The 69309-nt window shown below is 42.3% G+C and overlaps 3 protein-coding genes across 5 annotated transcripts; 2 read left to right on the forward strand and 1 right to left on the reverse strand.

Annotated features, from left to right (window-relative positions):
* Positions 1–4628: 4628 nt before the first annotated feature.
* LOC128304102 (D-aspartate oxidase) lies at positions 4629–17337 on the forward strand. Of its 2 annotated transcripts, none has more exons than XM_053041236.1 (5): positions 4629–4780; positions 7953–8276; positions 16298–16421; positions 16504–16649; positions 16761–17337. In XM_053041236.1, exons 2-5 carry the CDS (start codon positions 8089–8091, stop codon positions 17305–17307), a joined length of 1005 nt encoding a protein of 334 aa, XP_052897196.1. In that variant the 5' UTR covers positions 4629–4780; positions 7953–8088; the 3' UTR covers positions 17308–17337. The 2 variants fall into 2 exon arrangements, with proteins under 2 accessions (XP_052897196.1, XP_052897197.1); XM_053041237.1 differs by having other exon boundaries at positions 7959–8276.
* Positions 17338–17943: 606 nt separating this feature from the next.
* On the forward strand, positions 17944–47399 carry LOC128301024 (ubiquitin-conjugating enzyme E2 W). 2 transcript variants are annotated; one of them, XM_053037319.1, is made up of 7 exons: positions 25823–26673; positions 44127–44581; positions 44757–44848; positions 44922–45024; positions 45096–45181; positions 45250–45395; positions 45466–47399. In XM_053037319.1, the coding sequence occupies exons 2-7, from the start codon at positions 44450–44452 to the stop codon at positions 45477–45479; spliced, it is 573 nt and encodes a 190-aa protein (XP_052893279.1). In that variant the 5' UTR covers positions 25823–26673; positions 44127–44449; the 3' UTR covers positions 45480–47399. The 2 variants fall into 2 exon arrangements, with proteins under 2 accessions (XP_052893280.1, XP_052893279.1); XM_053037320.1 differs by lacking the exons at positions 25823–26673; positions 44127–44581 and adding an exon at positions 17944–18165.
* Positions 47400–47587: 188 nt separating this feature from the next.
* Positions 47588–59176, reverse strand: LOC128302800 (uncharacterized). Its single transcript, XM_053039653.1, has 8 exons — positions 59083–59176; positions 55817–56235; positions 55562–55750; positions 51360–55185; positions 51083–51289; positions 48982–50137; positions 48487–48896; positions 47588–48408 (listed from the first exon to the last, which is right to left on the reverse strand). The coding sequence occupies exons 1-8, from the start codon at positions 59174–59176 to the stop codon at positions 48185–48187; spliced, it is 6525 nt and encodes a 2174-aa protein (XP_052895613.1). The 3' UTR covers positions 47588–48184.
* Positions 59177–69309: the final 10133 nt, after the last annotated feature.

Below are 69309 nucleotides of genomic sequence, written 5' to 3' on the forward strand. Positions count from 1 at the left end.
CACCGCTACAATGTGTTGATTACCGTGCAACAAATTAAATTCGACAGGCTTCATTGGCCATTAGGAAGACATGCTGGCTAACATAGGCTATAAAGGATCGTTTTATATCAGGCGAATAATGAACAGAGCAGGACTCAAACTGTAATGATGCATTAATGTAGTTGATAGAAGATGGCAATCGACGTTTTAAAGAACTTCTGCCGCTCTCAATGAAAAACAAACGGTTGTAGCGTCTAAATAATAAATAAGTAACTGTTTGATGTTAAATAATGTTTCCTACACCACAGTGCGTTTCGGGGAACTTTTAAAGTTTGGTTGATATTGGAAGCTACCACAATCCTTTCCTTATTGTGACTATTGGTGTGGCAGAAACTTGCTTAGGCCCTGACCTGACAAATGCCAATGCAATCTCATTCAGTAGAGCAGGTCACCCGATCGATCAGGCGTAACTATGTCATCTCAAACATAACGTTAAGGTGCGTATCGTACATTCAAGATCTTGGAATCACGCGTTCCACGATTACGCTGAAACTTTTATTGCCAGAGGAAACCAGGTACTCAGCCGTTTGATGAGGATATGTAGAGAATCAAACATGAGTATCATGTGCCTGAAAACTGGTGTAGAGCAGTTCATTTATTTTGTATAAACTTGAGCGAACTGGTTCGTTCGATGTGAAGAACTGTTCGAACGGAATAGATCTTTCGTTCGCTTGTCTCTCATTATTTATCTCGTTCATATAGTTCGCTCAACATACATTCGATTGGAAGTTAGCTAATCCTAGGATTGATTCCGTTTAATCTGCGTTTTATGTCGTTCAACTTACGTGACCAGCGAATCAACTTCAGTCAACTTGCTTTTCAGCTCGTTTAGTTACTTTTACATTTAAAGCATAGCTCAACCGACCTGTCTATATAGATACTTCTACTTGGGGAATATTCGCGAACTGAAGTAACATAATTTGACGAACGAGGTTCGTTCTACTACTTAAAAGAACTGATCGAAACGTGCAAGTTTGATTCTTTTGACCAAACTGTACTAAAAACTGTCTATTGGGCCATTGTGAGCTCGATTTCACAGAACGGGTGTTCAGTTTGTTATCCCTTTTCGGTCCGTGCCATCAATCGCCTGGAAAGTGATCACCTCCAACGGTATCTTTAGCTTGGTCTTCAACCGTTGATCACGGGACGTGATAATATGCAATGCACCTTCCTTTTCCGGTTGATTCATTGTGAACTTGACGTTCTTCGCATCTGTTTTGTTTTGCCGAATACGATTCTACGGTCGAGTTTTTATTTTCATTGTAAGTGTAATAGGGCCAATAATGGGGAATGCAATTCTTTGATCCGTAAATTATGTAGTCCTGGCTCCATATGACTTGAATTTGTCTAAATCTATGTTTAAACGAAGCCTTCGTTTCCGTTCTGTATTAGGTAATAAATATTATCGTAGTTACAGTAGTACCGTGGTGATTGTTAAGTAATAGCTTAACCACCTGTGTTCAAAAGTGTTTCGTCTTATCTTTCTCTTGTGCTCGCGATCACAGTGAAACACAGTGAATCGAGAGCATGCAAAGAAAAATGACTCGTTACACCATAGGTGAATTACACTGGAATGACAATAGCACCCTGCCACCATACAGATCACGTTGTTTTCAGCTAGGCCTCGAAACATTAACACCGCAGTAAAAATGCACAAGCCCTTTTCGTAATTTTGAGTGGAACCATCAATGCTCCTAACATATTAGGCAGGCTTTCAATATGTAGACACAGATGGGCTTCCAGGACACGACCATCTATAAGGCTCTAAGGTTTAAAAACATGCGAAACGGTGCCCATGACCCTATAAATGCTATGTCAAGAGAATTTAACAGCGCATACAATATCTTTGACTTTAACGAAGCAATCTCGTCCTTCAGGGAGCGATTACGTTCCGATTGTGTAGGTCTAATGTGACGTTAACTCATAAGCACACTTTACTTTACTTGTTAAGCCAATGTACGACGGACAAGTTTGATCATTAAATAAATAAATAAATTACGAAACAACTTATTTTTGAGATATTTGTCGACTGTCGAAATTTGTGTCCAAGAGATATAAATGAAAATAAAATAACATAATTCATATTATTCTTTCTTAAATGGTGCGACCCGGAGGTGTACTGATTGAATATCCAGCTACGGGTGTAGATAAAGTCAAAAGAAAGGCAAGAATGGCAGGCCTAGTCCTCTTGAGGTTGTCGTGCCGATAAGGAACGATTCTTTGAATAAATGACTGACAGACAGTGACTAGAGATATTAGTTCTCCGCACGATCGATACTGGGACAGCCCAACTATTGAGTGGTACGTACACAAATCCTCATCCAGACCGTTTCTCCATGAGCCATTAGGAAGTTATTGTACCAAAAAACAAAAATATGGGAGAGCTAATATATTTGAACGTAGAACGTTCTGATTTCAACTTTACCGACAGTCATCGTAAAGGAATTTATATTTTCTAATATGATCCAAACTAATCGATCCCAGTGGGAATACATCGGCATAGACTATTGTGAGTTGTTGAAATCGATAAAACCAACACTTAAAAATGCCTCCGAAATTCATCAATGAGATTAATGGGGATTAGATGGGAGATTCCACCCCATCTATCCCATTTCATAATCAGAATATCCTTTCATTAGAAAATCCGTTCCTTTCGATGACACATGGTCTGACAGATGAACAGTTCCAGCCGCATGAGGAAATCGTTTGAGAATTTCTTTCGAAAAGGACGAAGTCATTTTTTTCGAGAATGTACAGAAAGTCACCTTAAAATCATAAATATCGATGAGTCTCTCATTGGGAACGGAAGCCTATTTTTTCACTCTGGTTAGTGATGTAAGTGTTTCTGCTAGTAGTTGTCACTTCTTTGACAAACGAACGTCATTAATCGGTCGGGCACAGTGGGCACAGTTTAAAAACAACATCAAGGTGCTGCTATTGATTTGTGCGACACGTCTCGTGTAACACCAAATGTGATGACAGGTTACTATCCCTTTTTTTCTCCGCTCTTATGCGGATCGTTTTTTTGCGAATCTAAAATTAAATCACGCTCCGACCAGAAAACTTTTTCTAAAGCAGTAGCTATTCATTACGATATCGGATTTTTGCATCGGATCAACGTAATGGAGGGAAAGATGGGTTTACACGTGCCTCTGATTCGCTTCTTAAAGTTCATTGCCCATCGAATATGTTTGAAAACGTTTGTAATTGAAGCTCGTAAAGCTTCCGACTCGTTCCGATTCCGCTTTCCGAACGTAGCGACAGAGGGGCAAAGCAATAATAGGAATACCGATTATTTATCCATCATTGAACAAGCATTGCAATAAACAAGCACCAAAACCGGCCGCTAGAATCGAAACCGGCCCTTCCACCGTGCTCCAAGAGGTGGGAAAGGAAAATGGTAAATCAATCAACGGTGTTGTTACTGTCGCGTACTTGCTTCATTCGGTGCTTTTTCGCGCGTTTCTATATAGGTGCTCTCAGCCCCAACTGTCTAACGTTGTACCCATCCGGTCGTTTTGTCAATAACCATCATTTCCGGACGAACGGCAGGGAAGGATGGGAGGGAGCGTACGATCTCCATATGCAGCGAAGGGTGGGCGACTGGCGCTGTGGTGGAACTACAGGAAAATGCTATTTGGTTGATTTGTTTGGTTTTGAAGCTGACACACATTTTGCACACCGAAGGCCACCTGATTTCGTTGTGAGGGCGCGATCACACCGAGTGGGATGGCACTGCAGCTCGTTTCAAATTCGATTCTCCCATGTTTTGTATGTCGATTGGAATGGATCAACGGCGGTGACCGGTGAAAGAAAAATGAAACGGTGTTGTCCGGATGGCAAATCTGCAAACTGCTTCCGAATACCGGTGGGCAATCACACGAGCAAAATGGAGTTTCGAAGAAAACATAATTTGATCTCAACCTCCCACCGATTGCCACCGAACTGCAATGGGAAGTTGCTAGAGTTTTGGAGGAAAATGAAGCATTTGTGAGGCCGTGTCCGTTGCCAATCGGCAGCAAACATGTTGTGATTGCTGACTATAGAAAATTAACGGACAAAATTCAAAAATTTGAGGAAAATCGCCTCGAAGTTTTCGAAAATAAATAACAACAAAGGAAAACTCATAATCGGCACATCGATTCGACACACTACAACCAATCAAACGGTGATTAGATAACGATTTGTCGTACAGTAACTCATTCTACCAACCTAAAGCCAGCTGTTTTTGGTGGGACTGTTGTGTCTCTGCGAATGATTACATAAAACAATAACAACTGCAAGCGAAACACCATCCCCAGCTGTGTTCGGTTTGCGTCTTTATTAACGCGAAACTGAGATTCTACTCAGCCTTGGATGAGTGTCTGCGGCTTGGTGTCTACAGACTTTGTTTACGGCACAACTCGACCGCTTCCCGATTGTGTGCACCTTATCGCAATCAAACGCACGAAGCCCTATCTATTTCACCCATACCAGTGTGGAACACTGTACACGTAGGTCATCGAATCTACGGTAGATTGAAATTTTGGTCCAGCTGCTCCGATTGCATGCAATCCTTCAGTTCCACCAAACGACGGTTTGTGCTCGGATCGATCGCGCAAGGTGTCCGCCGTAGTTGCAGCATCCGCAGTAAACGGTAGCCATTGTAATTCTCTCACAGGGTGCTAAGTGTGTGGTGTGGTGGTGGTGAGTTGCAGTCGCCGTCAGCGGGAAGAACGTAAGTAGGGGCCCATTCCCTCAGGTGGGTAAATAAAAATAATTCAGGACGGTCCCGACAAAGATCTTTGCGACCGTGCCTGCCAGTCCGTGCTAGTGTGCGTATATGTTCGCTACAAATGATGCGTACGTGAGAGTAAATGTGCGAAATCGCTCTCTGGTGAGCATGGGCATTTCAGACGAGCATCATGGGTAAGAACGTTGCATGTTGCTGGCCCTGGGTTTGCCGGTGATTACGCAAGAGATGGAACCTGTTTGGGTGGATTCTAATAACAGAAATATCACGAGAAGTAATAGAACAGCACAAATTGCACAAAAAGAAACTCTCCCACACAGAGAAACAAACACACACACACACAAACGAGTCCTTACTCACTTCAACCAGCTGTTGATTTCAATGGCAAGGCCATATGATTCATATCGTCGTTGTGCCGCGTGTGTGTGCTTAATGTATTGCAAGCACTATTTCTCGAATTGTGCTTAGCAAATGAATGAATCCCTTGTTGTTAGATTTATGTAATAAAAAAATCTCTCCAATTCTATTTATATTCCTCAAAACCAATAAAGCAATCTTGCTGAAGGAGAAGCGGCCATCTTCGTGCGTCCTATCAGGCACAATAAAATGTGCCATATAGTTAGAAAACAAGTCAAAAAAAGCACGCCCGGTTCGCCAACGAATGGTAGCGTGCATGCTAGGGGTATGTGTTGACACCGTGTATGAATTGTATTACGGAACAACTGTTGTAAAGTATGCCCGGTGGCCTTTATAGATGGAATCGTGCCAAACAGAAAAGATAACAAAGAGTTCAAGCATTTGTTATTATTATTAGTTTAATCTGATTTTTTCAAAAAGTGGACGTAAAACTGTTTGCTTGACACTAGGCAGCCGCAGAATGTGTCATTATAGTGTTTTATTTCTGTATTTGCTTTGCCATTACTTATTTGTCACAAGCTACCAGGTCTTCAAATACGAATTCGCTGCTTTTATCATAAATTTTAAAAGCTTTTTGTTTAAAAATAGTTAAACGTTTACTGTTCAAACTAATTGTCATCGTCGACATTTTAGTCATCATTCAAACCATTTATGAATACCTTGGCAACATTGTGCCATTTTTTAACGTATTCGTATGAATTAACGCGCTGCTCGGCAAGTACGTAAGCAAGTGAGTGTTTATCTGAAAGTGCCAAGTCTGGCGAGTAAATGGGGTGAGTCATCGACTCCCAGTTGAACGATTAAACTTATTCCTGGGGGATCTTGTGTCCTTTCCATACTGGGGATTACTGTGTACCGGGATTCGTACTCTGGGCGTTTCTGGCGCATTGCGCGGTTTAACCCAATCATTTGTTGTTGGTAGTATATACCGTCAACCTTTTAACTACATTATAATAGCGAGTACCGAATTCTATCAAGTCGACCAGAAGTTCTACGTTTTTAAAGCTTTTTTGGGGCTCGGTCGTTCTCTTCGATTCTAGCATTAAAACCACTACATCAGAACTTTTGAAACCATTTCCGGTACTGTATTTTACTTAAGGGATGTTTACCCTAACCTTCCACAAGCATTAGATGTGCTTTAATTCTGGCAAGAAACCCCCGTCACATCATTAAGTACACAAAACTTAATCTCGTGGTAAATTTGACGTACTATTAATTCAAGCTTGTTCACAGATGACATTAAAAATTATAACACTTTTTTATGTCATATGTATAACGCTACTGTCATTTATGACTGAAATGCTGGTCTTGAGTTATGAAACACCTAGCAATTATGAAGGTCAGTAATCGTTCTAGAGTATGAAAAGTACGGTCTGGTTGTACAAAAAAGGTAAATTTTTAAGAAAGCAATGTTTTTCAACTACAAATTTATGTAATTACTCTTTCGGACGCTAGAGACCAGGTGTAGTGTTGTATCCGCTCTTCGGCGGATACCAAATATTTATTTTCTTCTTATTTTTATTAAATTTTATATCATGATACGCAAGATTTTATAATTTTGCTATAAATTGTAAAATTGACAACGTTTTGAAACGAAACCCAGGTTTTTGGACACAACTTTTTTATTCTTTATCGCCAAACAATCTTAAGAAGTCAAAGCCTGCCATTTCTGGCTTTCTATGACTTTATCTGTCCGTAGCAGGATAGTTCGTAGCCTGCGTACGGAAAAGGTAGATTAGCCCAGATGGGATTTTTTACCGGTCCCTGTCGCGTAAAGTCCAGCGCCGTTACCAATACACCACCGGGCCGCCCCTATTTTTGGATTTTATGTTTGGATAAATCCTTATCGAAAGGGTTTTTATTAGACAAAATAAAGTTGTTTAGGAAAAAAATGCAAAACAGGGATGACAGAAAACATCTGTCAGTATAAAATGTAAAACCTCAAACTGTCATCAGTTTGATCAAACTGTTTTACACTTAACTAAAATCCCATAATCGTGTTTCAATTGTTGAGTCTTTTCGACGATACTTCGCTTTTTGGGTTTGTGCCTGGGTTGTGTGGAGTTAATGATACAGTAGACACGCGAAAGATATTCTTTGTGCCTTTCCTTAGAGCTTGCTCTACCTCCTTTATGTTGGAATTTGCCTTTAAGCTAGATAGATAATATTAGGACACAAGGTCTGTGACAGCATGTTAGCAGTGACCTTAATCATGCAACTAACTGTGTTACTAATCGCGTTCTCAACTACATCCATTCATCCTTCGAGAGATTTCCTCAATTCTTATGCAAATGTTAGTGAATTTAAAAGCACATATTGAACACGTATAAAATTGAGCACGAATGTTTCTCAATTTCACAATCCTGCACAGTTACTGTTTTATGATTGCGCTCCCATAGAGAAATGGTCCGTACCTCGCTACATTTATTGGCACATAATATTTAGGAAATCGACCTTGTTCCATCACATTGCCGGCATATGTTTCGATCGGTCGTTCGGTTGCCGTTGCCTCCGCCATTCTATTGGAATCTATAATAAAATCAGTAAGAATTTAGGCTACGGGTTGGACGGAAAACAGGGCATCAAGATAGCAAAATCACCCGACACCACTCAACCACCCCGGGTACCGGGCGATGCAGTATAACTGTATCAGCCGACCACAAATCGATAGAAAACTATTCCACACCGACCTTTTTGCCTTTCGCCGCTGCCGTATCTCTTTTCCTCATCGTCGGTTGTTTAATTTAATTTTTTTGTCCGTAAGTTGCAGGGGAAGCTTTCGTCAAGCTTTACACTACCAACCATAGACTCGGATTTGTGGCGCAATCGGTGAAACGGTGCGGTGTTGTCCTGCTGGAAAAAAAAACTCTACACAGGGACAAAGAAAATCCTTATCGACAATGAATATATGCGTCGTTGGAGCGGGTGTCGTCGGTTTGACGACCGCGCTGGAGCTACAGCGTGAGATGCGGAACGCCAATGTCACCATTCTAGCCGATCGGTTTGAGCAGGACACATGCAGCGACGTTGCGGCTGGCCTATTTCGCCCCGGAACTAGCTTTTCCGGTCCGACGGAGGAAATCACCAGGTAAACAGCTAGCAGTGTGGTAGTAGTGTGGTGTAACAAAGTGATGGGCGTAATGGGACAGCGGAATTAGGGTGGGGAGGGGAGAGGGGAGATAGGAAACGTTGAACCCATTTTCACACTCGCCAGGTCGACGGTTCACTACTATTCCCGCCGATGTTTACAGTGATGGAATATTGAACAGAAGTGTTTTATTTTTTATTCTATCTCGGTATAATTACCTTTAAGAATTAAATGAATGTATCAATCTCTTAACTTAAATTAGTAAATGGGTGAAATATTGTTAAACTTTCCTATAAAATAAGCAAAGCTTGTTCTGCACGAACCTCCCTCACTGTACGTCCACGCAACAACGACAGTGCCAACAGGCGGACAACAGTGGACCTCGCTGCTATCATCATTTTTCATTTTCATCAACGTCAAAGTCGTCCTCCGTTGCGTGAGAAGCAATTTAATTTTTCATCCAGCAACACCATCCCACACTGACGCATGTTTAGGCGAAAAGAAGATTAATATCCTACGGAAGGTATCTTGAGAACGAGAGGGTTACTTTTGTGGCGATGACCACACGGCAGTCGTCGCAAACCGTGACCGACCCTACCTTATTTGAATTACCAACTGCTTGCACTGTTCCATCGAATTGACAGGAAGGAAAGGCGAGTAATTTGAATTTTCGGGACCAAATGTCAATTTTAGCAATTAGATTTATTCCATAACTAAGTTACAAAGTACTCATTTGATAATTGCGTTCTAGAAAGGATTGATTTGTGACTATTTCGCTATGAAGATACTAATTGACTCGTTTGTTCCCGGTTTGCCACAAACCCAGCTGTTGGGAACAGTCGGTATCGATGGTTGGTGTTGGTCCCGCCGCTGCACTGTACGGTTTGTGCAGTGATTCGCTCCATTAGACACCTGTCGAACGGAAGAACGACGGAAGGTTCTTCCTGCTTGGCTCGGGGTCAAGTCGAGCGGAATCGAACATACCTCCGACAGACGGTCACGATCGATAGGATTTCGTTGCCAACGGGTGTTGTGCCTCTCTTTAATGTTTGCTGCACCTGGTGAAACACCCCGCCAGGCACGTCCCGGGTCGGTTAAGGGTGGTCGCCAAAAGAGGACTCCCCTTCATGTTCCCCCTTTCCCGTTGTTAAAAAACGTTCCCATCCCTCGCGTTCTCGGTTGAATTACGTAATTTACACGCAAAATGATTCACGAGAGATGTGCACGGGGAGAAGTTTGTTTGCGAAGCACGAGAGAGACAAAGAGAGGGGCTGTTGTGACCGGAGCTCACAGCACACAGCGGCCGTATTTGAGGTTTTCCCTTTCCAAGTGGTCATTCTTCCGTGGTTCGCATAGTTTATGCTTCGATGTTCTTTTCTGCGCCAACTTTCCTAAACCACCCTTGTGCACGGCTGGCATGGGAGGAATCTATTTTTAGCGTGAAGTGTATGCTGCCGTCGCTCCGAACCGTACGGCGCACCGGCCAACCGTCGTCAGATATTGAAACCATATTTACTACACCAAGCCCATAAACCACACACGTTTTAAGCAAAGCGAAGGAGAATGAACGTTGGGTTGGGACGGTACGGCACAACACGTGGGTTAGAGAGAGTTTGAAATTAGGATTCCATCGCGTTATGCAGCGGATTAGCAAAACAACGCTCCGACGTCTAACGGTGGGGGTGTTCGTGTTGGCAACAATTTCCGCCTCACATGCCATTTCATTTGGTCGACTAATTATTTACATTATTGTATCGTAGAGATGGGCCACTTGTCTATTTAGACATTGTTCAGTCGTCACACGGTGTAGTGCTGCATTGCATTTACATTTGTAGGTGTCGCGGCTGTTAGTAGACTGGTGTGCAGTACATCTATTTGTCACTATCAATTCGTAGGAATGAATCGGAATGTGATGAAAATATTAAATAGCTACTGCAGAGGTATGTCATGCATCTTTTTCTCTAGACGGTGAAGAGAAGTCATTGAAAATCGTTCTTTTCTATTGGGTGTATAAATAAATTTGACGTATTTTATAAACAAATGTTGCCATCAGTAGCAATCAAGGCAGAAATAATAAATATTAAGTGCGTTATGCGAAATTTGAATATTTACTACGTTTAATTTTTATAGAATGTACCAAGTTTTAGATGTACCTAAGTTACACATAATTTTCTAGAAGCGTTCATCCCATAGTATGATGAAAAATACCGCTATTGTGTATAGTTTACCTCTGATAACTTTTGGGACAGAATCGGTTAAAGAATCGATGTATTTTGAGATATATTTGAAGGCGGAGAATAATTAAAGTTTTTTGGTCTGTGAGAATTTCTGTCACGCTAAAAAAAAATCTTCAACAAGGAGACGGGCTAGTTTGTTTACGTTTTAACCTAGCACTAGTGGATGTCATCGATGACTCGGGGGTGGAAACTTCGTGCATCATTTTCTATAAGTCCAGCTAAATCTTGGCATACGCTGATGACATAAACATCATATGTTTACGGCTCTCTTAAGTAGTGGATGTGTACCAAAAGATTGAGCAGGCGGCAGAAAACCTCAGATTGGAAACCATCAAGACAAAAATCAAATTGATAGAGGTACCATCAGAGGCCCTGTTCACATTCCCTGGCAGCGGTGTCGTGCAGATACGTGGGCGCACCTTTGAATTCGTTCATAATTGCACCTATCTTAGGGCAAAGGTCAGTACCGACAACGACATTGATGTTTAGATACGCACTAGGTTAATGACTGCCAACCGGACCTTCTACAGTCTGAGGAAACTGCTGTACTCAATCTGGGACTGTATGTATGAGCTCTCATATAGCTCCACTTCCCACATACGCCTCTGAGACGTGGATATGAAAGGAAAATGGAGAAGCTAATACAACGACAAACTCACTGTCGTACAGCGGATTAGGCTCATCGGGCTCCGATGGGTTGGTCACGTCATAAGAATGACACCGGGCGACCCAGCCCAGTCCTTTTAAGTCATCCACATGGACGTCAGAGGAGGTGTGGTAGGCTCAAATTAAGATGGAGTGATAGCGTTGATGCTTCGGTCAGAAAGGCAGACATAATAAATTAAATGACGACGGACCTTAGTCATAAACGGTTTGGAGGACTTTTTAAAAGAAAACTTGAAGGCCCAGAAGTTAACATCGAGCAGAGTAATGTAAAGGAGTAAGGGAGTAAGGGCAAATTGATCGTTGCACTTGATCGCCCATGAAGTCGTCTGTAGACCATTCAATCCACTAAGATTGATCAGTTTGGGCTCCAAGAAGCACAGGCATATTGCAAGGTAGAGCAAACATAAGATCAATACAAATTATTGAAATACACAGAATCGGAGAGCTCTGCAGTAGAAATCTTGCCAAAGAGACCTAAACTTTTCATTGTTTTCTCATATATCTCATTGATAGGTGAGTTGAACGAAAGCATAGTGTCTACGCCACTATCACGATGCCACGATCAAAGACTAAAAATATACAATTCAAGGCATATATGTTGAGGGAGTAGTTAAAATGTATCGGCAAGCGAGACGACCAGGGGAGGGACATAACTGGTAGAGGATGTAAAAGGAGCACCATAAGGAAAATACATGAAGGTGATTTTCAAGACTGTCTCAAACTGAATGGGAGAAAATAGGAGAGAAAATTAGCGAAGATCATGCAGGTTAGATTAAACTTTGCTTCAACTTCAACTACGAAGATATCAGAAGTACGTCGTTATACTGAGGATTTTCTAGTGTTCAAACTATCTATAGACAGCGTTACAGCCTAATGATAAATTTGAAGTTAAATTAAAGGATTGTAATAATACCCAGTATCCCAGCCGACTAGAAAGGCAATGACCAATCATTTTTTAGAGATGGTTAAGAATTTCAGGAACATTTCGTAATATTTCACATCAATTACTGACCAAATTATTCACCACAGCTGATATATCTTGAACTAAAAGTAATCCAGGATGTTTGTGATTTTTAATACGCCGGCCAATGTTTAAAGAGCGTCTCCATTTCCTCACTACTGATTACAACTAAACGGGAAAAAATGTAGATCACTCTCTTCGGACAATAATTGCAATTGAAATATTTCATAATTAAAGTGTACAGACAATACCGGATTCTTCGCTCTATAGTCTTTTCTTTGACCTAGAACAACTTAACTTACTTACCGGCAGACCCAATAATAAGAAATAATAAGAAACACAAATCGGTGGCTCGTTATGTATTCGAATTGAATTATAGACTTGAACTCGTCGATTCTTCATCGTAGACTAAACTGTGTACCGCTCATTTGTTATATTATTTTTAACTCCCATCCCCAATGGTTCACAATGTGAAACCTTTAAACGTGTAAAAAGTGAACTGTTGATAGCAAATTCCGCAACGTAACATACCCTCGGTAGGTCAGATGTTTCGCAACCAGCTGTTGTATTTCCTTCGTTTACTTCTGTTCGCGTATTTTTTTTTCTTACGTTTGCTACATATTGCTTCCGTCCAACCAACGGCAAACGAGCTGATACTAATCACCGTGCTGGCATTGATTTCTACCGTGCGTAAAGCGAAAGGACGGGGGGAAAAACCAAAGAATCGATAGACATCGAAATACAGTATCACACCATCGCCACACACCAGTGTTGTCACTTTTGCTTTTTCCTTCCCATTGGCCTTTTCCCGTTTTTTTTCTTCCTCCTTGTCCGAAGGAATGATGCCGAGCGAAGAGAAGCCCTTGAGCGAAACCATTTGGTGACATGAAATATATGAAAACCCGGGGTTCTCTAATGGGATAGTCGCCGGGCAGATGAACACTGTTATATTCAGGCTACACGGTCACAATCCAAAGGTGGTTGTGCTGGTGCAGGAATGGAGTACGTCCTTGTACTTCTGTGATTTGTTTTTTTTTTGTATTATTTGTAACGATCCCATTACGGAAATGGAGACGCCTGGTGGCGGATAATTTTTTAATCGATTACTTTCCGAGTTAGGATTCTTTTCTTATGCCATGTGTTCACCGTAGTGGACGTGTAAATGACTTTGTCTTTCGATAAAGAATAAAGAATACAACAAACATCCAATTAACGCATTAAAATAGTTCTGATTTAAGTACAGCAGCGATCAGTTCAGTTTGATAGAATTAGACCAATTATGGGAGTGGAACTAGGTTAAAGAAATGACCATCGAAACTTACTCTGCTCATAAACCATCGACACATGTTGCATCAATTTCTTCAACAACGAAACAATTCACCCTCAAACAAGTTTGTGGGGGATTAATTTACTGCTGGCGAAGTTCTTGAGCGTCAATTAAGAAATACCCGGAAGTTGCAGCAGTGAGTGGTGCTTTGACCTGCGAGAATGGAGTCTTCCTCCTCGCAATGGAATGGAATAGCGGGTCACTAACGTGATGATTTTCGTAATGTGCTTCAGTCATGCGATTCGAGCCGACAGCGCCGACAGTGCAGTGAAATCTATTGTGTTAAATTGCTAACCTACAACGCACCAATTTGACCGCTCGGTGGGCCCTTCCGTCCGGTAGCGGTGCTTTGACCTACCGATTCGCGTGCACGTAGTGTGTGTCAAACTGTCCCAAGTGCATTAGCGGCGAGCGGAATGTAGTTCGCGTAAATATTTACATACAAAGGACACGATGGCGGGAGGCCCACGACTGGGGCTTGCCTGGCCGAAGCAATCGATCGCAATGGGGGCTGGACAAATTATGGGCACACAACGCGGTGCACAACCCGCAACGGGTAAATTACTACACCAGTGAAACAGAAATAGAACGTGCGGATTCGAAGAAGGAACATTTCAAGGGTCAAACAGGCATCCGTACTGTGTATGATATAATACTCTTAATGGCCGCTGAGTGTGCATTTTTTTGCCCGTATAGAGTGTGTAAAAAAAAGAACAGCAAAGAACAATCCATCATGCTCGGCCCGGTACAGTCACCAGCAAAAAAAAAGAGTAACCGGGCCGTATGGAAGAAAATTCCTTTTTAAAAGCTCTGCACTTATGAGAATCATTCTATTTGCACATGTTCAACTTCTTCTGGGTCCATTTGACAGGTAAACAAAATTTGAAATTAAATTGAAATCTGCAAAAAGAGATCATTTAACGGAAAAATCTCTGCAGAAAGTCGGGAAAGTACCGTGTTGAGTTCACTGAAAGGAGGGATTCGGAAAGCATGGAATTCAGAAATTTATTCTGATGAACCAGATGTATAGAAGGGATGCTGATCCACCAGGAAGAGGACGAATGTGTATCACGGATCACCGACAGGACCATAAAATCACACGAGAGATCAAGAAAAATCATTCATTATCGTCCTAGTACTAAAAGAGAAGCTGAGCCTATCGATTTCGGATTATCCGAGAACGCATCGCTAAGCAAAGGTAGAAGAGCCCTTTCGTTCGGAAGTGTGGTTCCAATTCTTCAAAACCCAGTTAAGGAAAACGCTGGAGTTCTGCAACCATGTTGTAGGGTCGTGAGAATCCAAATTGGAGCTTTTCAACAACACGTCGAACTGATGAAGTACTATAGGATAGACATCTCCAGTAATGTAATCCCAGTCAGTGGGATCATGACAGCAGTCGAGTACATTCATATTCTATATGAAAATTCGTAGAAGACATTGAAAATGAAGTTTTAAGCCAAGCGAAGCATTACTTCCCAAGCATATGGTAAAGAAAACTCTCGCTTTTTCCGATCAAACTCACAGATTTGCAACTCTAGAGCCCTGATTTAGATCCAATCGTGAGTTATTGAGCGATTCTCGATAATAAAGTGAAAAAATCGAACGCAACAAATAAACAAATTTATCACACGACGTCGGAGAAGGCTTGGAACGGACCGGATCCCTGGATTTCCCGAATTGGAAATTGATCATTCCCAACGAAAATAGTTTCACTTTTGAAGTTATCCAAAATGTCACCTATCTTGGATTAAAGCACTGACAACAACATTGATTTACATCACCATTGATTGAGATACACGGGTGCTGGCTGCCAACGGGTCTTTCTACAGTCCAAGAAACACCTGTCGCGACCAACGAAGCTGGGGCTATATAGAACTTACATAGTTCCACTACTTACCTTGTGGACTTTGAGGGACTTTATCTAAAACTGACACCCTCTTAGCCGCGTTCGAGAGAAAGAGGCTCAGAAGGATTTTGGATTTGTGTGGAAGGACATTTGGATTTGTGTGGACAATTACGAGCTCTTTGAGTTGAACGGCGGCTAAGACTCGTCAGTCTCTATTGAGCTGGTCATGTCATGAAAATGACACCGGACGACTGAGTCCGTAAAGTCCTTTTAGGTCGTACACATGAACAGAACAGACAGAAATTGAGATGGACTGATGACTTCCGTTTGAAAGGCCGATCGAATCGTTAATCGATTGACTGATCACGGCTCTCGATTGTGAGCAGATTAGAACTCCTGCAGAAAGCTAAGACGGCGAAGCGGTTGTTTGCGCCAGAAAAAAGTAGTATAAAAGCCTAGTAGTAGTCCCGATATAAGCCCGATAAAGTATTATAAACATAGCATTTTTACTTAATTGATTAAAAACTTGCAGTCGGTGTAATAAATGAAACATTATGAGTAATGAACATAACAGTTCAAACTTTAATATGTTTTTCGGATAGGTTGTATCATAAAGCCGAGATCTTTTATAAACCTTTTACTTTTGTAAACAGTTGCAAATTCTTCGGAGTGTGATGTTCTTTTTTCGCCGCTCACTGTACATCACAACTTTCGAATCGAACTCCTTAAAGCTGCTATCCTGCCAGGCGTCGGGGTTAATGTTATAGCGCTTTCACGCCGGTTCGGTGCTTACACTCATTTGTTGCTTTCCGGAGTTTATGCGGTCGGACGTTATTGCTTGCGGCTTGAGGCTTGTTCTGTCATTTCCTGCCTTCCGGGAAAAACGCCGGGCCTGGGTGGGACCTTCTATATAATCGATGCTCTTCATTCCACAAGGGGGTGTATCCACTTTGCTACCTAACTCGTGTTCTATGCTCCACACAGGAAATGGATCTCCGACGCGTACAACCACTGGGATGAACTTCGCAAGACGGAACATTCTGCCCGTGCCGGTGTGTGCCAGTTGTCGGGTTACATTTTTTCCAGCCGTGATCCTGCCATTGTTAGGGTAAGCAATGTTACAGCCCGGTAGAGAGAGGTCTAACTAACGGCTGGCAGTTGCAAACTAATTGTTAATGTTTAATCCATAGAATCACTACATCGAAAAGGTCCTGCCCGTGTACCGTGCCGCGACCGAGCAGGAACTCCAAATATGTCCGGGCGAATGGAAGTATGGATCGTTTTTCACAACCATCCTTACCGAGTGCCGGCTGTTTCAACCGTGGGCGACAGAAAGGTAGGTCATTGATTGGTTCGAGTGGCATTGTTCGGAACGGAGCCATAGCGGCAGTACGCAAACAAGTGCGGCGAAAGCGATTATTAATGGGTTACCGTTTTCTTTCTACAGGTTTCTTGACAATGGCGGTCGGATTGTTACCGTCGCCTTGAACAACCTGCAGGAGTTGCGCGGCAAGTACGATGTGGTCGTGAACTGTACCGGGTTGGGGGCCAAGCGGCTGTGCAACGATTATAAATTGGTACCCATTCGCGGGCAGGTCATAAAGGTACGGGCGTCCTGGGTGAAGACGGCATTCTATGCGGACTATGATACGTACATTATACCGGGCTTTCAAGGCGTAACGCTCGGGGGATGCCGTAATTTCGATAGCTACAACACGGAGGTCTCCCGGCACGATTCTGCTGCGATTCGTGAGCGGTGCGAATCACTGTTACCGAGCCTGAAAGGAGCACCTGTTATACGGGAATCGGTCGGATTGAGACCGCATCGTGATCCGGTGCGCGTTGAAATTGAATTACTGCCTACATCAAACGGAAATCTACGCGTCGTACATAACTACGGCCATGGAGGATATGGGGTAACGACAGCACCAGGCACGGCAAAATACGCCGTTCAACTTGTAAAGGAAGCATTGCAAGCTAATAGCAAATTATAAGCATGTTAAGAGTAGCGTGAGTCGAAATATATTTCGCAAATGAAATCATTTTGTATGATCGAACTAAGGTCATATAGAAAAAGGAATAAACGATTGTTGTTCAACTTTGTATTTATTGGTCAATTGGTTGAAAAAGACGAATTATTATCTTTTGAATCGATTATTGTTAATAGTGTACATGAAGAAGAAGGTTATTAGAAATTTGGAAAATGGAAAATTTAGTTGATTTATTTCGTAAAAGTGATTGTGAAATTAATTTTGCTAGCCTGATAATTTGAATTTGCATTAACCGTCAATTTTCGCCTATGTCGACGAAAAGTCGACATTGTTTGAATAGCGATGGGCATTGAAAACGTGTTTGAAACTCGACGATTTTCATTCGTTGGAATGAACTTTTGTACCATATGGAACTCAGCCATGTATCTCGTTCAATGGGGATACTGTTGTACTGTGTTATAATCTTTCTGGATAGATTTTCTCTGCATAATTTACGCAACTTCGTAATCTTACATCAAGCAGCTTCTGACGTTTTTTCGATCAAAAACGTCACGCGGGTTTTGTTTTTCTCATTGTGTCGAACTGTCAAACAGCGCTCGGAAGGGCGAACCATGCCGATGCACCAATGTTTACCAGTGTTCAACTATAGTCGCCGCATTTCTTTCTGTGATAAAAAAAACATTTAATATTCTGTGCAACAACAAAAAAACAACAAGGACAAAACGAAATCTGCGCTAGCGGAAGGATTTTCGTAGCCAGTTTGGTGCTACGCTGTTGTGCTGTGGTTTTATTCCCTTGAATGGTGTAAATTCTATGAGCAAACCCGACTGCTCCAAAAAGACGGCAATGAGCCCGTCCGAGGTGAGTGGTACTGTTGTTGGTGGTATTTTACGCAAGGAGAGCCAAATAAACACATTCACGAGGGACATTTTTTTTGTAAACGTGCTGGTCAATTTGTTAAAGTGCATAAATAAAAGTCGTACGCAATGGAATTGAAGGTGGTTAGCAGGCGGAGCCGTGGTGATCAATGAAGTTGCTCTTCCTTTAGCGAAGAATGCTTAGATCAATGTGAATGCTGAAGATAATCAATCATAGCGAGTTCAATGCATCTAGTGAAGGTGTATTATGGTGGGACACAATCAATTCGTAATCGTCCTCCTCCCGGCAGTCGTTATCTACCCTGTATGGGTTATCTTCGAAGTAGCAGAAACAGCTACGGCTGAGCTCAAGGTCACGCTGGAATTTTTTTTGTTCGTTTGTTCATAACCCTCCCCGGGTTTGTTGGCCCTCTGCCAGGATCGATAGCCGTGCGTCACACCTAGTGATGGGTCAAATCGCACTTTTCACTGTGCGGTGTGTGGTACCACGCACAATTCGTTGTGTTGTGCTATTGTGGTACCACAGTAAAATGTCACATGGCTTGCATGCAACACACTCTCGCTGTGTGACATACAATTTTTGTGGTGCCACAATGTCACAAAGCGCACAGTTTTTGTGGTACCACAATTTTTGTGTATCGCACAATTTTTGTGGTACCACACATGTATTGTGCTGCGCACAGTTTTTGTGGTACCACAATTTTTGTGTGTCGCACAATTTTTGTGGTACCACACATGTATCGTGCTGCGCACAGTTTTTGTGGTACCACAATTTTTGTGTATCGCACAATTTCAACGATACCACACAGTTATTGTGCAACGCACAGATTTCGTGAGCTGCGTATTGTTTCAGGCTGCTAATTGTACAGCTCTTGTATTATTGCAGTTCGTTGTTTAAAAACTAGTATACTGTTATTTAATATTATCTATATTAATTCTTTCCCTGCTGTGTGCAGCATTTCCAGTGCATTTAGATAAATTATTTAACTATTTATCTAAATAACTGTGAATTTCTATGCATTCTATGTCTATGTCTTCAAATTAATTTTAGTTACTATCATTTTCCGGAGGAGAAGGATATTTTTATGTTAAAACTGGTTATAAACTAATTATTCAAGGAACATTATTGCAATATAAAAGCTGCACAATTAGCCAGAAACAACGCGCAGCACACGAAATATGTGCGCAGCACACGAAATATGTGCGCAGCACAATAACTGTGTGGTACCGTTGAAATTGTGCGATACACAAAAATTGTGGTACCACAAAAACTGTGCGCAGCACGATACATGTGTGGTACCACAAAAATTGTGCGATACACAAAAATTGTGGTACCACAAAAACTGTGCGCAGCACAATACATGTGTGGTACCACAAAAATTGTGCGATACACAAAAATTGTGGTACCACAAAAACTGTGCGCTTTGTGACATTGTGGCACCACAAAAATTGTATGTCACACAGGGAGAGTGTGTTGCATGCAAGCCATGTGACATTTTACTGTGGTACCACAATTATATTTTGTGTGTAGTGTGCTCGCACACTTTACTGTGCTGTGTGTGCGTGGTACCACAGTGTCACACGACCCATCACTAGTCACACCATCTGTTGTACGATGAAGGTAGCCCCCAACAAACCTGCACATGTTCGTACCGTTTTGGTGTTTGTTGACTTTATTAAGAACATTTTATTTTATTTCAGGCATGCACGCCACCAATGCGAAAGGAAATGTGAAAGATTTTCACCGTAATGATATGACCACTGCATTGGGTTAATGTGCAGTTAGCCGAAACCGCATCATTTAATGAAAACTCGATGTACATTCTCATCCTTGTTTCCAAACGTTTGATACCTGCACGTATTGGTCGAGAAGTATACACTTCACTCTGCACGAGCTTAACAATTCTAATGAAATGGACCTTAATAACGGAAGCGGTCCGATTGAATTGCTCGTTAGCTAACAATCTTCTTCTAAGCACGCACGGTATCGATAAATAATTACAATTTCCATTTTTCCAAACAGCGCGTCACGGAGCTCCAAACATTTATCACTTCTTTCGACACTTCTTGTCGGTGCCGTGCGCCGCCAGTTTTGTCGGATGCTGTTGATAAACAAAAGCCGTGAATCATATCGCAATGGTGGTACTGGGCAGACACACAGCCACACATGCCCGAACGATGAAGTGTACAATTGGTTCAGTCGTTCAAAAAGGTCCGAGAAAATAATGGAAACACAGGATTTGTTGGGCGGCGCACCGGGTGAGGTGGCGAAGGATCGGTGCGCCATCATCGGCATATTGGCCTGGTCGGGAGTGGCGTTGAGAAGCGTTTGATGAAATTCGGTTTCAGTTATTTATGTTTACCGAAGCGGCGCTCGATGAGGTCAATTTTGGGTAAACATAATACACGTTCACACCTTCCGTCCCGACCACGGTCTTGGCGGAAGGAAGAAGTTGCCGGCGTTCAGTTTGCTTTCTTTCGTTGCAGCGTCCGTTGGGCGGCAACGTGGGTTCCAAAATTGGTGCGATTGATGCGTGATGTATCTATACAGAGGAGGCAAATAGAACGCCCGCTATGTAGCCATACTTGTTCGCTGAAGAAGCAAAACAATCCTTGACATCCACTTCAGAAAGACAAGTTTGGTACAGCAATTGTAATGAAACAGTTGAGTTTTGAGTGGTTTATTACAGTTGTACTGGCTTATATTTCATGAACGTTTTCGCAATTTTTCTTACGAAAGACTAGGATGATTGTTATAGCACGCTAATATTGCTTTAAACTAAGTGCGACTATATTTAAGAAAAGTATTATAATTGTTGTCTTGTATGACTTAGTATCTGGGGTTATGTGTGCTAGGGCAGCCCGGCGGCTACAGACTTTTCAGACGATTTAATTCGTTTTGTACTAGGTACTCAGTAAATAATTTGTTTTTACCTGTTGCTAAATAATCTTATCGCTTTTACGCTTTCGATGAATATCCCCTTGACTAATATTCGCTAAATCATGTATCCGCGGTCATTGATCTCGGAGAGGTTCTCGTTCAGACGTTGACATTCAATCAACGTATTGGTTTTGTAGTTAAAAAGGCCAATCGGGTCATTGACATCATGGAACTGTACTCATGGCATAATTGAATGTCCTGTAAATTTGTTTAATCATTAAGCGAAACAGCTTGTGTCATTAGTTAGGTGTGGAAAAATTAAGTTTTCACTGGTTCCGCGTTATTCTATCGGCTATATGACGGGTCTATTGAGTTAGTACGTTCCCTAATTACTCAGTTCGAAGTCGGATGAGCTTAGAAGACTGGACATAGCACAAGCCTTATCCATAGGTGGATTGCTTTTATGGGAAATTGGTAGCTCCTTAGAATTATCTATGTTCATGTTCCATTAGCTACATTTACGTTATTTTATTATTTTCATAAACTGATTTTAGACTCTTAACTTGTGATATTACTTTGATTTAATTTCGGTACCATTCGTCGTTTGTTACCGTGCGTACTTAGTTTATGCAATTATTAATTTAAAATAGCTCTCAAGTTATTTCGTGTATAAAATATACCTTTTTGTTGAAGACAGAAAAAACAGGAATGCATCTTATACACAAAAGTCAATATTGTTCAGTACACAGTCACGCATTTAGATATTAAAAATGATGCCGCATGTTGATGGCAATGCTCATCAGGCGGTGCCTTTGGTGGGATTTGGAAGCTTTAAGTGAATAAATGTACCCTTTTGCCTATCACTGACGTAAATGTCCAAACGGGCCATCCGGCATAGGTTCAGAGGCTTGAGGAGTTGTTAGTCTGTAGGCACTTCGGCGATTCGGGCAGTTCCCTTGGCTTGGTGCCTCCTGCATAGGAGCAGACACCCCTGGCAAGGGTGTGGGTCCTCTACGAAGATTCTCTCCTCCGACAATCTAAAAGAAAGGATTAAATGTTTCCATTATAAAAGAAAGGATGTTTTCTTTCACATTATGGAAATTTATTGCATATCTGTGGATTTTTTTTGTCCTTTTTTTTAATTTCGTATTCCTGATGGCATTGGAATTATTTATAACTTGAATTTTTTTAATCGGATATTAGCACAGCTGCCCAACTTTAAATAATTATTAATACCGATAAAGAATTTATAAGGGTGGATTGGTAGCGACGCCGATTTTCACACGACAGGACCGATCCAAAATCCCACCCATATCAATCCTCCGTAAGCAATAAATAAAGCCAAGGAATGCCAGAAATGGTAGGCCTAGAGAGCCTCTAGAGGTTGTTGTGCTGATAAAGGAAGGAAGGTTTGAATTTATGGAAAGCTTAGACAACCATAAATACTAACAACATCAGCATAACCTCACCAAGAACATTTTCCTGTTCTATTAATAAATGAATTTTCTTCCATGTTCATCAACAATTCGTTGTCTGTAGATCTTTACTTGAATGAGTGTCTAGTATGAATAAATAATGCAGTTTTTTCATGCGCAATAAAAGCCGTTATCGAAAGCGTGATCCTCGCTAACCAGCTGCTAACATTTCCTCTTTTGCAATGCAGCGTAAAATGTGCGGTACAAAATGGAAAGAAAGGAAGGCATTTTGCTATACACTTCGCACCGTGCATTCGCTTTCGTACCGCACGGCGGTGCATTTCGGTTGCATCGATTATCTATGCCTGTGAAGAAAAAGAAGGTGGAGAGAAGCATTTGCCTTGAACGATCGTAGAGAAGCACGATTCATTTACACCGTAGCGAAAAAGTGGCCAATGGTTAGCAGGAAGTTACAATCTATCCGTTCAAGCTGCTGTCCCCACGATTCTGCCATATGTTTCGTCGTACAACTAGCTTCTTTGTGTGGAAGAATAGTTTACGCAAAGTGCAAGATTTGTTTTGTTTTTTCACCCTCATCCTACACACCCTGAAATGTGCGATCGTCCATGATGGATGAGTACATGGGACGCGTTGGTGCTGCTTAAATGGTGACTCGGGAATATATCTGGTATATTTATGCAGCAGTCAATTTCCACATAATCGATCCATCGTCTCTCCATGAATGGTCACCGAGTGTTTTCTCATCGAAGGGGGAAGCTACTGCAAATACAATGATCCCCATTTTGTTTACAGCGCGCGCCAATAAATGGATCCATAATCCTACTTTATCCTAGGCAACATTTTCCTCAGTGGTTCGTTTGTTTCGCTGGTGGTAGCTGTCCGGGAGCGTGCACTTTCCCTTCTCGTGCCGGAATCGTTACACTCTATCGCGAATAGTGTACGCTGTGGACGCTGAGAGACGAACGATTAATTGCACAACAAATTTGTACATTCTATTGTGCTTAAAGTGTCATAAAAGATGTGCAATTTATGGCTCGCGTTCCGAGGGAAAACAGAAGCTTAGGCAAGATTAGCAATAATGGGAGCTGCTTGTAACTTTCCAATTTTAATTCTAAAACCATTCCCTCTATTAACGCACACTCGATTGAGCGTGGATGAATGCATGTAGTCATTAGTATTACCCAAGACGTGCGTGTGAACGAGCGAGCTTAATTGTTTTTAAATTATGAAACATTTAAGGGTGTTTTAAAAGAATAACCATCTTGTTTGTACCACCCAGGAAGAGAGAAAGAGAGAGAATTCTATGTTGAATCATTTTATTCAATTTTTGTATGCAAAACACTTTAGACAACATACATGTGAATGGTGTCCCACTGTGTTAATTTTTCGAAAATTATCTTATAAACTACGTCGCAAAAAGAGCTTAGGCAAACACGTGGTAAATCGCCTCAGTACCAGGTTCAGAGAAATTATGGTAACAAAACCCTACAAAGTTTACCAACAAATACATGATTTGGCTCGCAGTTTACTCAAGCATTGCAGAATGTCGAAGACCCATCGACAAATATTGGGTTATTGTTAAACAGACACTATGTAGGCATCCAGGGGGTCAAATCTTTTTATTATGATTATTGTTCAGTATTCATTTTTCTTTGATGTATAAATATATTGTATATAATTGTATTTTTCTTTATTGCATATTGTTTAAACTTAACAACTAATATATTTATATAGTGAAGAGGGAAATATGAGGAAAGGACAGCAGTTGTGATCGTATCATGGAGCAAGATGGTCTTGGGAGCGTCTTATTTCACGACATTCAAGCAGCAATACTTGACAACGGATTGCATAGGAAAGGTGTTGGTGACCTGGGTCCAACATCTTCCGGAGGGCGAAACGCGTTAATGCTTTTTGCACTCGTTGAATTCTTAGGGTGGGACTGGAAAGCGACCACACAACACTAGAAAACTCTAATATTTGTCCCTTAAGATTACAATATACAGTTCTCAAACATAAGGGGTCTGAGAAGTCAGAGACTATGCGGCGGAGGAAATAGAGACTATTGTTGCAACTTGCAACAGCGGTTTTGTATTTACATTAAAACATCAATTACACGAACATCCCATAAAAACACAGAAAATGTCTCATTGTTGCTATCCTTATTTGCCAAATCGATTGCCTCAAGTTTGGTTATTGAGTGGAGCCAAAATTACAATAGTGTTTTCGTGGAGCGGTCGGTAGTGTATTGGTAGCGGTGCTGATCTTCACACGACAGTACTGATCCAAAATCCCATCCGGACCAATCCCCTGTAGCAAGGATTTTGACTATTCGGCTACGTAGTGAAATTAAGCTCTAGTAAGCCAGAAATGGCAGGCATAAAATAGAAGGTTGTTACGCCAAGAGGAGAGAGATTAGTGTTCTCGTGGACTTTTGTAATAGTTTTCTCGTGGTATAAAGGAAAATTCAGTCAGTGGTCTAACCACATTTGGTCAAGAGAAACACAATACAACCTATGCAATTTATACATAGCTATATCTTAGACAGACATGAAGAAAAAGTGAGTTTAACTGCAGAAAAAACGTTTGCCGGAGGTTGTTGAGAATCTAATAAATGGAGTTAAATATATCGATATTTAATTTGAATGATATAACATTGTCAAAAGCTTAACTTAAGGCTACATTTTATTGCCTGATAGTTTGAAAAGGATCCGCCAGCTAGTTAATTTCCTACCGCGTTTCAACCATTTTTCAACGTGATGTGGGACACCCTTGGTTTAAGATGTAGATTTTCTTTGGAAAACCCACGCCACAAATCAAACAAAAGTTGGATCTTGTTCGATGTGGCCGTCATCTTTGACTTTGTTTCACCCCTTCAAACTCATCTCTTATTCATAGCAGAACGCATCGAAACTAACCATCGAAGGGGGTCGGGTAGCAACTAGAATTAAATGAAAACCCTTTCGCCCTCAATTGGATCGGATTTCAGGCCAGAAATGGTGGGTTCAATACCCTCAGCTTGCGCCGTCCATTGCAGCGCGTATCAGTCAAATTGTGTTATCTGATTGCCGCGGACGACACCCACGCGTCACCATGTCGATGGTCATGGTCAACACACGGTTCCTGCCGGACCGTGCTCGGTCATCATCCTTTTTTGCTCCGCTCGTATGGTGGAAGCACACAACTCACTCTCTTGCCAGACTTGGGAACTCACGCAGCGGCTCGCGCGCAGCTCGCACTCTCACGAACGATCCTCGAGCGCCACTTTTGTTCGAAGGCGCGCGCACGCAAGCAACTCAGTACGAATGTAGCCGCGGTTAGTGCCAGTAGCGCACGACATAGATAGAGTGTGGTGTTGTGTTTGCCGTGCGAGATCTCAACGCAAACCCGCGAATGCCCACACCGATCCGATCGTTTGTTGTGTCGCGCGTGAAAGTGAACGCGTTGCGGAAAAACGACGACGCGCGCTCCGTGGTGGTTGCTGGTTAGGGATTTTACATCAGAGTTCCACCAGAGGCCCTGGCCAGTGCAGGGTGGCAGCAACACTACCGATAGAGTGGCGCACAGCACTAGACCGAATCCGTGGTTGGTGATGCTGCTGCTGCTGATTAGTGTGTTTCCTTGTTTATAAATATTTTGAGTGTGTACGCTGTGTACGCGCGCACTTTTTCTCAGCTGGAAAATCCGGTTGTCTTTGGCTTACCCCCACCCCCCAATATTGCTGCCCGCGCACGTACAGAAGTGAACCCGTCCGACCAGAAATTCTTCCCGAAAAACCTCCCCTGGTTTCAATGTCGTTTAGTGGCTTAGTGTTGTTGTGTGCACGGTAATCGGGCGGAAAAAAGCAGCGAGAGGAGTACGGAAAAACCTGCGAAAAACCAGACCCGAAATTAACTCGTGTGAAAAGCAAAAAAGCAAAAATCAACGAAAAGCAGCAAACGACGGTGCGAAACACTTACCCGTCTGGTTGACTGCCGTGTGTTGAGGGCGAGTGTTTTGCAGGGTGCAGACTCTAGTGGTTCGAGTGGTGTGTGTCATCGCCTCAGGAAGTGTATCGCTTACCGGACGAAGCAAACGGAGCGCCCGTGCAACAGATCGTCACCCGAATCGGCCGCATCGTAGCAAGTAACTTGATCTTTTGGCGGTTTGTCGGTAACCGGCGGACCGAGAAACAAACGTACGGGCACATCGTGGCAATTTATTATGAAAAGCGTGATAAATTCGGTTTACACTGGCTGGCTGGCTGGCTGTGCAAGGGCGTAACAGTGTGTCGTATGTTTCAGATTGTAGCTACACTCCTCTCATTACACTGCGTGTGTTTGTATATTTTCGGTACCGTACGCAAGTTGCGGTTTGGTAGATCATAATTTGCTCGCCTGCAGCACTCATTGCCTGTTTGCGCAGGGAGTAAACGTGGCAAATGACTGTGGCACCACAATTTTATTGACAAAAACAAAAGAAAAAACGACAAATAGCAAACGGCGGCGGTGGGGCCCGTATCATTTTTCCATAAGCACACCGCTACAACCTCCGTATCATTCCCATATCTGTCTTTCCTTCGAGCGTCTCACAAGATGTGTGGAGCCGATTGTTGCCGGAAATGCTTTACGATTGCTTCGTGCCATCGGTGCCAGATTATCATCTGGAAAGGAAACAATCTGTTCAGCATACGATTGTACGATCGATACCCAAACCCAACGGCAGAAGCAGCAGCAGCACCCCGTCGCGCATATGATATATGCAAATTTGTTTGCGCATTCAAATATGAAAGCCTAGCCCGCCGAAACTGACTGCAAAGCACACGTGTCTTGCATTTAAAGTTGGAGTTCTGGACGTTGGGGTTTTTTTTGTTTGTTTGTTTCTAATGTTTTGTTCTGTTTTGCGAGTGCCAAACTCAAAACTGATTATGTATGCAAATTTGCTAATATCTTGTGTTTTTATAGCAAGATGTCTGAGGATCTCCAAAGAAGTGGCATTCTAAGCTTCTATGCGCGACTTACCTTGTCCGCTTCGCTGCATCGCGGTGATCGTGCATCGCTGTGGGTGGTGTGTCTAAAGATACAACGCAAATGAACACAAGAAACACAAGACCCTCCGAATACCGTCCGAAGACACCCCAATGTCTTCCTGCCGGCTGTGTGCGTTTCGATTTGCGCCCTTAGGAAAACAGTAAGACAGCGAAGGTAGCTTTTGAATGTCATCGAGCGCGTGTGGTACACGGGAAGAGCGCGATACATATTTGCTCTGTAGCGACGAGATCAGTGGGCAAGTCGGTACACGCTCCCCCCGAAAAACCAGTACAAAGCATACCCCGGGCATTATTAGGGCACACTACTGGAGTGCTGGAATTGGATGTGGTGCAAGAAGGTAACACAACACCCCCAAACACACTGTGCAATGGTGCTGTGCGGCATCTGGCGCGGGTATGCCTTTTGAAGAGTGTTTGTTTTTGTATGAAATTAGAACGCTTATCTAGAGCCGTGGAACCGCTCCGCTAGTTGGATGCGCACGAATGTAGATCAACGCTAGAAACTCGGTGTGCGTGAGATGATCTTCGATGGAAGTAACGAAATGGTAGTACAGTACCAATGCACTGATCGAACCTGTTTCTCAATTGCAACAAAGACTGCTTCTCAATTCTACAGCACCCATGCAACCATCTCTCGTGAGGAGATAATTCTGGATCTACTTTGTATTGGAATTATTTCATTTTTTCCCCCATTTTAAGGTGACTGATACAGGAAATCCCTCGCGCTGACCAACGTCGGAAACAAAGTTGCTTTCTCGATCGTTCAATTTCCTTGAACTTTCCCACACCAGTTCACCAGCAACCGTCGGTGATGGTGCGGGGTCTTTATGAAGCAAATTCAACGTCAAAACCGTCATCTTTCTTGAGCCCTTCCTTTTGTCATACAGAAAAGGGCCAAACAGGGAACGAGCATTGTTTGGATGCATTCGTCCTCCAGCTGCCAATCTTCTCGGTATGCACTGTGTTTACTTACGGTCTGTTCGTTTCTGCACAGATCTGTCCATTTCTTCGGCCCGACATCTCCGTGTATTATTGCCTTCCCGTCTGGAAGTATCCATTTGCGGCTGTAGATGATGCATTGGCGTTACGTTGTGAAGGGTGGCGATTGTTGTTATTGCAGTTTATGGTTTATCTCTAACGATCATCGCACCAAATCCTCTTAATGGTCAGCTATGAAATTGTCTGCATTATTTTATTGAAACAATTTATTGCTCAATTGCAGAAAGGAGGCTTTCAAGCAATTAAATGGAGGTTCGTCGTAATGTTGTGGGTAAGAGCGGCAAATTGAATCAAAGAATGATTCATGAGAACAGAGTGGTAGATTCAACTCTTGTTTTTCTGTTGTTTTATTACAGTTTTAATTCCTTTTTTTTAATTTCCTGCAGTGTCCTTGTTCTCCATTGCCATCAAGATGTCTAATGTCCATAATGACTCTGAAGGCGTTACGAATCTTTTGGAACCTTTGACTTTTGTTTTGAATCTTTCGAGATACTTCACAATCTAGCAACGGTTTCATTAATTTCACAATATTGTTTCGCTACTTCAATCTCTGGTACTCAACATGAGACATCAAGATCAAATGTATTTTCGTGCCATACTTATTAAAGCTGTCGAACAATGTTATAGTTTGACAGCGCTGCAGTACAACACCCAGACGTTCCCTGTCTGTTTTTGTCTGTCAACACGAGATCGAGAAAAGATGCATACGGTCTAGAACTTGTTTCAATGCCCATTTCAACCGTTCCTTTCTGCTTTCCCCACACAGTTAATTGCGATCGCTGTTGCGTTTTGTGGGTGAAGGTCTTCGCAAGGGAGGGTGCAAAAAGTGACTGCGATCAACCAGCAACGACACTTTTGTCAACGAACCCCTAATGGCGGGTTGTCCTTTGCCGATGGTGATGACATGCACTTAAAGTTGCAGTCGCCAACTGTGAAAGTGTGGTTTAGTTGCTGTTGGGCTGTTATGCTTGCGTTTTGTTCCGTGCTGCGCGAGCAGAACCCACTAGGAAGCGATCCGAACGGGATGCTGTGCCTCATCTGTCAGTGTAAAGGATTTCGCATTGTGTGATGTTTTGTTTGGTTGGGGTACTGTTGGGAAAGCGTTTTGTTCAGTTGGCAGTTGGCGCGGAATGTAAAGCACTCGATGGTGACTTTCAGATGACGAAGAACTACGCATTTGGCAGATAGTATACAATTAGTACATTGCTAATCGAAGCGCTGGCCTCTTCGGTGGTTGCTCGTGAAAAGTCTTAATCACACACCGCACGGCCTAACAAAGGGGAATACTATGTTGTTGCGGCCACAACACTGTCCTGTGTTTGTATTTTGCGTGTAAGCCAAATTGTGCAAGGTATCGTGTTTTCGAGATAAAGTTACCGAAAGGCAGGTCTTCGACTCATGCGCTGCCTTGTTTACCAAGCGGAGCACGGAATCAAGTGCGATCGGTATGTTGGTCTGCTGCTCGGCAACAGCAACCCAACCAAGGTGCTGGGGATTGGGATTGTGCTCTGTTCCCGGTACTATCCCCAAACGAACAGCCGCGCTTTGCGTGAAACGCACGAGGCGGGCAAACTTTACATCACTCACAACTCCCAATTCCCAACAGTCGTTGTGGGGATTGCATTGTGAGGGCACGTCTTTCAAGATCACTAGCGTTGGCGGTTTGGAGGGGGGGGGAGGGGGGGGGGGGTAGGGTAAACCCTCGCAACACCTACTCGATCGCGGCAACCAACGTGCCCAACGGCTGTTTTTTTTTGTTATTTTGCGATCAACGAACGGAAAATCGGTTCAACTTTCCCAGCGAATTGCGCGGTGCGGTGCGTGCAGTTCTTTCCCTTTTTTGTTTTGGTACGATGCGTTTTTCCACCCCAAACGGCGTGCAGTGAGACTCCAATGTTCTTCCACGTTCAAATGCCATTTACGTAAGCAGTCAGGGCCCCGAGCGTGCAGCAAAACAAAAAAGGGGTACACAACTGCTTAAAAAATTGATGCAATAATGTTCACGCTCTTTGTCGAATTCTTTCGACAGCTACACACCCACCCACCCTTCCATATAGTAACTAATTAGTTGATTAGTTGCCTTTTCGCAAACGGTTTTGCATCGAAGCTAGGTGAGCAGAAAAGGGAGTTGTCGGCGGGTGTACCCGCAAGGGGGTGGGCGAATAGTGTGCCGTTTGGTTTGCTGCAGATCGGAACCATGCCCGGCAATTTAGGATGTCGTGACTTTCGGTGACCTCCTTCCTAATTTTCAAACCCACAGCACACACACACACACACCCCGGCTTTCGGTTCGGTCACTCACCTTCGGCTGACAGCTGGGTATTTTCCAATTTCCGCACATGTTCCGGCAGCCAAGCACGCGTCGTGGCACGGTCTGATCGTGGTTGATCGTTGCTGAACCCACGGAGTGGAAGTTTATGTTTCCCGTTTTGCGCACCCTCCCTCTCCCTCCCTGTGTTTCGGTCTGGCTCTGTCTCCTGTTGCTCTTCGGTTGGATCTATTTTTGTTTTTCTAGCTTTTCACTCCATGCGGCAAACGATGGTTTATGATTTGTTAGAATAATTGACAGCGTGACCGGGTTTCGTACCCGGGAGTGTGTGTGCAAGGCGTCCGCTTTCGGTAAGGGTTTTGGACGCTTAAGTGATTGTCTACAATTAACCTCTCAACATTCTCTTGTAGGCTGCATATGAGTATAATTTTGTTGTTGTTGAAAGTATGTAGTGGTTTAGAAGGAATGTTAAAAATATTGCTTAACATTGATTTTGTTGATTTTGTTTAACAAAGTCTCCTTTTTTCGTATTGGATACTAAAAACCTTGAGAGGCTTTGACTTGACCCATCAATCTGACTTGGCAAGTCCTGCAGGCGGGAATCGATTCTGCTGAGTGTTGATATTTATTCCTGACGTGTGAAGATCGGGTCCTATATCATTATGCCGTCGGTTCTACGACTTGTCGCTAGCCCAACTTTAAATTTGGTTTTTTAGTTTACAGTTAGTGACACTTATCTGTCCTTTAAGTAGTACACTAGTGTTGGGTGAATGTAATTCAGATTCATGAATTCGAATAACTCTTGGAACGGAATAAATGATTCTGCATTTATATTCCAAAATTTTATGAATTCTCTGAAATGTATGAATTCTTAAAGATTCATGAGTTCTCCGAAATTCACTAATCCTCATAGATTTATTAATCTTCATCTAAAAGTCAACTCGATCGGTTTACGCCGTGGAATACTAGCAGGAATACTATGTATAATTTCATCTGGAGAAGAATTCTTACTTCAGGAGCAACATGAATTAAAATAATATTAAAATCACGTTTTGGAAAGATTCATGAACCTATAAGGACTCGTGAATAATTGAGGTTTCATGTATCTATGAAGAATCATGACTGTTTGAGAATTCAAAGATTTATGAGAATTTATGAAACTTTTCAGCGTGAACGACTTCTCACTTAATATTCATGTGAATGTTTATTCTCAAAAGATTCATGAAGCACAACATGAATGGTACACAACCATTCGTATAAAAATATCGAACCAATCCAAAACCGTGTGACGAACCGTACCAACTGCTGCTGAAGGGTTTTATTTTAAATGCCGCATGCAAGTGTGTGCTGCAAGTGAAGGCCAGACGGGCGATTTTTCGTCGATTCCCTGACGTCAGATCTGCAACGGAGCGGAGTCTTGTCTACCGCAGCGCAACCGAGTGCGATGCTCTCCTAAACGCACAAAATTATACATGTCTGGTGTTTTATTTTATTAGTCATCAATCGGCTTATGCCACCATGCCCGATATGGCAGGCAAAAGGCAATCAGTAATGCCAGTGTTTCACGATGAGGTCTGGTGTTGTGTTTCTCCTGGGAGAGTTTGGAACCGTGGACCCGAAGCCTGTACATGCAATCAACTTTACGGATCGCGCGTCTTCGTCATCATCGTGATCGTCGCAGTAAAGGGTAGAAAGATCGCATACGAATCGGCACTGAGAATTAAAGCGAGAACCCCCGTCCGTAAGACATCATTTCTCTGCACCGTCGTTGGGGAACTTTTATGATTTTGATAGCGGGTCTGTCTTCGCCCGGGTCTGGGCTGCCCTCCACGCCGTTCGTTCGCTCGATATTAGTTGTTGGGACGCGCAAACGAATTAAATATGCGCTAATTTACGATGGTGCTGCGTGTGGGGTGGTGGCAATCGCAAACCAGAAGTGGCCAATAGATGGTGCGTCGCATCTTAAGTCAAGTGGTTCATTAGCCCATAACTCCGCACCCGGGCCGTGCAGAGATCGTAGACTGGTTCTACGCGATGAAATGGGTCTGATATTATGTGAGAGATTGATGTATGTGGTCAAGTGCCCTTTAGCGTCTCGCTCAAGTGCCATTATTTTTGCGTGAAAAATCCATCGAAAACACTTGCTGTGTGGGGTGCTTCAATCGAACGATTCGCTAATAAGATACTTCGCCATCCGCTGGTGGTAAAAACAAGTGGATGAAAAAAGCAGCTTATCAAGCTTTTACATCACAGGTCGTTAGGAATTAAGAATGGATATAAGAAATGTGGAAACATATTTCCGCTCGTTTTTGTTTGAGGATCAAAAGAAGCACTCAAAGAAAGAAAGAACACGAAACCGAAAACGTTGTGGAGACCCGGCAATGGGAAACCACCAACGCAACAGTGTCGGATTATGGGCTCGGGATTTAATTGCATTAATTTTTCAAAAGCCGCGGGCCTTTTGTAGACTGAAAAGAGAATCTTCCACAGCAACATGGTGTAGGGTGAGTAGCTTATGCGTTTCTGGGACGGAATTGAAGGTTTTTCGTGGGATGGTGTGGTCTGATGCACTCGTTTTTCACGAGTGCCGCCAATAACCTGAACGTCATGGAAATAAACGTTTTATTTTGCGTTTTACTGAGCTGTTTGTATGTCACAATAGGTATTTACAGGGTGTCTGACAATAACAGGGCTTTGGAAACTGTTGAATGACTGATTTTTTTACATTATCCGCGCCTTAGTTGTGCAAAGCATTATTGAAGTTAGAGATCAATCAAAACAGTGTCACAGCATTCTGTTTGTCTAGGCTAGGTGTGTGGTGACAGGTGGATGTTGTTAGAGACTTACTTGCTTATGAATAGATTCTTTTATCTTCAGAATCTTAAGTAGTTCAAGGCTAAAGAGCCTGAAATGTATACTAGAGGCAGCTCTGACGCTGAGAACAAGATAAGTTCGATAGCTCAATATAAGATCGTAAACATCCCTAAGATGTCTAACTGATACTGATCGCAATCACACAGAGTTCGGGAATATTTGTCGAGAGAATTTTGCATCAGATTTTACTTTGGTAGAATTGCCTCAGCAATAACCAACCTTTCCATTTGTATAATATTTTCTTATTAATTCAGGTGGGAAACTATTAATAAGTAAGTACTATAAAACATGAGTAACGTTCATGATACTACTTCGTCGAAAATACGTGCAGCGTGTAGTGTGCGATCTCAATATAATGAACTGTGCTTAACCTTATCCAAAAAAAAGTTGGATGACATGTAGTTCTCAAAATTGTTATTGATATATAAAGGTTGATGTGTTGAATTATGGTATGTTGATACACGTGGGTTAGATACTTGAACGACAATGCACATTTTAAATATTCTTTGTTTTGCATCTCTTGGTTTTGCTTTCAACTTTGGTTGACTTTCGAGGCATGAAACATGCATTTACTTGGATGGATGTGATATCCAATAGGCGTTCGATCATATTCTTCTTCCTCCGATGTTTTCATATTGAGAGATCTACTATGCCACGCTATAAACGCGTTTGGCTCGAGGAATTCGAGAGTGATCATCACGCAGTGAAGAATTAATATTTGCTACATTGCTTCTATCATCGTCTCGACTCGTGCCGCTCAAAGAGTCTAGGTGCCATTTGGCTTTAGTGTAACGGTGCTGCAAAACGAGGACGCTACCGATGCCTAGTTTTGATCGCAGAAATCATAGCCGCGATCGATTGGCAAGCGATCGTATCGTTATAATAATGTTGCTACATGATGATACGGTTGCATCGGTTGCTGTCAGCAAAGCAAAAACCGAACCTGAGGAAGTATGAAAGAGTGAAACATGCACTGTAAACATGAGGGCCTTTTGGTTTAAGGGCAAATGCAGAATTGAGAGCGTTGAACTTTGTAGCATGCGCAAAGATAACTTATTATTACGGGAAAACTTGCAGCAAGTATGGAAAAAAGAGCTTTGCTTACTTCCATGTTAAGTTTTATGTAATTTCTACACAACATAATGGTTTTTCAATGTTTCGCCAAACCGACGACTCTCGCTGCCTAGATCGGTTGTACAAATTGAGCAAGCAATAAAAAATACATCCAACCATATTCCGAAAGTCTTCATTAAAGCATCGCACTGCTGAGCAGGACCTGCCTTGGCGAAGGTTATCGGTTCAAGTATTGTTTGAAGCGTTTGTTTTAACTTTGGCGTGCCCCCGAAACACGTGTTTTGCTGCTAATAAATGGCCATGTCGCGGGTGTTTTTTTTTGTTGTACGGTCAGTAGTTTCACCCGTCGTCGCGTAAGTGCCGCGATAACCGCGGCGGTACATTAATGAATTGAATATTCAATTTAGCTTAATTGCATCGCCTCGCGCCTTGCAAGTCGTGGCTCGTGCGCTCCGTTCTTGCGTGGGGTTTTATTTGTTACTATTTTTGCTGCCCTCACTCAACGACACATTGGCCACAATTAAAGTGCAATATTTCACCAGAATTTAGTCATCCTCTTTAGTGTCGATCGAAAAGGGAAAGGAAGGAACATCAATAACGTTACGGAACGGTGGACAGTGCGGATCGTGAAGTCATTGATTGAGTACAATGTGGTGTTGTTCGCGGGAGCTGTGGTCAGTTCGGTCCTTTCGCTCTGGTTCTGGTAGATGTTTTGCTTCAGTCACATCTAATTGCTTCCTGGGTTTTCATTCCTACGGCAACTGCAAACAGGTTGCGCTGATTATGATATCTTCCAACGGACCATAACGGCAGGCAGCGCAAGAACAACTCAATAAATTGCTTTCACTGACAGGAGGGACCGCAAAGAATTTTCCTAACCGTGTTCAATCTTGAGTAAATCTTCCTAACTCGCTGAGTATACTAACACTGCACAAGTGATTGTTTTGAGAGTGGGTTCAGCAGGACCTGTCAGCGCAGCTGTCTGTCATCGTAGCTTGTGATGGTTGAGTTTTGTGGGCAAAACCAGATTTACGACAGTCGGCTGTTTATGATCGTAGATATGCCAATACGCGTTGGGTTTTAAATGGCAACTGTTTTATACTTCATCGTTAAAATTTAGCCCGGTTCTCGGGAACATTCATCTCCGATCCCCGAGTATGTGCTTGTTTTGTGTGGCAGAATAAAAGACATTATAAATAGACTCATTTCACAATGGACATTTGCTACCCGCTGTACCATATGATGTTTTTGTGTGGTTAGAATATTTTTTTATCATAAGTGTCACGATAATCTTGTACAATAATCGACAGATTGTGATAGTGCTGAAGGAGAGTGTTTAGCGAATTATTTCCCTTGGTAGATTGATACCGATTGGTCTTATCAGATGATTACGCTAAAGTGTGGATTCAGGTCGGATTAATGAGTGGTTTCGTTGAATTATTAACATTATTCTGACCGTCAACAATGAAGCAACTTTGAAGCACTTTAGCACGTAAGCCTTTATATGTCTTTCAGTAGCTTATTGCTATCATCCTGATTGCTTCATATGATGCCATAAAAAACGTTAAGGAGAAAAATTATAAGCTCTAAAAATATCATGTTTTGTTGCCGTTAGCAAATGGTGTAGCTGTGTACAGTGGCAATTACAACAGACACGTAGAAAAGCTGTTTAAGCATGGTAGTATTAAGGGACAAAAGCGTTTGAAATGAACAAAATGTCACGCAGCAGCAAAATGCCGTACGGTAGGTCAAGATTGTTGACTTTTTTCCAATCTCTTCTACCTACTCGAATGTTACTTTTGCGCTTGCCTCTTTGGTGCCTGGTGCTCGTACAGCGATAAGATGAGGGCGCATAAGGAAGACTTTCCTTTCGCGGAGCCGTTTTGGAACAACAAAACACAAAAACGCATTTGCTTTCGAATCCGTTGGGGTAGGTTTAGTTTCCGCAGTTTGTGTAATGCCCACCGAAGCCCTCAAACGGTTCCCGTTGTTGTCGCGCCGCGCGCATTATCATGCCTCACGACTTGTGTGGTCACGAAGGTGTGTTCCGCGTAGAATTGTACACGAAGAGGATAAATCTCTCACGTGCTGTAGGTGATCAATGTACGGGCATAGCAATCTTGCTTCCTTATTCCTCCCATATATGGCGTCGTTTGTAAAGAGCTAAATGTTACGATCCTACAAAACACGTCGATGGCTTAACACAAGCATGTGACATCTATGGAGCGAATTTAATAGCTTACGTGTATGATTCGAGCTTTGGGAGTAGGATGAGATGTTTACTTATATACCGTTCTTTGCAACTTACAACAATTTACCATAATGGTTTCACTATTCATTATGCAAACGAAACGAATTACGCATATTTTATTTTGTTCATAAGGTTGCTATACGTTTGCTACCAAGAGCTTTAGGTTGCTAATTTGTTTTCGATAGAAATTCCGTCAAACGGAACACCGTCACCGTCGGAGTACACCGTCTTATTAGAATACATAATGATCATCATTCCAAACTTCCGTTTGTATAACTTTCGACACAAGGGTTCACTTCCTTATCGATAAAAATCAATAATAACCGCATTTGAAAATGGCGTCCTCAATCGTCATTGGAGCTGCACATTTAAAAACAAAAATTAACAATTTAGTATGCAATCATATTTTCCTTAGTCTCTGTCTAAAAACAGATTGTGCCACTGCGCAAACAGAGAACAAAAAAGTATCTCATGAACTCAAAGCTTGAGTATTCGTGATGATAACTGAGTGATGCCTACAAGCTCAGAAAATTGGGGAGCCAATTGATCAGTATCGCTAGAATTCCCTGGCGGAAACTCCTAATCAGAGATGAAAAGATATATCACAGTTTTATCCGGTTTAGATTTCTTAGAGATTGACATGATGCGATGAAAGATGCACTCTATGTATTTCCTTTTTCTTTGTTGAATCTTCACTTTATAGAAGAAAGAATTCCTGGTAAATTTTGCACTTGCTGTACTTGTAGGTGCGTTTAATTCCAGTAGACTTTAGAGACTTTTACCACGAGACCATCATCGAAAAAAAATCATAATAATTTCTCTTCATTTGATCATACGGCCCTCGGCCGTCATAATGGAAATAAAAAAAAATTCTCTTCATTCTTTCGTTGTGTTTTACAAGCAAATAACAACTGAGTGAATTGTCAGTCATCATATCTGTTAGTGTATATATCAATTCTAAATTGGCACTGTCTTTTTAAGTACACATATAAAACACTAGCACTAAGATTACCCTTACGAATCACTTTAAATCACTTTAAAATAGCCGATCCAGTGATCTTGCTCCTTGTGCTTCGGTTTAATACACCGAATGTATTAGTAGATCGAATCTCATTCAATTTAATCAGCCATTGGTAACAACAAGAAGGTTGCCGGTATCGTTATTGCGAGGTAAAAATGAATTCTAGAGAGCGAGGTAAAAATGAGTTCTAGCTGTAAGCTAAACATGACCTCCTAGTAGGTCGTTACACTAAGAAGTAAAAATTTCATAATGCATTGAACTGTGAAAGAAAAGGCGAAATGAAAAAGAATCGCTTTTTTTGTTCTATAAACAAGTAAGCTTGTGACTGTCCAGAAAATTAATGATTGAAATCTTCAATCCAAGTCCCATCTTAAATCTACATCATTTGTTATCGAATGTCCATTGGCGACTAGCGACGATGCAATCTGTCATAAGCGCACTACTCTCAGCTCCATTTGTGTCGCCAAGAAGGTCTTCGATCATATTTATTGCAAGCAGCTGTTAATTCGCTTTCTACATTTCCAATGGCACTTCCATGTTACATGTCTGTCACGGTCATTTTGTTCGCATCATTCTTTTTTTTTCCTGTTCTCTCTGTGTGAAATGAAGAGTCCAAAACAACAGCAATAACAATAACAAACAGATAAAGCATCGGGCTTTATGTCTCCCTATCCCATTTCGCTCGTCATCAGCAGCGCGATCAACTGAGCAATATTTCCTGTTTGAAGGACACATGGACATATAGCGGCGTGTGTGATTTCCTGCAGCATCAAAGATTCCCATTCGTCTAGCTCGCGGGCAACTTATGGGACGATAGCTACCGTGCGCGTTGTGAAGGAAATTAAACATGAAATTCATGACGAATAAACATTTCATTTTAATTTCGCCTCAATTTTGTCACGTCCATGTTTTCGGACGCTTTAAAGTTCCGCAACATCGATTTGTCAAAGCGGCCGTGTTGTGTGTTGTGCGCAGTTCAAATGGAATCAAATCCAGTTCTGGATTTTTAAAAAAGCAACTAGAGATTTCCTCACGGCAGCGTCCGTGCGTCGTCGTCGCTTTTGTGAATGTTCTGATGGATGCTTGCCTAGCTGAGGAGATGGAGTGGAGAGAAGTTTGGAAGGAACGATCATAAATCGTTTTTAATAACATAGCCACCCCTCGACCAAAACATGATCTAAATATACATATGTTTATCAGCTGCATTAGAGTTCGTTTTCCCGCTGGCGTTGTTGGTTCTTCTCACGCAAAGTGGACACTCGTTCGCTTTATTATCGAGCAAATCGGAACGGGTCTTTATCGATGTGTTAGCATAGCCGCGCGGAGGGCGGGAAGGACCAGCAAGCATACGATGTAGATTCAACATGTGCGCCATCTAATGCTCGACGCTGGTGACCTAAACTCGTACGATGAGGTCATCGATACATAAATGACCCTCTGCTTCAATTTTTCGGGAGTCAATCAATCCACAGCAGCTTCCGGATGTGGTGTTCGCATTTGGTGTAATTTGTAAGAAGTTAGAGCAAGAATGTATCGGAATGTAAAACTGGAGTGGTTGTTTATTGTAGCACGATCACTTTAAATATTCTCAATCCTTTAGAAATCAGGACTATTTTAACATGTATTATGTTCGAGATAGAAGCATTACTCTATGTTTACAATTATTCTTATTTTGTCTCGTCGCGTAGATTGTGTTTCACACTTGAGACAACTTGTAACTGCCTTACTTCCAGTAATAGACATCCACAATGCAATGGAATCTTCCTTTATCTTGGGCCATCTGTTGGAATCAGTGATCAGTTATCATCTCTATGATTGAGTTTATTTGAATTTACATCACACTGTACTGTGCCAGCCTTACACCACCCACAGTGTTTACAACTCTCTTCATTCAAGGATGATAGGTAACCGCAATTCCCGTCAGTAGTTCGCGCTGCCGCTGTGATGATTAGATTGTTTTCGCCAGCAACGGTTTCGGTGGCCTCCTTTCTTACCTTGTTCTGTATCACACGTCCATCTGGAAAAGGTTATCTGGCCACACCAATCGATGATACCGGTTCCGAGTGCATCCCGAATGTTGTTATTGAATGATTCGAACTGTCTAGCTTTCTCGCGCACAAAGATTACAAGATCTTTTCAGGGTTAGTTCGCAGTTTACATTTTAACGAGCCAGTTTGTGTATTTGTGTAACTGGTTAAGAAATGCATCCAGTGCCACACGGCACTCTCAATGCAGTGGCTGCAACATGGCTGTTAATTAAATTCATGCAAATACGAGTGCACCACTCGACACGGCCCATGTTGCCATCAAGATGCAGTAATTGCATCTGGAAATGATCTTGACAAGAGTGCGCGAATCTGTTACTTAGACATTTAATTTAGTGTGGGATCTACCGTATGCTCTGACATAAACCATTTACGGGTTTACCTATTTTACGGGTTCGGAGATATGAGTAGTGACAGTTGTGTCCTTGTAGATGCTAGTAGTCATCCATCAGATACGAAACATTCAAATTGTAAAATTTTTGGACCACACGTGTACCACATGTTTTACCACGAAGTCAGGGTAAATAATAGTGTTGTGTTTAATGAGACTTTTTAGCAGAGTCTTTAAAATGTATCTGGAGTCATAAATAAAGTCTTAAATATTAGAGAAATAGAGAAAGTGAAAGTGAAATAAAGTCTTAAATATTAGAGAATAGAAAAAGAGTCTTAAAAGAATCATGAATCTACAGATCCAGCTCAGATTGGGCATTGACGGATGCAGCCCTTTGGTACGACCTTTCTGATAACTAATGACTGGGGAGATTTAAGATCCTGAATCAGATTCATCCAACCCTAGAATATAGGCATGTTTAAGCAACGGTTTACTATAAATTAAGTTGGATCCTTTTTGAAACATTCTGGGTTCCTTTCAAGTTGTTCTAGAATGTATTGTGGAAAATATGGACCCACAATTTTGAAATGTTAGCTAGAGAGCAGCTAAGGGAGAGCTTTCCAAGTGTGTGATTGAAAAAAGCTTTAAACCGAATCGTTTTAAAAACCTTTTAAACAAGACACACTTTAGTTAAACTTGAAAAGTAATCAAGAAATGGCAGCAACTTTGCTAACTGAACTCTATTTTAAACTCTTAAACTCTATCTCTGGTTGGGTGTTTGGATAATTAATGTTGTTTGAATTTTTAGCTAATTTATTCAGATATATTCACCTTTACTCGCACATCTATCAAATAAACTACTTTTCACATTACATCCAAGTAGAACATTGACTATAATTAGCAAATAGAAAACACCCTGCCTACAATTAAAAATGCATCGTCCGTTGTGTTCCAGTAGGAGAAATATTATTCAACTTCCTCTTCAATCTTTTTTTGCATAGGCGCCATTCGTACGTGCGCCATCATATCTCAACCGGGGTAGTACACGAACATTAGAATGCGATCGCCGATGTCATAACGATTATCTAACGTACGACGAACGTCAGAACGTGTTCCGGGCGGCAAAAGTTTTCCTTTTCTAGAAGAGCATTTAAAAGTCGTTCTATGGAACATACTTAAGCGTGCATGCGGCTGGATAAAATTATAGTTTTATTCCGCCGGGGTTAATTAAATAATAAACCGATCGGTTGGTGTTTTTTGTTTCATTGCCCCGTCGCTTCGCTTACTACCTATGCGCCCCGTTTTAGGCCAAGTTCAGCTGATGTTTTTATGTGCGATCGTAATGGACAATTTTATGCACGTCCTTAAACTTGAGCCTACCTATATTATGTGTGCTGATTAATCTCAAGGGAAGCTAGCGATGCAAAATGTTGTTTCTAGAACCGCGATCGATTTTGTGTGTTGACATAACCTCATTTTATTGGTTCACGAACCCCACACCGCCACCATTCGGCAGGCGGGCGGGCGATCAGTCACGATCGCGTTGGTGGCAGCGGGCCGGTTGTTGTGTTGTGTTTCGCGCACACACAGACACGCACCGCGTCTCTCGTGTCAGCTGGCTCAATCGCGAAGCCGAACCATTAAGTACGTTCGTTAGCCACCGTGGGGTGGTGCGGCCATATCGGAATGGAAGATTGTGCTCCGGATTTATGCGTGATTTGTGACGTTGAGTAAACAAATTTACGTCGCCCGACAATGCCTTTTAAGCGTGGTGAGAGTGTGTGCAGCGTGTTCGGCCGGACGCATTTTCAGATGCAGTTGCATGCATTGACCTCCCTTTTTAGCGAGAGTATTGTGTCTATTAACCTTTGAATGCCTAGAAAGTGTATGTGCTTGATCTGTATATTTTAAAATCGATGAATGTTGTATGATTTAAACTAGTGATGGAACAAGTTTCATAAAAAAAGGAGTGGAACTGCCCCGAATTTTTTTTTAGCCTGCAGTGGGAATTAAGTCTCTTACATGATTAGGATAAGTTACCACCACCCGAAGATAAATTTCATAATAAAAGCGCTAAATTTGCAAAGATGAATTTCAGAATAAAATATGATGAAAGTTCAAAGGAGTGATACGGAATGGAAGAGCAAAATTTTTGTGAATTCAATGTCGTTCGGAACCGTTCCAGCAGGTTCGTCCAGAAGGTCATATCACTGCATTACAAATTAATATAATTATTAAACTTATAGTGTTACACGTAGCGTAGAGGTTATAATTATAACAAAAATAAAATTGGTACCTTAACTGACAATCCCTTCAAGGGTTAAAAGGTGCACCGGGCGGCCTGCATTTGCTCATTAGCATGCATTGTGTTCGCACCGTACTGGATGTGTGTTCTTTTGCGGGTCTGCACAAAGGCTGCCAATGCAAATACGTTCGATGTTTCTTTTACGCCTTTTCCACTTTCAGATGGCCGCTGAATGGCCACAACTTAGCGGCGTGTGTGTGTGTGTGTGTGGACCAAAGAGGTGAAAAAATTCCGCCTGCGTTCGAGCGATTTCCTCTGTCTCGATTATGGCAACACTGGAGTGATTCATCTCGTTCTGAAGCTAACGTGATGTGGCCCCGTGTTCTGCTTCGTGCATCTTAAGATTGCGGTGCATTCCGGTAAATGTTTTGCGGCCCAACTCTTCATTGCTGAAGAGGCATATGCATCGCAGCACCGTGGCAAATGGTCAGGTTAACTACCCTTCTAGCAGCAGTCATCTGTTGCGGATAACCTATGGTTGCGAACGTTTGAAGTTCATTGAAATTTAAACCCTCCCCCCGCAACCATCTTCTGCAAGCTGCCATGGCATGCGAATTTTTTGCATTAACGCACGCAGTGCAAGTGGGCACTTCAATGCTTTGCAGCGCTTGCAAATGCGTTTACCAGTGCAGTTTTCACTTTCGATTTCGCTAGCATTTTTTTCCAAACTGTTTTTGCCACTGTTTTTGGTATGGATCGGTTGCTGCGCCATTCGCGGGGGTTGAAGTTGTGTTTGGGCGCAATTTTTGTGCTCACCGCTCGCTTCCAAGCGTACCATGCGGCAGTGGTCGGTCTTGAACAAATGAAAACTGGTTGCTGCGTAAGCGTTTGCGAAATGTGTGATTCACATGATTAACGATCCGGCCCTATGCTGTGCTGTCTAGCTATCAGCCCGGGATTGCTGATGCTGGTTTAATAAAATAAAAATAAAGATTTTTGTTCGAAGCATGTGATTCGCATGATCTAATTTAAAAAGCTCCAGAAGTTTTCAAAACAATTGATCTAATGAAGAAAGAATGTGGCAATGAATCATTTCTTATTTCTTCAGCTTTGTCTGGCTCCATCGGTATTATCGTTCAGCGTCCCATTTCGCTGAATAAGGGAAGTAATCTGTACGTACGCGTCTGCTCCTTGGTGGCCAGATTGGTTGCAGCTGGGAAATGATTGTTGTTAATCTGCTTTGTCTCCAGGGCAAGAAATAAAACAATTCTCATCCGCTTTCTTGTTTCGTGAGGAAGAAATATAATCTTTACAAGCGACAAAAGCATAAACACTTGCACGCGATGATGTGTAGTATTTCTGCACGGAATGCTCCATCCGAATGAAAATCAAAACGTGCCTGCCAGTCCAGTTGTTTTTCCGAATTAATGACGCTGTTTGTTAAATGGGAATATTTGGGCATTTAATTAAACAATATCAACTACTCTTGCAGATAACAGTGTGCTTCACCTCCGTCCAGATAAATACGAGCCAGATCAGATCAATGCTTCAGCGGGCGGATCAAGTTGCATCATCTAGCCCCCAACACAACGAAACCAAGAGCAGACAAAATTTGATTGTTACCAGTAATCCTTTATGACCAGCAGTCTGTTTGGTTTGTTTTGATTAGCGACGTAAATGAATCTTGCGAAGAATTAATTTCGCAACAGCAACAATCTTTAATGCTCCTTTAATGCGTACGGAAAGCAATCCTTCTTGAACTCACCAACAAATATATTAAATATACGACTGCAAGTTCATCAAAAAGGCATCAAAATGTTCAACCGGCTACGAATGCGTAAGGAGAAGCCGTCGAAATCGGAAACGATTTCTACGACCAACACCACCGTCATACAGGATGCTGCAAAGGACAATAAAAAGCTCATCCTGGACAATAGCCGCTGGGAGGCAAGTTTGTTTGAGGGAGAAGAGCATGAAATTTGTCAAAACCTACATTTTTGGAACTGTATATGTAATGTTTGGCCCTCCTTGCGATTAAAATTAATATTGCTTTAAGTGGTGTGCACGGATTATAATTTATATTAATTTGTGTTTAATTTTGTCTGTTTTTATATAATTACAGAGACGCCTCCAGAAGGAACTGATGTCTTTAATTAAGGAACCCCCGCCAGGCGTGTCGGTGGATGAGGAAAGTGTCAGCCAAAACCTAACCCAGTAAGTATGGCATGATGCCGATAGTGTTTTACATTCCCTCATGACGAACTAATGCGATTTTGGTTTGTTTTAGGTGGATAATAAACATAGACGGTGTGGAAGGAACACTGTACGAGGGTGAACATTTTCAGTTGTTATTCAAATTCAATAACAAATATCCGTTCGATTCACCGGAGGTATGAATCTGCGTTTTGCGATGAACACTGAACAGCTCGCTTTAATATTATCTGTTGCTTTCCATTTTTAGGTAACGTTTATAGGCTCAAATATTCCCATTCATCCGCACGTCTACTCAAACGGTCACATATGTCTTTCGATCCTAACGGATGACTGGTAAGAGGAAAGTACAATTGGTTAATCATGCCGCTGATGTTGATGTTTGTTGCTTTTGCTAATCGTAGGTCGCCAGCGTTGTCAGTACAATCAGTGTGTCTTAGTATATCGTCGATGTTGAGCAGCTGTCGAGAGAAAAGACGACCACCAGACAATGGTATATACGTGAAGACATGCAACAAAAACCCCAAGAAAACTAAATGGTGGTACCACGGTAAGCTCAACATCACTGACAATGAACTCACTTAGAAGTGGTAACGATGTATGGTTTCCCTGTTTCACAGATGATTCCGTGTAGGAAGTCGCCGGGAATGGAAGTGGTATAAATGACGCAACGACTGGAGGATGACAGGGAGTACCGATATAGCCGATTGTTATACTGAGTTTGGTTGTATTTATCCGCACACTCCCCCTTAAAAACACGTCAAAGAACCTAAGCAGTCGTTTATTCTGTATCTTACTAGTGATCATAATTTGAATTGAGAGCACTGTAGGTAAAATTTCTTCAATATATTCAAGCTCACTGGAGCGCAGCGCCGATGTAAAGTGAGTGCAGTTTTTACCATGTTTTTCCTCTGGTTTGTAAGAGACCTGTAACATATGTCGGGATATAATACAATCCCGCTAAAACGCTCACCAACAGCTTGTTATGGAAAAAGCGTTTAAAAAATCCCAGCTGTCGATACAAACAATACTGCTGCTTTACGGATTACCGACTGGTGCAGCTGGTAAATATTTAGTTATGTTTATTCTATGACTTAACTTCTGTTGTGCAACAGTTTCAGATAATAGTAAGCCTCAATGCAAAGTTGTGTCCTTTTCGCGATCGATGCTTTCGTTTGCTCCCACCTATATAAGCTAAAGTAGTAGAAAGTGTGGAATAGAAAGAGAAACAAACTATTCAATCGGTCTTAACAAGTCCGGCCGACGAAAAAGTGATACGAAGTAAAAGATGCAAAAAAAAAAACACTCATACACAATCCTTACATAAACAGCACGACAGCACGGTATAAGTAGGGTTAGTGCAAGAGCAAAACAGCAAACAAAAAATCAATCAGATGTAGTCTGTTTAACGCCGTAGTATTTCTAGCATAAAATTCCTCCGAATGCTTAAATAATATTTTGATTTATTTATTATTGCTTTCCTATTTGTGGCACATCTGGTTCGAAAGATAATGCCACGTCTCTTGTCAAATAAGAGAACAAAGAAACCAGTCAATAATCTTAGGCTTAACGATAATCTTAGTTCATACTTAGTGTTACGCACGGGAGCGATCGTTCGCATACGAAAGAGAATGGAACCCGTTTAAACCATAATTCTATAAGCGAAGGCGCGTGCAACGGCTTTTATAGCTGGCAGCAGTTTTCTTAAAACCGTCCGTCCCAGTGTAGCTGGGGAAGCGGCTCCGTATATGTTACGCCTAACGATGAAAAGCCTTTTTGAAAGCGGAAAATGCAGAAGAACAAAAAAAAAAACAAAACAGTTAAAAACAACAAAAACAATAATCCGTTTTGATGATTGTGTTCAAGTTTGGTTTCTGTCACGGGAGGGTTTCGCCACGAAGCAATGCAAGCTATAAGTAAACAAAACAAGTAAACAGCTGAAGAGTTGCCAGAGTAAAATAAGAACGTTTAGATAAAACAAAACAAATGCAAATACACCAAATATCAAAATTAATCTGCAAACATTCCTTCTAGCTCTCACCAGTAGACAGCTGGCACAAAAAAATAACAAAAAAAGATAACAAAAGCATACTTGAGCATAAATGCAAAAATAACGAAAAGAGAGAAAAAAACAAATGGCTAAATGATAGCATCGTTGTGTTAAATTTTACCTACCGGGCGTATGAGACGAAAAGATTAGACACGTAGCATGTAGTATGAAATAAATGATTAAATTAAACATGTGCCAGCGGTGTGAGCGTGTGTGTGTATGTATGTGGGCGCGTGCGTTTTCTCGGTCGTCCTGCGTATGTGTGTATGTATGTGTGAGTGTGTATGTGGAAAAGCTCTAAGCTTAGCTTAACAGGGATGGATAGAAGGCATGGTTTTCTTTTTGGATGCTAGACGCCGAGACGCGCATTACATTCTCTGGTACGCAAACGCATTCGACGTGCCATGAGAATGTTTGCTGTGCGATATCAGCAACTCCATACGAACGGGATGTGTAAAAGATGTAATGGTACGAAATAAATGTAACGTGAAAGTGAATAGTAATTCGCCAGTGCCACTTGATAAAAATATCCAAAACCGTGGTGCATGGAAAGAAATATGCTTCCCATAAGGGTCCATAATCTCACCATCGGTAGACGACATTTGTATTTGAAAACTATCTTTCTATTCTTGGATTGAATCTTGTATGAAGGGATAGAAAGTGCATGATCGTACTTCGTAAGAGTTTTTTATTATAAAATACTTTAAAGTAGTGTAGGTTTAATCTGCGACGGAATTACTGACTGCTATGGTTTATACATCGGGATGAATCTCGATGATGGCTTGAGTTATGTTGGATTTGTGACCATCGATGGCATCCTATCTCCTGCATTATTTTCACCTCGTTCAACTCAATTCTTATATATCATACGAACTTCCGTGGCATTCTCTCGCAAACCAGTGGTCTTAGCTCTATTCTCTTTAAGGACCTGAACTGGAATATTTGCGCCCCAAAAACTCCCAGTTAAGTTGACGTAATTAAATTTTTCCTTCCTGTCATCCACTCACTTAACTGTGATTTCTTGCTGCTTCTAATTCTCTAAGTCTCGAAAGCTCTGTAATCTTTTTTCTAGATACCTCAACTCTTTACTCGTGCTATCTCGTCGAATAAATAATTCGTCGTTTGACGCAATTTTAACGATAGGAAGGAGATAAAGTATAGAATTTTCAAGCATCGTACATATAGCTGCAGAGTCGTATTGTTTTCTATTGTTTCGCTTTTATTCTGTTCATCATTTAACGTGTACATCATGTACATTAAAACAAATTTATAAATAATAACTTCAATCGCTACAACCGTTCTTCGTACACTGCGTCATCATTGTCCTCATCACTGTGATGCTCTTCCACCTCTATCCGTTCGACGACTTCATTGAATTTAACATTTTTCGGTTCGCTGACCGTTTCCTGACTCGGTGTTCCGAAAATGGCAGCACCATACTCGTCTTCTTCATCTAACCGGTCGGTTAACGAACGTGCCAGTCGGCTGTTGTCCATGTTGGTATCTTCGGATTCTGTCAAAATGAGAGGCATAAAACGTTATATTTTCATACGCACTGTTCTCACCTCCTAGCACACCACCGCCAACGTACCTTGCACTGTAATACCGACAATGTTGATCGATATTTTCCGATCGTCGATCATCTCCGGATCAGCGATCGGGTTCTTCTTGCCTGCTGACGTAGCTGGACTTGATGGTGGCGTAGTGTCGAAGTCGTTCTCAAGCTGCACTATGTCGGAAGGGTTGCTCTCGGTTTCTTTCGATAACGGTCTCACGTACCGTAGGTATAGTACAGTGATGACGGTTAAGCTGATGAGAAGCAATCCTCCCAGCACCGAAGTCGAAGCAATTAGGCCACCGTTGCTGGAGCGACCCATTAATTCTTCTGGGCAGTTAGGTGTCGAAGGGCAGGAAGAATCCGTACTATTGCCATAGCAAACGGCATTATTGAATGAAGTTATTGCTGAAGCCTCAATGCTTGGGAATATGGTCCTTATAGCGCTGCAAATTAAATTACATGCAATCAGTTTGCCAAAAATACGTTAAAACTGTCCATCCGATATTTTGTTTTAACAGTACTACTTACGTTCGTATGTCATCCGTATTCAGCAGTTGATTGTCGTCGTTCAGAGCGTAGACAACCAACCGCATAGTGCTTGTAGAGGCTTCAATATCGCGCGCAGCTGCAGCACGGCTAACGCGAACACTTGCTGTCTCTGTTTCGGGAATATAAGCTTGACGAAGCACCTTCAGGTGGAAATCGCGCTGCACATTTACTTGCTCGATTATTTCCTGTACGGTAGCTTCGTCAGCTGAAGTTACTGTTACAAACGCTATGTGATTTTGCTGAAGCTGATGCACTGCCAGTTCAAATTGACTAATTCGGCCGTCTACGGCTCCGTCACGATCCGCAGCGAACACCGTTAGCTCAACGCGATTGGAGTCTCGTAGAGCATCTTTCGTCGGTTCAATCGTTCCAGTTTTGGGGTTAATCATAAAGTGCACATTCTCAGACAAGCTGTATCTTATTTCCGCATTTAAACCTACGTCCGCATCAGTTGCTTTGACCGTTATCAACCCAGATAGCATCAGCCTGTTCGCTAAGGATGGTTCGGGAAAACCTAGCTGTACTGCGTTTCCAGGCATGATTGTTGGCTCGACGAAGACTGGATCGTTATCGTTAATATCATCCACGACTATGGTCACAGTGGTAACATCGAATGCGTAGTTAATTGTGCCCGTTTCAATGAGCGATCGTTTCGCCAGCGATCGTCGATCGCGTTCGCGTGTTCCGTCCGTCTCGAGACAGTTCAATTTCATCACAAGTTTGAACTGTGGTATTTGCATATCTCCGAACAATTCTGCGTTTTCCCGATCGAAACTTCTTGAACTGAGCCAGTTTGTTTCCTGGTCGATGTAGAAGTAAGGCCGTTGGGTATCAGTAGGATATTCACTGATCAGCTCGTACGTGCAAGATGGGTTTAGCTGGGTAGACAAAATGGATGTATACGGTCGCTCTTCTTCCAGATGCTGCACTATCAGTACTCGATCGACTGTGGGTTGCTTATCACCTTCGGTACACTCGAACCGATTCAGTACATCTAGCCACACGCTTGCCGTGGCCTTCTTTCCCGCCGCTGTGTTTGTCGCGTGCACTAGGAACTGATACACGTTTGGTATGATTGGATTAGCAATCACTAGCAGTCCTTCGGGTGTTATAGAGAGTCGCGATTGTAAGTAACCTGAAAGGAGAAATGATAGTATTGTGAATATAAGTTAGCTACCAGCAAGAGTCAAGAAGATGGAGGTGCGCCAAGGAGACGGCTCTCATTCCAGAGGATTGCACAGGTGACGGAAAACCTCGGGTTGGAGATTAATGAGGCAGAAACCAAGTTGATGGTGGCACCAAATCAACAAATTCTAACTTACGCATAGCCGAGCGCACTTTCGAAGTCACCCAAAATATCACCTATCTTGGGTCAAAAGTCAGCACCGACAAGAGCATGCATATTGAGATACGCGCTAGGTTGCTGGCTGCAAATCGGTCTTTCTAAGGAAATTTCTCCACTCAAAACACGAACTGATGAAATCCACTTAGAACCTGACCAGTGGATTAGCCAATCGCCATGCTCCGGTGGGCTGGTCACGTCATGAGAATGACACCGAACGACCCAGCCCGTAAAGTCGTCAACATAGACAGAGGAGGCGTGGTAGGCTCAAATTGGCATGGAGAATGGCGTTGAAACGTCCGTCTGTAAGGTCTGGATAATGGATTGGCAGACGAAAGTCCTGGGCCGTGAGCGGTGCAGAGGACTCCAGCAACAGGCAAAGACCGCGAGGCGGTTATAGCGCCGGATACGTAAGTAAGTAAATAAGTATCAGCCATTCCTTTGCAATTTCAGCTTCGATAATAATTTATGTTACAATTTATGGTTAAAATTCTACTATTCCTTTTAAGATTCACACTTCACACTTCAGTATTTGGTAAAGCATTCAAAACATTGTTTTACGTATCTACAATCTCTGCCATGTTTGCGTCCAAACGTCGTCTGATATATTGCAAACCCGATAAAGGCGATAGAAGATGAATGTTTTTTTCAAATATAACATTTTTTAACATAATTACTCTTAGTTGAAGGTGTAATAAATACAATAGTGCACGTAAATGCAGTTGAAATAATACTCACCATCTTCTACATCTAAGCTATGCTGAATAACGGCCGTTGGGTCCTTCGCTGTAGCGGTCACTGAACCAATTGGACCGGTGGTATCGCTCCGCAACTGGAATCGGAAATTGCCATATGCAAATACGGGCACATCCTCCTGGACTCCACCGGTTGTGCAGTTATAGCACCTGGAACAATCAACCACCGGTGGTAAAGGAATGCAAGGGGCTGCAATCAAGTAAAAGCATTAATGATTAGAAAACGAGCTTAGTTGAAGGAGACGAAATATAACTCTTACTTCCTTCAGGAACCATGAGCGTTACTGAGCACGTACTCCAGATGTCTTCAGAAACTTTGGCCAACAGGACAAGCCGTACCATTTCCAGACCCTGAAAGTCACTGGACGAAATTAAGCGAGAAAGCTTCAGCTGGATACTTCGACCGTTCTGTTCCAGTGACAGAAAATCAACATTGGATTCCATCACCGACACCACGATTCCGCTTGAATAGCTGGCTTGCGTTATCTCTATCGTGTCAGCCATCGATAAGCGTAGATCCTCGCCGAAAGAGCCGGTGTAGATGTTCTTAGAAAACTGGGGCACTGGAAGCTGACGGGTAATCCTCAGGATGGAGTCGACTTCACTACCGGTGGGGTTTTTAAGCGTAACTCTGAATTTGAATGTCGTCCTGGACTGCTGCTCGTCGGGAATAGATTCCTTTAGACTGAATTTAAACAAATCGTCCACTAACGATCCGTCAAACAGCTGATAGTCATCGCCGACTAGATTCCACTGGTAGCCCGGTTCAGTGCTGCCGGGCATTACCCTCAATTCTGATCCTTCCAAAAACTGCACCTCACGTTCACCGGCCGCTATGTACCCGTGAGCCGAAGATTGGGCAAATTGAGGTTGCCGCAATTGTTCAATCTCTACTGTAACAAATGATGTTGACGTTTCGCTGCCAGGATTAGTAGCCTGTACGTACACACTTAGATAGTGCTTCGATACTAACTCGTCCCAGTTGAGCGATTCGTCTCGAATCTTCAGATCTACCGTGGACCCATCCCTGGAGATGCTGAACAGTCCAGCATCAGTTCCACCCATACCTATCTCCGTGTTTTCCGAGAATGTGCCACTGCTCAGTAGGATTGCGTCTTGCAGAATTACCGCGTTAGTACCCTGCACGATACTGCCGTTGTACAGCAGCTTCGAAAAGGTGGGAATAATGATATCGTCCAGCTTGATGGTGATCACTATGGTAGCTGCATCATCCGCGCTGTACGCATTGTTGATGGTTAGGATGAAGCTCAACATATCGCGACCCTCAATGACGCTCGGTGCGATACCGTCCCTGAGCGACACTTTAAACTTGTTGTCATCCACCAGCACCACATCGAACAGAGTGGCATCACCCTCGGCAGCAGTGTACTGAAACGTGGACATGATCGTCCCCGGTAGTACGGTGATCGTATCTGCCGCAGAAAACATAACCTCCTTCGTACCTTCTTGCAGCGCACCACGGTAGATGGATTTGGTGAAGGAGGGTGTGATAGCGGGAAGGTTCTCAACATCGATCACGATCGTACATTGCGTCGTTTCGGAACCGGGGTTGACAGCTCCCAGTTGCAGCTGATAGTAGACGTTTGATCTTACCTGGTCCCACTTTACGGCGGACTTCAGGAGAACATCAACTGTGCTGCGATCCTCGGATATCTTCACATCAAAGAAATTGTTAGCATCAATGATAGTGAAGATCGTTGTTTCCTTAACGCTCCCGCTTTCCCAAGCAACTGGAACGCCTCCAAAGTTGACGGTGGTTGTTCCTTCGGTAATTTTACCATGAAACGAACTGCTCGTAAAGGTGGGCCTTACTGCGCGTACTATTTTTACCGAACAGGTAACGATTGCTGGTTGGCTAGCGCCTGAATTAGTCGCAACGACTATGAATCCAATTTCGGATCGAGCTTTTAACTGATCCTTGGACACTTCATCGCGCAAGAAGAAACTCAAACTTTGATCGGCCGCTAGGACGTACCGTACAAGAGCGCTGTCCTGTCCTTCTATTTTATACTCCGTATTGCTTACGATGGTTTGCGGTGAAAGAGCTATTTTTTGGCTAAATGTTATAAGCTTTGAGTCCTCGTTAACCTCTCCGGCATAAAAGAGGTCGGGAAATTCGGGGGCAATCACACGATCAATATCCACGAGTATGGTGGCGAATCCCGACACCTGCTCAGGGTTAGTACACTCTACGACAAACTCGAAACGACTGACACCATTTACGGACGCCGCATCTAGCTCCTTTGCCAGCTGTACCGTAACAATCCCCTGCTGCAGCTTCACCTCGAACAGCTCACTGTTGCTGTTGCGAATGGTAACCGTGGCGTCATCCAGATAACTGCCACGCTCTAAATTAATCTGTTCAAACGGAACAAGCTGCAGGCCTGCATCGATGCGGGACTTGTAGAGTGGTTTCTCGAAGCGGGGAATTTTCATCAAAGAATGCTTCACATACACTATCACCGGTACAACCACACTGGCTGACAGTTGTGGGTTGGTCGCTTTCAAACTAAACTGAAAGTGATCACGACTTTCAAACTGAGCGTCGCTCAACGGTGTCTTCAGCAGAATGCGTACACCGTTCGTAACCGGCTCCAAAGGTTCAAGCGAGAAGAAGCTTGCATCTTCATCTTCCAGCGCGTACAGGACGCTTGCATCAGTGGATTCCGCTGTAAGTTTAGCTACCATCTCTTGTACTAGCTGTTTCGACTCATCAATCACACCATCGTAAATCAGTCGTTCGAAAGCTGGGACCGGAGTTCGAATAATGTCAACCGCAACGAAACAGTAAACTGTTTCCGCATTCGGATTACTCGCTTCCACTGTAAACGAAAGCCTATCGATGCCTTGCAACATTTCCCTCGTGACGTTCCCATGGAGGTAGAGTTGGAACACATTTCGTGGGAAATATTCCTGAATGCCGAAGAAGTACCGATCATCGGCAACGCTTAGTTTGGTGTCGGTAGAGATGGATTCCAGCACAAGCTCCACGTTTGGAAGGCTTACGGTGAGCGTTTTCTCAATCAGCTCACCCTCCAGCAAGAGTTTGGTAAATTGCGGTAGCACGACCGATGCGCGTAGTACCCTGACGATAACAACAGCGTGCGTAACCTCTTCGTCGACCAGCTTCGCCACGATGGAAAGCATGATGTAGCTTTTGTCTGTCAATTTTTCCGGTGTAATATTGTTCGATGTTATGGTGATTGTACCACTAGTGCCAGCGTTGATCGTGAACAGCGTAGTATCTCCTGCGTAGCTATACTCCAATCCTGCCTCAAAACTGTCCGGTGATATTCGAACCGTAGGCACACTTAGTACACCAGCTTCCGTAACCGTACCTTCGTATACCAACTGTTCGAAATGTGGATCTTTTAGGTTGGCTTTGTCCACCGATAGAACTACCAACGCTTCCCCCGTACCGATGTCTTCCTTGGTCGCCTGCACAGTTACCAGGAAGAAATTCTTCTCCTTCAACACCGAGTCGGATAGCGAGCTTGAAGGTGCGACGGTAACTAGGTTGTTAGACAACGCCACGGTGAAGTACTGAGCATCCGCTCCTGTCAGTTGTACCCGTACACTACTGTCACTGGTGGCTGGAATTAGATTGATGCTATCGAGTTGAATCGCTTTGTTAAGATCGATCGTACCGCTGTACAGCGATGCTTCAAAAGTGGGCACAATCTGCGGGTCAGCTGTAAGTTCCACTACTAATGCCGTCCGGCCCACATTTTCCGCTCCCGAGCGACTGGCCGAGATGGTAAGAGCAAGTAGCTTCTTTTCCGCATCGATCGAGGTGCCTGACCGTAACGTTACGGTGGCACTGCTACCATCTGTGGCAGGTGTAATGGTAAAGTAATCCACATCCTCTCCGGAGGATTCGAAGCGCACGGTAGAATCGTACGTCCCCGGCAGCAGGTTGATACGGACGGGACTGAAGGTGTCGCCGATTTTGAAGGCCGTTTTGTAGAGATTTGCTTCGAACTCCGGTGGTGGTATAAATACAATCACTGGGTCACCCTGTATGTTTAGGGTTGCCTGTGATGTTTTTGGTGGGTTTCCGGCATCCTAAAACCGCACAAATTGAAGTTGTTAGCTTATGTGCAGAGAGTGTTGCGTCTTGTGATACTGAGCACTTTCGAATACTTAGCTCATCTAAAAGAGCAAGTCAGAGAGTTGATGGAAATATAAAAGAATCTCGTTATCATTTCATACACCAACCGATCATACAACAGCGGAGATAACACTATTCCCAGCTGTTATCTTCCAACCTTACGACGATTACGATCACTTCCTCTCGCTAAGATCGATAAGATCTATAAGATCGCTTGGTGTTCAAAGTGATAACACTGACAGTTGCCAGTTAATTTTCGTCTATGCAAAGAGATTTGAACGAAAGCGGAAAGCGATGAGGTTGCTTTGGATTACTATCGATCATACTTACCACCGCACTAATCTGCAAAGTGATCGGAGGTTCTATCTTCGTCAGCGTTTGTTTCGTTACCAGATTCGCTATAAACTCCGTGCGCGACGAACCGTCCGCTGTTTTTACGGTGAAGTAATTGTTTTCCTCAATGGAGAATGTTACCGTATTCCTTGTTATATCATAATCATTCGCCACAATCCCATTGCCCTGAAAAAGATTGCAACGCTGTTGATGACTTCACCCTGCTCGTATTTAATGCTAGATGGACCTTACATCGGCAATAAACTGCTGTATGTTGAACTCCCTTGGCAGTGGCAGCGGTATTGCAATGTCGTACGTCTGTTGGTCAAATAGCGGAGCGTGATTGTTCTCCTCCTTGATCGACTGCCGGAACGTCATCGTACGTTCGGAGCCCGACGCACAGTTGAAGATGACATTGGCTAGGAAAAACAGTGTATCCTCCTGCTTTTCGTAGTTCGTAAACTGTTGATTCGTCCTGATGATGAGCTTGCCGTTCTCGAGCACAGCATCAATGTACACCGGCAAATCAGGCGACAGCGCATTCACTATCGACACCGAGTTGACGTTGGACACGTCGTGCTGTGCCAGCGTGTACCCCGCTCCGACGGTGGCCGAAATTTCCGGCCCAATAGGGAACGGCCCGCCGAAGCTGAGTGTGGGTGATGAGCATTCTGTATTTGATGGGAAAATGTGTGAGTTTTGTATTGTGCAGTACACCGAAGGTTACGCGGGAAAAAATAAGGATAGCCAATTATAATATAGCAGACATATCCTAAAGATGGGATGGGAGCTAAAGTGCCATCAGCGAGGTACCAAAGAGGAACTGCTGAAAGATTACTCTCTGCACAACATCGTACTATGCAGCAGACGCTCATCAGAACATAATGTATGAGAAGAAATATCTTAAATGGCCCAGTGACGACAGTCCTCCACAGCACATGATAATAAACGACGAACAGATGAGTTGCGATACTTAAAATTGTCGTATACTTCATTTACGACGACGAGGATTGGTATTGAACAGACGAACAGTCACTTCAACTAGGTGCCCGAAAAAACCCCTGAGGACCTTGATGAGTATTCCTTGCAGAAGTTCATCTACAGATATCTTCACACGAATGATGAAGTAGGACAGCTTATTGTAATGAATAACCAAAGACAGTTTTAGATGCTTTCTTTTGCGAAGAGTCATTCATACGAATGTTTAAGGAGGAATCATTTAAATCATGAATCCATACTTAAAAGATTCATGAATCCTTATAAATGCATAAATCTCGTCGGATACATACATTTTTAGGCGTTTTTTTATGATTTCCACGTCAAAAATAAGAAGTTTTGTACAGATAAAATTATTATTCGCACTGCTAGCAATTATCCGAAACCTGTAGCTTTGTGCAATAGATTAGAATTCGTATTTTTATTAAATTAATATACGGAGATTGTTATTTTTTAAATAATACATAAGATTGTATTCATAGAGCATACGTATAGCCAAAGGTATTGAAGAAACGATGATTGTTTTAGAAAAATATGTTTAAAAAGTGTACTTTTAAACAATGATCGTGAAATTTCATTAAACTAAAAAACTGGAAACAATATAGCTTTAAAATTGGTTATGTTAATGTGGGTTTCAACAGATTTCCAAGTATCCAAACAGATTCAAATTTTTATAATTTCTAAAAAAGCACTTGGCACCTTAACATTACTCTAAGGGTGTTACAATTCTGAAGTTACGTTCACTATAGTAAAATTCAGCACGATGGGGTTTAAGCAATCAAACTTTAAGAACGCTAACAGTGCTAATAATAACTTCATGTGTATAAAACTTCTTATTTTAGACGCGACACCAAACTATGTTTCTGAACAGATTCATGAAACGATGGGGATTCATTAATCTTTGTGGATTCATGAATCTCTAAGGACTCATGATTCTTCGGAATAGAGATTTAGATTCATTCATTCAGCGTAAAGATTCGTTCAGATTCATGACACTACATGGGGTGCCAACACTACATGGGGTGCATAGCAATACAAGAATTTAACTGATAAACTCATAATTTAACTGACATGACTGTTAAGCAGACTAACTATATGTTTTCTATGTCGAATAGCATAGAACTCCTTCTTCTTTATCAGCACAACAACCTCAACAGGATTAGGCCTGCCGTTTGTTGCTTTCTGTGACTTTATTTACTCGTAGCTGGATAGTCGGTCTTGCGTACGGCGGATTGGTCCGGTCCGTTCCTGTGAAGACCGGCGTCGCTACCATCATGCCCAATAGTTGGATGCCCAATAGCATAGAACAGAGGTCTCCAAACTACGGGCTTCGAGAACCTCCAGTACACATCTCGTTCTCCATCTTCACCCACTTCCTCTCTACGTTATTCCATATACTCGAACGCAATTCGTGTTCCTAAGACTAAGAGATTGAGACTTACTATCGAAATCATAATAGTGCATTGTGATATCTACGTAGTGCCAATCAGAGTAGCCTCTTCAATATTTCTAATGATCGACTTGTTGATGGATCTTAGGAAAGGGTCTTACTTTTCCTGGAAAGTAGGATCACCTTTGTCTAATGGTTTAATGACGAGGGATCGATACAGCAAACCAATTATCTAGAGCGTCATATTTGGTCTGATAAGTAGGTGCGTTATACCATTTCTTGCCCCAACTGCGCTAAAATCTAAATCTAATGATAATGTAGAACACGGATGTAGATTTCAGCGTCACCTAACCCTACGATTGAGCAGTGTGAGGTAATATTACGCTGAATAACGTGATAACAGCAACGTACACAATACAGTGCCATCAAATATTAAACCTGATAACAATAATTTAATTGGTCTCAATTGTGGTGGTATCTTGCACAAAACAAAAAAAACCCCTAAACAGAAACGGTGTACGGAACTTTGAAACTCCCACTCAAATGAATCAAGATAAAATGGGATTCCATTGTAAGAGTTGTGCACCCAAGTTTCGGACCATAATGTTGCTACAGTTCCTTGAAGCCCATGGTGGCACCTTTGTCGCTGCATCGATGAGTCAAACTGTGCAGTTCACAGTGATATGGGGGTTTGCCCTCTATATCTGCACCATTGCTGACACTCTGCGAGACTGACACACGAGCAACCATCGAATGGATGCAATCCATCAAAAAACAGGCCCAGCGCCTGCTGTGGTTTTTCGGGCGAAGACGTTTTAATGGACGTGTTTTAACAGACAATCAACAAATGGGCGATGATTGTAGCTGTCACTTTGATAGTATCTATCATCGCTGTGCTCTTTGCTTTGTCGGGTCTATCTGCTTCCATTCTGGCCGCAAATGAAGTTGTTGCTTTGTTTCGCTTTGACATCTTACAGTAACGCCGCCGATCACTTTCCTTTTACGCTAGTACACGCTTTTAAGTAGAACATCGGTTCTACGGATTTCGTCTAAGCCTTGGTAAGCACTAAAGCAGCTGTAGCACCTTCATTGCGCACGTTTAAGATTTCGCACACACAACTCGATTGCTCACCTTGCGCACTGACGGTGGTGGACACTAGCACCAAAGCAACAATCACGATTAATGGTCGCCTTCTTAAGGCATCATCATTCACTCTACCACTCATTGCACTGCCGGCAGATGCTTAAAACTGACACGTGAGAACACATGAAGTGACACACTCGACGGCACTTATTCGTGTTTTCTTCCGCAAACTTTACTGAAACCAGCTGGAAATCGACCTGCTCCTCGCACAAGCGTGTTCCTTTCGGCGTTATTGCTCACTGACGACTGGCCGCGACCATCGCTAGTGATAGGCGTATGTGGCGGTACTTCTGGGCCACCCTGCCGTGATGTGTGTGATAGGCAATATCGCGCATCCGTCGATTGATTCTGTTATCAGATAAATTAAAATCAGATACCGCTGTACGGGGAGCGCACGGAGATGTCAACAACTACGGTAAGCGCCTACAGGAAGCACTCGCGCAGCAGTATCTTGTGACCCACTTCCACTTACTGTTTACGGAGGATGTGACGAGGCAAACGTTTATGGGTTTTTTTTTGCTCTTTTTTGTCATACGAAACATTACTCGAAACGAAAGTATCGATTCACAGGTTTTTATGTCTATTTGCTTCAATTTGCTCACCAATTTGTAGTTGTTCGTCTAATCTAAAGGTTGTCTGTTTAACACTTGATTGTTGTAAAATGAACCTTCGACAGATCTAACGGTGGTCGAAGTAGGCAGCCGCCTAGGGGCTTACCGCGTATGGAAAGCATGCTAGAGTAGGGTCCAAACTTTACCGCATAGGGTCCCTGAAGGATTCACTTCAACCACCCGGTCCACAGTAATACATTTGTTTCTCGAGTACATCCGAGGTAAGGTGCCCATTCACTGTTTGGGGAAGGAAATCTTCAAACCAATGAGAATTGCACCATAGATTAAGTTATCAATAGCCATAATAGCAATACGGTCTAGCCATTTTTCTTGAATCAAATAGGAGAACATTGTTAGTCTGCCTGAATCTTCTTTCTTTAAACAAATTATGAAAGCTGATATAAAACAGCAGGGTAAATTTGAACACCTTCTTAAGGCGAAATAATCTATGGAGACCAGAGCGCTCTGGATAGCTACCCTATCATGCAAAGGCAGTGAAATTTATTTTGTTCGCATAAGGTTTTGTCAAGTAAAGGTTTACTCGACCTACGAATAAATCACCAATACCCAGCGAGCAATTGGACCACACCTATTCATTTTTTACTCGGATCTCTCGTTCTGGCCTACATAGTGGAGGAACAATCCCCTTGGAAGGCTCAGGTCGGAACCGGCTATCACCACTAACACCAGTTACCACTGTATCCGTGCCCTTCTAAATGGAGCTACAATCATACACGCGTCAACTTCGAGAAGCTGCACGTGGTGGAATTTACAACTACAGCATCCAAGGAGCACTTTGCTATCGAATTGGTTCGCTCGCTGTGCTTCCGGGTGATTCGCCATGGAACACTCAGTTATACTTCTTCGATCTTAACTTAACTTAACGAAACACTCAAGCACCAGTAGTTGGTGGTGAACTTAATCGATATTGTCTGTCCTACATCCTGGGTATTTATCACACGCAATCCACTAACACGAATGTTCAGTCGTACGTATGAACGGAACAACGCACCGACTGCAGGTCAGGTGTGTCATGTGTGTTTGTGACGATATCACCGGTAGCACGAAATATACACGGAAGATTGTGCTGCAACATCGTGCTACAGGATCCTTAAGGCCAGTGCCTGAGACCAACCAGTTGATGCGTCCACTACAGTACCCGATCCTGTTTCCACGGGGTGAAGACGGTATAACATGAAACGAAAAACTTTAATTCCATGCTGTTTGTAAGATTTGGAGATGAGACACGGAGGAAGCAAAAAGAAAACTTGTATCCAGCGGCGGATCAAACGGTAGGCGGAGTAGGCGGTCGCCTAGGGCCTCGCCGTGTTGGGGGCCACAAAAAATTTGTGCCGATTGTGCGATTTTGGAAAATTTTACAGCAGAGTTAATTTATAGCAAAAAAAAATAATTTAAAAGGTAAAACATTGATCAAAAATATCTTCTTTGGTTATATAAAACATTTGTTTCTATGTGATAAATTAAATGCAGAGAAGAATATCGACTTAAAAGTATAAACGAAATTGCACCAAGCCCAAGAATACTAATTTTCCCGTTAGTCGAGAAAAATTTCTTCGAAAACTCCCAGTTTCCGAATATACCAGGAGAGCATCCACGGAAGAGGTAGCACCTAGTACCGCAATTTTGCTCAAAAACCGCCGAAAGGTATGCAATGTTTACACACCAACTTTGCATACAAACCAGCTGTTTTCAGATTTTCGATACCAGGAGAGCATGTTTTTCAAGAGGTAACACCTGGTACCAGCCGAGTACCAGGATGTTGCACAACACATGTTGCACAACACATGTTGCGCAACATATGTTGCACAGCATCTGGCTTGCAACATATGTCGCGCAACATATGTTGCGCAACATCTGGCATGCAACATCTTACCATCTTATCTTATGAATTTTGGTCGAAAACCGCCGAAAGGTATGCAATGTTTAAACACTAACTTTCCCGTTGGTGGAGAAAAATTTCTTCGAAAACTACCAGTTTCCGAATGTATAGTACCAGGAGAGCATGCACGGAAGAGGTAGCTCCTGGTACTAGCGCCGTAAGGTATGCAATGTTTATACACTAACTTTGCAACCAACTTCCAATGCAATACGCCGTAAGGTATGCAATGTTTATACACTAACTTTGCAACCAACTTGCAATGCAAGATTGGTGCATGCAAGAAACTTGCATGTACCAGCCGAGCAAGATGGCGCCCAACTTCGTACTTGCATGCAACAAACTTGCATGCAAACTTGCATGCAAGTTCTTGCATGCAATTTCTTGCATGCTAACTTGCATGCAATATTGCATGCAAGTTCTTGAATGCAATTTCTTGCATGCAATATTGCATGCAAGTTTTTGTATGCAATATTGCATGCAAGTTTGCATGCAAGAAATTGCATGCAAGAACTTGCATGCAAGAACTTGCATGCAAGAACTTGCATGCAAGTTTGCATGCAAGTTTGTTGCATGCAATATTGCATGCAAGAAATTGCATTCAAGAACTTGCATGCAAGAACTTGCATGCAAACTTGCATACAAGAACTTGCATGCAAACTTGCATACAAGAACTTGCATGCAAGTTTGTTGCATGCAAGTACGAAGTTGGGCGCCATCTTGCTCGGCTGGTACATGCAAGTTTCTTGCATGCACCAATCTTGCATTGCAAGTTGGTTGCAAAGTTAGTGTATAAACATTGCATACCTTACGGCGTATTGCATTGGAAGTTGGTTGCAAAGTTAGTGTATAAACATTGCATACCTTACGGCGCAGTACCAGGAGCTACCTCTTCCGTGCATGCTCTCCTGGTACTATACATTCGAAAACTGGTAGTTTTCGAAGAAATTTTTCTCCACCAACGGGAAAGTTAGTGTTTAAACATTGCATACCTTTCGGCGGTTTTCGACCAAAATTGCTGTAGTAGGTGCTACCTCTTCCGTGCATGCTCTCCTGGTACTATACATTCGGAAATCCTGGTGCAATTTTGTTTATACTTTAAAATCACAAGGGACAACATTTTGTCAGCTCTCGTGGCCCTGCACCTATAAAGTTTAAGTGATAGTGATATACGATGTTCAACAAAGTGATTAAGAATAAGAAATCTATTTGTTCTATAAATATCATTGGTGTTTTTTTCTATAACTTTCACATATTTTTAAGAAAAACTAGAAAAGTAGCTAAGATAGATAAAAATGATATTTTACAAAAATGTAAAGAATAAAATAGTACATATTTTTATGGTGTAAAGTTTAAAAAAATATGCTTTAATTATTATGCAATATTTTCCATTTCAAAATTAAATTCTAATTCATACTAAATGCTATCCAATCTAATTTTCGTTTCCAAGTGTTCCTTTGCAACGAAATATCTAGATTGCAATAAGTGATAAGCGGTGATATAAGTGATTCTGCCATAGATCCTAGTAGCTGGTAAAAGGTCATGAATTTCACATTCACATGGCATAATCACTATCGTACAGTGAAGCAGCAGAATAAGTCACGAAGTACGTTGTCGGCAAAACTCCGGAAGGTCACGCGAAGGAATGGCCTTAAAGTCCCTAGCTTTACCGCAAATAAATAAGAATTGGATTTCTGCCCGAAAATGGTGTTATTGTATCCAAATGATAGTTCAACTTTCCCGCTAGTGTTCTCGGTACGTAGGAACCTATCAGCAAAAGTGTATCATTGGAAACTTTAACAGTTCGAAAGAGGGCAAAAGACCCGGATGAGATTTCAAACAAATCCTAGGAGAAAAAAAGGAGAAATCCAAGAAAATTCATACGAAAGTCGAGACATTCTCCGTTACGGTTCTGAGTTAAATCTAACTTTATTAAACAAATTTGTGTTGCTTATATACTAATAATATTTCGATGTATTGGTAAGAATCCCGACACTACGACGTGTTTACATGTGTTGGTGAATGTTCTGTGCGTGGGATAAGTTGGTTATTTGTGCGTTGGTCCTTTCCTAACAAGCACTTGAATCGTCGGTTATTCCGTTTCCTTCAGTGTCGGCTTGTGGTCCCTATGAGCCCTATACTCAATGCATCTTTTTACACATGTGCATCTTAGATCCCAATACCTCGTTAAATTTGGGTTTTATTGCGCAGGACAACGTTACTCGCTTATGACTTTCAAATAGTGCCGCTTGCAAATGCCTTTCATTTGAAGTTTAATTTTTGTCTCGATCGCACTGTGCTTCTGTTTATTTTCAAAGTTTTATGATCTACGCTTATCTCCGGGTTCGTGCCTCGGGCCTTTCTCAAATATTTTCTTTATTTCAGCCAGCGAAGTCGATTCCGGATGGTAAGTTACAATTTTTCACAAACCTAGCCGTTGTGTACGCAACAAAGTAGTTGAATTGCTTGGCAAAGCAGACATCCTGACGGTTGCCAAGGCCGGAAGGAAACGAAGACTTAGGCACGTGATAAAGATGGCCAACTCATGCCCTACCAGGAAGCATCTCTTTCATGATACGTGATCTGAGTGACATGATTCTGCATTCTTATTGTGTCTCTACGGGTGTTTCGACAAGCAGCAGCATTCTTTCAAATACTTAAAAACACTAATAGTAGACAAACATAGTAAAACACACAAACAGGACTTATTTTAGCACGCTTTATTTGTCAAATCGAATGCCTCAGATTTGGCTATTTAAGAGGAGATAAAAAATCACTTCCTCGTTAGCTTTTTAGAGTGCCATTGCTCCCGGTCGTTGATCCTCTTAGTTCGGACGTGCTCGGTTCGATCGATTGCACCACTCGATGTGGCGCCCTCTACAGCCAAACGATCGAAGCCAGCAATCGCATTCAAGTCGGCCATGGAATAATTTTCAACAACGAGGGTTTTCTTTTTATTTCGGAGACTTCGATCATTCTGGTAAAGCTGTTTTGCTGAATCATATTTCGGATATAAGTGAAAAACACACAGAAAAAAAACATTAACTTTCCAATCAACCAAATATTTAATTTCTCTGAATCACACTCTCAAATCTTCTCAATTCATTCACGTGTTTTCCTCATCCTCGTTCAATGTCCTGCGTGTGCAGGCATGCATCTTTAAAACGCATTCGTGCTTGAGCCTTGTTGATTTAACATTGCCTGTATTTTGTGTTTAATATCCTGCAGCAAGCACGGTTCGGAGTTGTCCACGTTTGTGGCTATAAAATAACATTTACTGCCGCGTTCGGTGCTTCATTGAAACGTGAAATCGAAAATATAAAATACCGCTCACTAGGCGAACACAGCTTCGTGTATGTACATTGTCGATCCGTACCGTACCGCTTTGTGTTTTACGCACCGTCCGACGGCATTGTGTGACCCTCCGGTGTCGGCCTAGTGTGCTGGCAACAACAACAACAGCAACAACCAAAATCGAACTTAAGTAATACGTGCCTGGTCGGGTGGAGCAATTCCCCGCAGCTCCGGGAGAGGAGAATCTTGCATGCTCTACTGCCGCCTACAAACCACTTCCAACATCGTTTTGCATCGTAAACTAGCTACTACTACTATTTCGCTTCCTTCGCATCGGTTGTGAAATGTCATAGTCATATCAGTGTATTTGCAGGGTCTATAGTGTGCTTTGCGGCGCTGCCTTATTTCACCTCCCTAGGGGAGCCGGAGCTTTGGTTCAACGTGTTAAATAATTCTTCTGTGTTGCGATTCACCCTCCTTCCTTCCGTGCTATGATTTAAGCTACAAACTTTTAACTACAATAGCCGTGTTTTGACACGGTTGACCGCTGTTTAGTTCGCGTTCAACCCATGCAACTACCACCACCGGTCTGACTACTCCATCCGCTGGGATCGACGAATCTGTCCTCCATTTGCTTAGTACAAAACAAAACAATCAATTGGTGTTTGCTTGGTTCAACTTTGCGATTAATATTTACCTTGTTTTTTTGTTTTGTTTAGTTTTGCTATCTGTGTTTGCATCTATGTTCAACATTCTTAGGTTCGTGTTTAGGCTGGCATAGGCGTTTGATTTGTCGTTCATTTGTTGCTACAGCGACGTCGAGGATTTTGCCTCGCGTTGAATTAACGTTTGAATGTGCTTAGCGCAATGGTTTATTTTTTGTTATTTTTGCTTTTGTTCTCCCCGTTTTTTTGGGATACAATTTTTCTTTTTGCTTCCTCCGTGTCTCATCTCCAAATCTTACCAACAGCATGGAATTAAAGTTTTTCGTTTCATGTTACATGTTGCTTCACCTAGCAGCATCACCACTACATCTGTTTCGCTACATTACAAGAAGCCCTGAAGAAGAAAGGTTGTGTTTTTTTGTTTTTTGTGACGCGAAGGATGATTGTTGTGGTGGAATGATGATCTTTCTTTTCCTTTTGTAACGATTTGATTTTCGTTTAGTTTGATTGCTGTTCTTTTAAAACACTCGTTAAAGTTGTTAACCACGAAGAAAAATTGGCACATTCAACGGGTTCGGAACGGGAATGATACACCTAGCGCGTGAGTGATACACACTTTTGAAAACGGTAGGAACACAAAAAGGTTTGTGTGCCAGAATTCGATAAACAGTGCCACCAATAAAGGGGATTCTGTACAAGCCATGGAAACACTTTTTCTGTTTTCTTACTTTGTTGTTCTTAGCTGGAGTGAAATAAACTTCCGTTAACAAACTTCAACTCATACAACAATGCACTTAAGCGGTTAATTTGGTTAAGGCATTTCCAGCAGATGCCCAGATGCGTCTGCTAAAGCTTAGGAGTTGCTTTGTTGTTTTTGTGATAATCGTTCCCTTTTTCCATCACACGAACTCACTACGAAAGTACACAAGAAATGCTTTGAAAGCAATCGGAACGTTCTAAACAAATAATTTAGTTGTTTACCTTCGTGTGTAAATATAGCACTTAATCTCTTGTATTTCTTGAGTAAAAAACCATGCCTAAATAGAGATTAAAACTAAACACACACTACTGACAGGAGGAAAGAGTATAGCATATTGTAACAATAACGTAATGTTACGTAAACCGTAATAGCCTACCAGTGGGTTCTGTTGGATAGCATTAGTTTGCCCTCTAGGGTGCAACTGGCCATTGGAGCTCCTGGAGCTTCTTACGTTGCAATCAGTTTGCTGTGATTATATGTCCCTACAACTTTAACCGCGATATTTAACAGCATTTTCTTAGCATCGTCCATGTGGGTTACGCCTGGATGCTAAACTAATAGCCTAGTATTACTCATAAATCTGTATGTGTGTTTCATTATACATTAGTGTATGTATGTATATATGTATCAACTTTTCTATTGCTACTACGCGTTTGCTCTATTCTCTCTCTATACTAATATACTCTTTGCTATAATACTTTTGTTCTGCCGATACGCACGTGGGGGCGCTCTGGGATGAAGCGTACCATTTCGCCATCGTACCGCGCTTCATTTCCAAAGCTCGATCCCCCACATTTGCGGGTGGTGAATTTTAACAGTATCCATCCATTACGTGATCCACGTACCACCACTCCTGTCTGGGGGCCTGCTGCACGCCTACGATTCATTACCTTCTTCTGGCGCTACACCCAAAATCGACCGAAAGTGGATTGAAAATCAGACAACGTAGCCGCGATAACTGCTACGCTTTCCTGTTGCCGAAAGACACACCGGGCATGGCAACGGAAACGATTCTCTATAACACGTGGTCGTTTTCTCGAAAGCTCATGTTAAACGTAAGCCTAATATTAACACTTTCGTGCGTTAAGATTGCTATGCTTCTGTTGTGTTTGTTTGTTTTTCCTCTTTTTTTTGTTTGGTGAGTAACAGCGGGTTTGCACCCCCCCTCCCCCCGCACCTAGTACAATGTAATTACATTTGGCTTTCCAGGCCACTGCAAGCCTACGCATCTAATCGAAAGTCAGTAAGTAAAGGAAGAGAACCTTCGAGGATAATAAATTCGTTTAACATTCGGGCGTTTCCCTTTTTTTCTACTGCGGCTCAACGGCCAATAACAACGATACAACTGCTCATAACAAGGATTGGCGGGAAAAATAAGGGTCAATCTACGCGCGAGTGGGGTGGGAAGGGAGGGGAGTAGGGGGGGGGGTTAACGGGTACAATTGCTTCTCAATATACGGGGGGTTGCTTGTTTGCATCCCGTTACGCATCATCATCTCCTTACGAACTGTGATTAATTTCGCTTCGATTAGCGCGATGGGCGAAAGCTTCAGTTTCTATTTAGCATTGTACATCTGAGAGTTTGTGTACGACTCTTACTAAACCTTTGCTGCCATTTTGCTATGGATGGTAAAACACGTGCACCGTTCAATGGTCGAACAATTAAAAGGAACACTAAACAGCGCATCAAAATACTCCTTTTGCTTCAATGCAGGTTTGTGTTCCCGATAGTAGCAAACATCTCGTAGCCGTCGGTTTATGTAGAGTTTTGCAGTTGTTTCTTATAAATCGATAGGTTAGAAAGCTAAACGTTAATTACCCATTCTACCAACGTTAATAACCAATGATTCTTATAGAAATCAAGAAAACAAAATACAAAAATCTGTTTAACAGAGAAATCATGGCGCATTCACTAACTAAATCGAATGTATTGGATGATATCTTGTCGGGACAAGACGACAGCACTTCACTGTTACATGTCACTAATTCTCCTCAATCTAGAGATTGGAATAACAAGACCTTTTATGGATAAAGATTCAAGTATTGGATTCATTACAAACGATCTGATAGAGCTATTGCATCCAAAGCTGCAGAATCATTTGTACACTGGTAAAGTGGAGGATTGACAAAACCAGACAATCTGATGAATATTGTGTCATCTGTCCTCAGTTATGCGAAGACCACAGAACATTGGATGACTGATGATCTGCATAATGACATAAATGTTGAAGAAACAACCCGTACTGAGGCTGCAAGAATGGCAGTGGATCAACTCCAAATATACAACTTGGTATTGACTACTCAAGATTATTTCACCTGGACACCATTTTGGGCTACTTGAGGGAGCAAAAAGATGAAGCTGAGAAGTGGAGAATTGACTATACAATAGTCAATAGTCAATAGTACATTTGGCCTTAACATCTAGGAGCCAGGCTAGGAGAATCCAGAACTTCCTCAATAATACAAAAGAACAATCAGGTATCCCTGATTTCATTCTCTAATAACAGTTCATCCTCCACCATCATATCAAAGCTTGACATTCTTTCAAACAACTTTCAACAAGAACAGTTCTCTGTACAAGAAGATAATCTGGGATTCATGTCTTTGTGTGTGGGGAGGACTCATATTACAAAGGAATTTTCAAAGCTTCATGCATATTGTCACTGAGCTACACAGGAATATCAACCTTGAACTGGTTTCATCGAGCTTGTAAAAAGAATCAATTGGATGTCAAATCTATGACTCCATTTACATTTACACAAAAAACTGAGAAATTCTATGCTGGTGTACAGAGTTTCGATTAGAAACAATCCGAACCTTAATTAAGAGGGACAACATGGCTCTTTTATCGATTTTAGATGATGAATATTTGTCACAATGGTCTGTAATCAATTATCCGTATGAGACAACCTTGTTCGTAAGTATGATTGATGATCAGCATAAGTCAGATGACCCTATGTGAAGTGCAACTCATCTGAATTCGATAAC

This window comes from Anopheles moucheti, chromosome 3 (assembly GCF_943734755.1).
Source record: "Anopheles moucheti chromosome 3, idAnoMoucSN_F20_07, whole genome shotgun sequence".
Lineage (NCBI taxonomy): Eukaryota > Metazoa > Arthropoda > Insecta > Diptera > Culicidae > Anopheles > Anopheles moucheti.

Bases quoted from the DNA above. Each gene is read 5' to 3' on its own strand.
- LOC128304102 (XM_053041236.1), top strand. From the start codon at position 8,089: ATGAATATATGCGTCGTTGGAGCGGGTGTCGTCGGTTTGACGACCGCG. The intron at 8,277-16,297 runs GTAAACAGCTAG...TGCTCCACACAG, and splicing joins CCGACGGAGGAAATCACCAG to GAAATGGATCTCCGACGCGT. The intron at 16,650-16,760 runs GTAGGTCATTGA...TTCTTTCTACAG, and splicing joins CAACCGTGGGCGACAGAAAG to GTTTCTTGACAATGGCGGTC.
- LOC128301024 (XM_053037319.1), top strand. From the start codon at position 44,450: ATGTTCAACCGGCTACGAATGCGTAAGGAGAAGCCGTCGAAATCGGAA. The intron at 44,849-44,921 runs GTAAGTATGGCA...GGTTTGTTTTAG, and splicing joins GTCAGCCAAAACCTAACCCA to GTGGATAATAAACATAGACG. The intron at 45,025-45,095 runs GTATGAATCTGC...TTCCATTTTTAG, and splicing joins ATCCGTTCGATTCACCGGAG to GTAACGTTTATAGGCTCAAA.
- LOC128302800 (XM_053039653.1), bottom strand. From the start codon at position 59,176: ATGAGTGGTAGAGTGAATGATGATGCCTTAAGAAGGCGACCATTAATC. The intron at 56,236-59,082 runs GTGAGCAATCGA...CATCAAATACAG, and splicing joins CACCACCGTCAGTGCGCAAG to AATGCTCATCACCCACACTC. The intron at 55,751-55,816 runs GTAAGGTCCATC...AATCTTTTTCAG, and splicing joins TACAGCAGTTTATTGCCGAT to GGCAATGGGATTGTGGCGAA.